The 71493-nt window shown below is 41.0% G+C and overlaps 4 protein-coding genes across 11 annotated transcripts in view; all 4 read right to left on the bottom strand.

The window, feature by feature from the left end:
- dyrk4 (dual-specificity tyrosine-(Y)-phosphorylation regulated kinase 4) overlaps positions 1–5543 on the bottom strand; it is a 26908-nt gene extending 21365 nt beyond the window's left edge. Inside the window, exons 1-2 of one of the 2 annotated variants that reach the window (XM_040024989.1) lie at positions 5282–5543; positions 4666–4735 (exon numbers count right to left, since the gene is read on the bottom strand). In XM_040024989.1, coding sequence (XP_039880923.1) covers positions 4666–4735; positions 5282–5313 — 102 coding nt within the window. In that variant the 5' untranslated portion in view covers positions 5314–5543. Of the gene's footprint in view, positions 1–796; positions 4640–4665; positions 4736–5281 lie in introns of those variants that run through there. The other variant, XM_040024991.1, reaches the window with a different exon arrangement.
- A 1737-nt stretch (positions 5544–7280) lies between these two features.
- On the bottom strand, positions 7281–17514 carry wfdc1 (WAP four-disulfide core domain 1). 2 transcript variants are annotated; one of them, XM_040024986.1, is made up of 7 exons: positions 16921–17514; positions 9958–10153; positions 9711–9794; positions 9116–9256; positions 8630–8680; positions 8487–8541; positions 7281–8390 (listed from the first exon to the last, which is right to left on the bottom strand). In XM_040024986.1, exons 1-7 carry the CDS (start codon positions 17029–17031, stop codon positions 8381–8383), a joined length of 648 nt encoding a protein of 215 aa, XP_039880920.1. In that variant the 5' UTR covers positions 17032–17514; the 3' UTR covers positions 7281–8380. The 2 variants fall into 2 exon arrangements, with proteins under 2 accessions (XP_039880920.1, XP_039880921.1); XM_040024987.1 differs by having other exon boundaries at positions 8482–8541; positions 16921–17481.
- Positions 17515–23055: 5541 nt separating this feature from the next.
- Positions 23056–39567, bottom strand: si:dkey-246g23.4 (uncharacterized protein LOC559426 homolog). Of its 5 annotated transcripts, none has more exons than XM_040024983.1 (8): positions 34662–39567; positions 31949–31976; positions 31655–31793; positions 29857–30126; positions 29222–29365; positions 28436–29142; positions 27903–28143; positions 23056–26312 (listed from the first exon to the last, which is right to left on the bottom strand). In XM_040024983.1, exons 4-8 carry the CDS (start codon positions 30089–30091, stop codon positions 26107–26109), a joined length of 1533 nt encoding a protein of 510 aa, XP_039880917.1. In that variant the 5' UTR covers positions 30092–30126; positions 31655–31793; positions 31949–31976; positions 34662–39567; the 3' UTR covers positions 23056–26106. The 5 variants fall into 5 exon arrangements, with proteins under 5 accessions (XP_039880917.1, XP_039880919.1, XP_039880916.1 ...); XM_040024985.1 differs by having other exon boundaries at positions 34753–39567; XM_040024982.1 differs by having other exon boundaries at positions 31949–39567.
- A 2677-nt stretch (positions 39568–42244) lies between these two features.
- On the bottom strand, positions 42245–70796 carry kcng4a (potassium voltage-gated channel, subfamily G, member 4a). Of its 2 annotated transcripts, none has more exons than XM_040024980.1 (4): positions 70219–70796; positions 67725–68321; positions 66979–67620; positions 42245–49590 (listed from the first exon to the last, which is right to left on the bottom strand). In XM_040024980.1, the coding sequence occupies exons 2-4, from the start codon at positions 67830–67832 to the stop codon at positions 48715–48717; spliced, it is 1626 nt and encodes a 541-aa protein (XP_039880914.1). In that variant the 5' UTR covers positions 67833–68321; positions 70219–70796; the 3' UTR covers positions 42245–48714. The 2 variants fall into 2 exon arrangements, with proteins under 2 accessions (XP_039880914.1, XP_039880913.1); XM_040024979.1 differs by having other exon boundaries at positions 70224–70796.
- Positions 70797–71493: the final 697 nt, after the last annotated feature.

Here is a 71493-nt window from a genome sequence, read left to right as displayed (position 1 = left end):
CCTCCTTTATCAGACAGACTGTCACAGAAAACACCAGAATTGGGCCACAGGTCATTTTTCTGTGGCCTTGATCGGGGGTTGATGGGGCTGTGGTGGAATTATTATACTTCCCCATCGTGGCACCGACAGATAAACCCCTCACTGTTTGAGATTAATCCAACATACAGACTGAATGCTTGCTACCCGTTGCACCCTTGTTGAATGCCTCAACACAGAAAGAAATCCCAAAGATTTTAACTGTAACTAAAATAAACTGTTATGTGGTCATAAAAGCTCTGTGATTCAGTCAGAAAATAGTCTTTTTTAAACATTTTGCGTTGCTATTTCTTCACCTCTCTTAATCTTTTGAGCTGCAGTGAGACACATAGTCAACAGCCAAAAGTACTCCTGCAGGTCTAACTGTTCTTCGCACTGCATCGCTGTGCAGCTATTCTCTGAAAACCATTAAAAACACGCTGGAAGTCTTTTCTGTTTGTGAAATTTTAAAAGGCCGGGAAACCGATTGTACTGATGCCCTACAACTACAAGAATAAAAACACAAAACATATTCTAGCTCAGTAACAGTCGATAGCCTGGCTGGGTTTAGTCTCATCAACATTGATTGGATCCAGCTTTGGATACTCTGAGCTCTGTTGTTCTGTTCACATCAAAACTAAATATTTTGGAGATATTCAATGCATGCAAGTTAAAAGTCATGATGTCTCTACAGCAGTTCTACTGATACAATCTCTAGTAAGACACCATAGCCTATATTTATCTTATTCTTTCTAAATTAATATAGAGCTGGAAGTCTTACCTGATGAATTATTCTTTCATCTAAGATCTGCGGCATTCCTTCCCTGGAATGAGCCCTGACCCAGGGCCCCATGTCTGGCTCCGACCGCTGCACTGTTATTTCAATAAACCCAATAAGATGAAATTAATTGGCCTGCTTGTGAGGCAGCTGAGGCGTAAAATGTTTGCAGGTGCATGTGTGTGTCAGAGTTCAGCTCTATAATCAAAATGTGTGTGTGTGATATGTTTCGCTGCTAAATATGTTTACAACACCGCAGGATTTACCCCCTGTCGTGTGCGGTGCGGGCGCTGACCTAAATGCCCCAGACGCTGCCCTGCCAGGTTTGAGAACCTGAGGATGGAGTCGGCGCGCTTGTGCCATCAGACCTGTGTGAGTGATGATGGCCTGACATCTCTGGCAGCTCTGTGACCACAAACCTTGTCTACAAATGGGTCTAATGTTGCGCCAAGTGAGCTATAATCTCCAGGCAACACAGCATTTAATTTTCCATTTTCAGCTTTCCTAGAAACCATCCCCTCCTTTACTTTCTAATCATCAGTTGGCAAGCTAAGTTATGGTAACCCACCAACCAGCCAACCTTTTTGCGTCCCAGTGGTGGGACAAAGTTGAGCTTTATCACCTAGGTAAGATCAACTGTCCACTTCTGACCCCAAAGTACTTACTCTCCTGTCACCTACCACAACAAGCCTTTGCACCACCCGGGTACGAAGCAGGCAATGTTTGAGCTAGACAAAGACAGACAATATACAGCCTTCAAAGTGTATCATTAGCACAAACTGCAGGATTTAATCTCATGGCTCGCATGATGGATGCAAACAATGAAGAATGAAACATTCATTGAGTCCTCCCCCATTTCTACAGGTGTATACTGACACACTCTGGCTAGCACAGGCGTGGCTTAAAGGTAAATCCTGATTAATGTGATCCTGATTATGTAATACAATTACAAGCTTTCATGAGAGGAAGTGCAATTATAATTACATAAATGATCATCATAGTAAAAGACACAAATACTTATTATTAGTGGGGGTTTTAAAACACTTTTCATTTTCAGCCAACAGTGAAGTTTGAATTTGCTGCTTCAATCAAAACTGTGCAAAACTACTAGATGATTTGAAGTAGTCACATCTCATATTCTTAGATATTGTATTATACTGTAAAACTGTGTAGGAATCAGTGAACCAATCGCAACAAATGTGTCCTTTTATATAACGATATTTTAGATTAGACCTGATTACACAACAATTCTCCTGAGCCTATGGAGATGGAACGAAAGGGTGCGATGGGGGAGGACGTTGGCATACCCTGCAGCTCGGTACTGCATGACTCACTGTTAAAGGAAAACAGACACTTCATGCAACTAAACCAGACACTCATTAACTAAACTCCCTGGGTGGCTGTTTACACAGCATTCTTTGTAGATCCAATTAATGTTTATCGGCCGAGGAGTGTTCTGGCCTCTTGATCCTCTCCGGGGCAGCATCGCTACACCTCCTCACCATTGTGAAATTTAGCTGTGACATGGTGGCCTAACCAGGATCACACCTTGGCAGTATGAGACCTGCCCAGCTTGCAGGAACCAGTGGGAGGAATAGCAATCGCTGGCAGAAATGAAAATGTTGCTATGGCTGGAACTATTTTGGTGATCATGGAGATTCACATGTTGACACGAGTGAGAGCCATGTGACAAACAAGCCGCAGGCCGTTCAGTTGGCACACATAACATCTTCCATGCATAAACATAAACTCGAGGGAACACAGTGCAGGAAAGCAGATCCGCAAACACGCTCGGAATGAGAAACAAGAAACGATCGTTTGATTAGGACACGATTAGAATTAAGCTCATCGTACTTCAGATGTAATTTACGCGCAGAGTCAACTTTGCAGTAAAGTGACAGTGTGAACTCTGTGCTCGCTGACATCGATATCAGCCTGTCATTCAGAAGAGGTGAACCCTATGTCTCTCTAAATGACCGGCTTTTATTCAGGGGTCCGGTGTCATCAAGGAACAAAGCAGTGATGAGAAACTCTATCAGGGGCAAGGTTCATTAGAATAATAGGGTGGCGCACTCTTTATTCCACATTCTGTGGAGGTGGCTGACCAGGTGCAATGCAGTGAAGCATGTCAAGAAGTGCAAGAAATATAATCAAGGTCTTAATCTAACGTAGTCTGCTACTGTGTTTTTATACAAGCTTTTATAAAACTTTTATGCAGGCATTTCAGTGCTAAATTTAAACTGCAGATCTGCTATTCCAATTACACTATTTAATGTTACAACTTTATTCAGCTAATTCATGAGCCATGGGGTAAGAAATCTCTTAACATAGAGATGTGCACGTGCATGAAGCTCCCAAACATTGAGCTTCAGTAACGGGATGAATGTCCATATGTAAGTCATATATGTCCAAGTACATGCATGAGTCACTGTGAGATATAAAAAGCATTCTTAAATGATCAAGTGGACTTGAGCAGTGAGTCATAATATACAAAAGCTGCAAACTTGAAAAGACACTGCCTGCTCCAGTCTCAGCAAGCATCTGTTGAGAGCAGCTGCTTGCGTCCGTATTTTGCAATGACGCAAATGCTTCGCATCGATAGCCTAACTTAGAAAACCAGAAAATCTTTTGAACTGACACCCTAACCATCCGTGGCAGCTTCAAATGATGCCTCAGCTACCACTCTATCAAATATCTCACTGATGATCAAAGATTTTTCAGCCTTCTTATGTTGGGCATCTTTGAGCTCAACAACCTGTGGGGAGTTCTATTGCTAATTAATAAGGATATCTGTTTGAGGGCCTTTTTTAAGTGTCGGGATCAAAGAATAAGAGGAGCCATGATAGGATTAAACAAGGATGCGTTTAGCTGACCCACTCTGCAGTATGCAGTAATCCACATGGAAGACACAACCCGAGCTTGGCTTGGTTGTGCTGTTTTAAGTGACGATGGGCTTTCTTATTGCTGTGATTTGGCCCTCTCCACAGGTCATTAAATTCCCACTCTCTCAAACCCAACACACACACATGCAATATCAATCTGGTGTCCCCAATTCCCCAAATTCATATGTTCTCTCGTTTGTTTCTCCACCTTGCTCGTCTATTTTCTTTATCAAAATATCCCTGCTTTACTTAAAAATAGTCTGAATGACGCTGAACCCAGGATGCTTTACAGAAAGACAACATCTTTGTTGCATTAAAGGATGCAGTAATTTCTCCTCCACTGGTCTTTGTCCACTATTGGCAAAGAGGTCCGAACTGTATTAAAAGTTTAATCAACAGTAACTATAAAAGTGTCCGATAGGAGCTCAGCGAGGGAGGTCTCAGGTGCTTTGAAACACACTAATCCCTTCATGCAGAAGGGAGGGGGTGGGCGAATCAGTCCACCCCTGCATGAATGTGTCCTTGCAGGGCACAGTTTAAAGCTGTGGAACCTTCCAGGAAGAAGAGATGATGGGGTTAACACAGGTGTCAGCGCGGAAAGCTTCAGATATGGGACGCGTGTAACGTCATAACTATTCGCCATCGAGTAGTTTTGCTCTTCCCAGCAAATGGGAATAGAGCACATCTCTCAGATGCTTCCATGGTGCAGGCCAAGAACTTTACAAGGGAGAGCATGTTCCCCAATAAATCACTTCTGCTGAGAGCACACAATCACCCAAATAACATTTATTTAATGGCCTGCAGATGAACTCGGGGTGTTTGGTTACTTGGAGGCCTTCCGTCACCCCACAAAACCTTGGCAACAACAATAACTTATGTAATACATTAAGCTTTCATGATGGCAAAATTAAAAGAAACCCCCCCCCTCAAGATTTAGTATACAGTTGAAATAATAAAGCACAGTGGTAAGATGAATTGCTGTTTCCATACCTTGATCAGAAGGGGAAATGTGCATTTTCTCTCCTTTAAAAGCTTATCCAGCTTATTTTTGGGGCCGTTTCTGTTCAAAGAAAGAAAGATAATAGTATAACAACATAAACCTGCTGCTTTATCAACTGCAGATTAAACTACTCTTCAGTTATGCCAACGCATATTGATTCATCTTTCAGAAGCATAAGTCTTGCACTAATTATTGTCATCCTTGTTGCCAACATTACATCTGCATGTGGTTTCAGACTGAAACCACATGCAGATGTAATGTTTGCATACTGTGAAGTTTGTTTTTTCTTACAGCAGACACAGACGCGGACTCTTCCTCAGCAGCTTACTGCGTACACTACACTGACACCTTCTGGACACAAGTTTGTCTTTTATTAAACACATTCAACTCTTCCTCCAGTTCATTCATAAAACTGAAAGTATCACTAGGATTAAATAGCTTTATCGGTAAACAGGGGATGTAAAGAAGAGACTCTAGATCCCACTACGAACTAAAAACGTCTACGTTAACTCTTCATGGGCATTTATTTACTTCTTTATATATTTCACTAAATGCAGAGTGCACAGCATTACATGCCACAAACTTCTAAAAGAGGACCACACAAACCTTTTCTCCGAAGACTTGTTCGGCGCGCTCATGTTGACGTGATCAGCAAGGTGGTGTTGATGAAGCGGTTATGCGCGGCATGCCCACTAGTCAGGTTTTTAGGCGGTAATAACAAACGGCTGGCAGCCTTCGTGCTGTCGTAGTTACCACCACCGGCTTATCCCAAACACAATGGCTGTTGTACACTAAGTGCTCACTGACAGTGTTGTTCTCCCTTTTTTCTGACGTAGGCGCTTAGTTGCACGAGCGCGCCCGTGTGAGAGAGCACGAGACAAAGGGAGAAGAGGACACCCGCTGAGCTACACGTTTCCCACATATTGCAGCACTCAGTGACCACACCGGTGTTGTGCCAAAAAGTGATTGTCTGCCAAAAACTGATTTCCAATGTTTCCGTGTATTTTTTTTATGTGTAATATCTTTACGTATGTTCGTAAATAGACTTCGGTGAACAGGGTTTACAAAGGGGTTATATATAGAATTAAAAAATTATCAGTTTTTCAAGTATCTTCACAACTCTGTGTTATTGTACTTACATTATAACCAATCCGGTCCTTTATCCCTACTTAAAATATTTTTACAGAACTACTGTAATATTTGCTGCCATTTCTGCTGTCCTCTTGGCCAACTTACTCTTACAAAAGACATTTTTAATGTTAATGAGATTGTTTTTAACTGCAAAAATAAAGGTTATATAAAAGTCACTGCCAAAAACTGATTGTGGCTTCTACCTTGTTACACGGATGTTGTTTGTGGCTCAAGATGACTATATGTCATCCATGAGGGATGCATTTGACATCTGTTTCACATATTATAGCCCAACAAGTTACTTATAGCAGTTTAAATACGAGCAATCAATTTTTGGCAAATACCGGAAATCAGTTTTTGGCAGACAATCACTTTTTGGCACAACACCGGCAACAGAGACGTAGCACGGCGTAAAGGAGGGGCCGCATACTTTCATATTTCTACAAAGATACAAATTCTTTCTAAAAAGATTCCAAATTTCAAAAGAAACTAGTGCTGCTAATGTTAACCTGGTTACCATGTTTCGTTTTAGCCCTTTGAATAAAATATTAAAATATTAAGTAATGTGATAAATAAATAGAAAGAATAATGCAGAATTTGTCTCTGTAGTTCAGAATAACACTCTCTTCATTCAAAGTCCAAACAGAGCACTTCTAATAAGCAAGCAGGCGCTAGCATAAGCCCACACCTGCCGCCCAGTACAAACATGCAGACACCCAGTCTACTGAAGACTGGTGGCAAAATCGAGCATTCTTTTTTGCTAGCAATGCCATGTTTTCTTGAAATATATTTAATTAAAAACAATTTTTGAAATTACTTCTTAGGGGCATATATTGCCTTATCTTTTATTCTCTTGTGTTGTTTATTAATGGAAATCACAGGCTCTAAATCTATTGTCTTAATTTAAGGAAATGTTTGTCCAGCGGGGGAGTGGCGACCTTAACGGCCACCCCCACAACCACCACTACCGCTGGCTACCTAACACCGGGGCTTTGTAAACAGACCCACTGGGTCAGAAAGTGTTCAAGCTTGTTTTTACAAGCTGACTGTGGATTTGTATAACTGCACAAACATTACATGTTTTTGTGCTAAAGAACGCAAATATTTGTTCTCTGTCATGAGCAAGATGGGGAACCAAATCCGTGCCATTCTTGCAGAAGTTCTGTTTGTGCAAACTTCCAAACAGTTTCAAATGCAATGTGGTCTAAAGCACTTATTTCAGCTACAAACTGAGGCAGCTCATTTGAAAGCTGTTCTGCTGTTTCTGCTACTAAATGAGAACAAAGAAGTCTGTGTTTCTCTTGGGAAAAGAACCGTGCAATATTATTTTTGCCTTTTCGTTTCATTTTTAGATAGTGAACAGAAAGCTAATTTGACTGCATGCAGATGTACATAAATGTTCTTGGCTTGACAGAATGTGAATAGTATTTTCACACATGTTAAAATGACTTGGGAAAGAGAACCAAAGGACAACTTTTTTTAAAATAAAGTGGTTTATTTAGAATAATCAAGGCAGCGACATAGCACCAATCAGATGGAAATATTCAGACATCACTTTAGTTCTGCACAGAGAGTGGTTTTCTTTCACGTGTGACCAGCTTATTCTTCTGTTATTATATGCAGCAATTACCGAAGCACCATTTAAATATTTACATGGAAGCAAAATCCCTTTCTTTTATCATGTGTATACTGCAGCAGGGATTATTGTCACTCATATAGTATGTTAATGAATAACTGTTCTGAACTGGTACATATTTACTGCATAAGTCGTCAAAGAAGTGTAAATGAAATCAGTCTTTTCAAAACGAGTCACTTTCCTTCAGTAGGTTAATTTAAGTTTTCTTTTTCACAGGGGGAGCATCTCGAATAGGCCTCTTAAATAAACAGTTTTGTCTTTCTTTATTTTGCTTTCCAAGTCACAGTCAGCATCTGTTAGCTTGTACATACCTGCAGCTGTTCTGAATTTACTGATCCACATACTCACATGGTATTATTTTTTAATTAAGAGTTATTAGCGCATAATATAAAACATCTGGATTTTCTTAGCTGACTCACGGCTACACCTGGATTTTTTTTCCCTCTTGTCCATAAAACATTCCAGATTTCAGAAGAGGAATTTAGAGCTAAGAATGAAGCCCACATGGTCTTGATTTTTTCCGCTGACCAGTCTTAAGAATAGAGAGCATGGCAGTGGATGAAAATAGGAACAAATTATAGAGAGGGGGGAGGGGGCTGCAAAAATCAGGGGTTGCTCAGACAATTTTGCTAATCAGCTTCAGTTTGCACCTTGCGCTACCTTCACCAAAAGCCTCTCCTGCTCCCTTTTTGCTGACATCAAACAGAGGGACAAAAGTGCTTTTTTTCTTTGGATGCATGCTGAGAGTGTGAGAAACTCGTCTCCCTGTGGACACGTGACTGACGAGAGGCTGCGAGACAGGGCATTGCGCAGAGGAGGTAGCAGCTGGAGGCGTAGTTTAAAAAAAGGTCAGATCTGATCCCGGTTTAGCTGCGAGCGGATCAAACAGGACTGGACTGATGTCTGAGGTTGTGCTATGCTCGAAGCTGAGGCTGAGTTCAAGTCGACCTGAGCAGGTATGAGAAAAAAAAATGGGTTTGTTTACAGGAAAATGCAGATGAGGATGATTTTATTTTTATGTGAGTGGCTGAGAACATACTTCACCCCAGGTGCTTGTGGTGATGCTTTTCATAGCCCACTGCACTGTTAGAGCTGGTACCTATCAAATAAAAAAGCCACAATGACGTCAGACATATTAGCTTTACTTAATATTCAGTTTGAAGCTTTTATTCACTTGAGCTTCTTACCTAAGTAGTCCTTGTAGTCCTTAAAGTATTTGTGTCTCAAGCTACGTCCATCTGTAATTAAAATCACAGTTATATGCACAAACTGAATGAATGGATAAAGTTCCCTCTGTCAAATACTTGGTTTAATATTTCTGCCAACAGCTTCAATCACACGTTATCAGTTCATCTCGTGGCCGTCTATTCATTTGCAAGGTCACTCCAGCATGTTTATTTCAAGATCTATTTCAAAGGAGAAACCTGGCATCTAACAGCGTGCCATTTGCCAAGATAGAGACACCAGAGCAGAATGCTTGGCACAGCCTGGCATTCTCATCCTGCCCTGTGGCGCTTCAGAGCACAAAGCTTTGAGAGCAGCTCTATCAGACGGTAGTTGTGAAAGTGACATATAGATAGGAGAGAATGTGTGTTAAATTCTACATTTAAAGCCACATCACAATCATATGAGCGATCACTAAAACATTTAAGTCAAGGGAAATACAATAATACCAGAGTTGCCGCGCTGCTTGATGCACTGTCCCCTGTTAGGGATGCCAGAGGCTGGGTTTCCTGGATTGATGATGTGGCACTCGTAGCCCGTAGGACAGTGCAGAGGCTCATCTCCATCCTCAGTAGTACTGCAGGCCTCAGCTAGTGGGCAAAAAAATACAAAAACCAACGCACTCTGTACACTCTGTATCCAAGGAAACGACAATAAGAAGAGCAAAAGTCATTTTGTGGCACTATATTCTGGCTTTCCTTCAAATAATTAAAAAACAATATTTCCCACAGGAAATGCCAGCATACAAATATAAACTCAGAAAAAAAACTCAAAGTTTTAGAGTTTTTTTTTTAAAGAAAAATGAGCAGCAAGTCTGCCCTCCTGTTAATATTTGTGGAGCGTTGTATTTGAGACTGGTGGGACTATTACAGTGAAGATGTCTTTACAGTTTGTGATTATTATTGTCACACAGGAAGGGAGGAAAGTGACTTCTGATCAAATATCACTGCACAATATTTCACTGAAAACTCAAAAATGTTCTGCAGATGGATTTTCTGGACTCACATGTGTGTTACCCTTAACTGTTCAGGTGTGTGCCCTCACCTTGCAAAACCTCCTCAGGACCGTCTAGCAGCCAACCGTTACCCCCCAACCATCGAGGCTTGGGCTGCACCAGCCAGTCCAGAACTGCTCAAAACACACACATCCTTAGCTACTGCAATACTCAACAACAATACGAGGAAAAATATAACTTCCTGCATTTCTGTGAACATCAAAATATTGCCAACCAATAATCACTTTAATATAATTTGAAGCCCTATTTTAACTCCAGTCTGCTGGTTCTGCTGACCTGGTGGTGGCTGCACAGACTCCAGGCAGGCATAGATGCAGCCATTGTAGCAGCAGCGTTTGTGGCGCTCGCATTCTGAGTCTGAGCGGCAGCCCGGGACCTCGCAGGCTCGCTCTGGTAACATCTGGGGCGGCGGTGGACACCGGTCATTCTTTTGGTGCTGTGTGGACTGGGGATGATTGAGATACTCGTAATCCTGAAAGAGAGAAAGAAAGACAGATAAATGTCTGAAATATATCATGGATGGGGTCTGTTACTTTGATGCACGATACCCTCTCTTCTTTATTTAAAGTACTGGAACATATTACCCTGGAGGCCAATGTGAGGGCAACACACACAAAAAGAAATAGAGATACCGACTTCAGAATTAGTAGATATTGAGATAGATAGATATATGCTTTTTATTTTTTTTAATAACACGGTTAAAAGACAACAGATCATAAAAATGCAGCTCTGGAGTCTGGAGTCACATTAACTTTGCAGGTGTCGCTGTAAACAAAACCATGATAAGTACATTATGGATGTCTCTGTAGGATTTCACATGCTGTTATATAAATGAATTTCAGAATAAAGTAAGTAAAGCTAATCACTGGCCTCCTAATACAAGTTTACTTTGATCAGTTAGTAAAGTTGAAGCACAGTAAGATAAGATAAGATAACCTTAGTCCCACGTGTGGGAAATTTATTTTGTTACAGCAGTGCACAGTGCAAAGTTGCATAGAAGAATTAGAGAAAAAACACTGGAATAACATATCTATGAGATACTGTACACAATAGAATAGAATAAAATAAAAATAAAATACTATATACAATCGAATAAAATAGAATACAAATGCTATATACAAGTATAATACAACAATGCCAGAAAAGAGTACCGGTATTGCGTTTAGTGTTATTGCTATTGCACATGTGTGGACGTGTGTGTTTGATCAGTTGAAGTAAAAGCTTAGTTTCACTGTAGACAGGAAGCATTTTCAGAATAGGTGCTGGCTGTGCTGCATGTATGTAGATTAGACTGAGACAGTTTCATTCAGTGTAATAATATCTGTGACCACATTGCAACCAGCAGAGGGCGACAATACACCTGAGGGAGCACATCCAGCACGCACTTAGCTGAACTGCGCACAGGAGCGGTGAAGGTTTGATTTCTGCATGCATGCATGCCTACCAATACCTTAACCTGGATTGGTCAGGTGTTTCAGTGTGGGACCGAACACTTACTTCCCTGGTGAATGAGAGGGAGAAAGTAGGCCACTATGAAGCTGAGCAAAGATCCACTTCACACACAGTTCTGGCAAGAACAAGTGGAGGGAAGTGTTTTGTTTTTTTATTATATTTTTTTGTTCACTGCTGGTATTGAATATCTGATGTTGTGCACCACAGAATAAGTGACCATTCATTGTTCTGGGGGTTTGTGCACATGGAAATTATTATAGCAAAATCCCAAGAAGCACAGCTGCCATCAACTAAACACCAACTCTCATATTTCCTCACGAACTGCATTTACTTTTCTGGCTGAAGCGTCAGTGTTTTCTCTCTTTTTAACTGTATCAAAACGAACAGTTTGGTTTAACCTCGGATCTTCCAGAGCGGAGGAACATATTTGGGGAATATTTTATTAATTGGCTAGAGTTCATTTTCTAAACTGGTCAAGGTAGTGCATCTCTGTCAAACTGTTTGTCATGATGTTGAAAGCACACGGTGCAAGAAACAAGTGAAACTGCAGCATCGTTTCTGAATGGGCCAGAGTGCAGATGAAAGCGAGCAAGAGGAATTTGTTTTTGTTTCTTCTTACACTAGATTTGTAATTAGATAATTGGCTTCTGGGTGGCACACGATCATTAAAACTGTGCTGTTTATTTGGCAGGCTTGCAGGCTGTTCCTCCGAACCAACCAGTGAAACACAAAAGACAAATGTTTGGCACTCATGGTGGCACCACAAACACTTTAAAAATGAATTCGTTTCTTCTGGCAGCTGGGAGCTCGGTGGGTGTTTGGTGTACGGGGTGAGGTCGGCGAGATGGAGAGAACGTTGTGTTCTTCGGTTAATTTGAAATTTCGATTATTTTAGCGAGTTGAAGTGAGATTCCTGTTTTGCCTGATACTTTGGGCCTGAAATTTGTTTCTCATCAGTCGTTTTGACACATGGACAGAAACAGGAAATAACTGGATACCTTAGTGAAGCTTTTCATCTCCAAAGAACAAGAATATTGTTTGTCAGTTTGCTGCGGGTGTTGTCTCTGATGTTAGTCGGTGGTCAGTGATTATTTTACCACTCTAATTTTTATGTGTACAGACAGGAGTCTACTGGAGCTCCGTACTCATTCACAGCATCTCTTCTGTGAATGAGTACTACAAAGTTTGCTCAGACTGGATAATTACATAATGATTATTACACTATCTGAACTTATCTTATATCCGATCTGTTCCCAGTGTATCCTGCAAACCTCTCCTACAAAAAGCTCAAGCGTGCCCTTCCTGTTTATTCAACTGCATGCTTTTGTGTGTGTGTAGTTTGAACTTGCTCTTAATTATACCATACAGGCAAAAGTGCACACTGCAGGAGCCATTCACTGATTTATTACAGCTCCCCGAGAACGCTACCATCACCCATGCTGGTTCGGACTGTGCTTTGGTTAAATATCTGTTACTCTTCTTTTACTTTAACCACTTTGTTCTCAGTCGTCATCTCATGATTTTTCCACTGCTGTACGCCAGAAGGGCTGTCATGCTCTGTTTCTTGAAGTCTATCATAAAATCTCACACACATCTCTCAGATGTTCCACAGTGTTTATTTACACTCCTGTCTGCTGCTTCTCCCCAATAAAGAAACTGCCAGCAGGCTTGTGTGTGATGTTCATGAATATCTGTGGGAATATTTTCCCCTCCATCTATCTATCTGTCACTGTCTGTACTCCATCTCGCTCACTCTTTGATGCTTTCATTTTCTTTCTTCCCCTGCTGTTGGTGTCGAAAAGCAACACGACGGTCGCTTTAAAGTCTGATCTCAGTTGCTGATTCTTTCACTTGTTCCAATTTCTCACAGAGAGGTGATGGGGAGAAGCCACCACGTCTGGCTCCTTAACGGAACTGAAATCTGACCATTTGAAGTAACGACGAAACAAAATCGGAGACAGATACTAACATTTTCTGCTTCGTCTGTGCAAGGATGCAAGTGCATGGGCACACACATGCACAGAAACTTGGATCTACAAACAAACCAAAGAATATATATTTCCATGGTGTACACACAGGTAAACGTGTTTGGTCTTTTGGTTAGGTTTCAAGGTTTCATTTTAAATCTGGCAGATCTTCAGCTTTTACTAAATGTAGAAACTCACAGCACACATCTGGTTAGATTTTGTGTTGTGAGACCCAATTTCCTGCTTCTAGAGCAGCTGTCAGTTTGACAGAAAGACAGAAGAGCAAACGCAGCAGGCTAAGTTGTGAGGAAAACAGACAAACTGTAAATCAGTAAGACGCGAGAGCTTTAATGAATGATGGGAAATCATGTTGACAGACATCATGTTGGTTTACACAACGTTCCTACAACAGAAGGAATGCTTGGGATGATTTGGAAGGGAGTTTATATTTGAGGTTTGTGGTACTGAGCAATAATCTGCTCCAGTGTTATGTCCAGTAATGTGCTGCTGACCACCAGACTCAGATCTAACTGGAATTAATCCTGCTTTGAGCTGCAGAGTTAAAGAGCTGACAGGTCATGTCTCAGAAAAGAAAACAATTCTCACAAATATATTCATTAGAATATATTAATGATAACAGAAAAATGATCCCAAATTGTAGATTCTAAGTGAGAATAGTGTTACACTACTATGATATAACTGATGGGTTATAGCTAATGACCAATGGCTGCAGCAGTTTCCTTCACTCTGTCCTCTCAGAGCTCTGAGCTTCCACAAAGCAAATCTACATGTTTAAAGTCACCATATTTAAAACTTCACAGCTACAAACGTGGCCTGGTCTTTCTACAGTCAGCGCCTTCCATGCATTTATAAATCCCAGGCTTACAGACTTTTCCCCTTTTACCTAATAATAAAAAATAATAATATTACACTTCATTTACAAACGCCTTTCAAAACACTCAGGGGCCCTGTACAGTAAATGAACAAAAACCAAGTAAAAGAGCACTAAAAATAAAGAAGTTAGAAGTAGACAGTGCACATGTGATCACAGGGGGAAAGTAGTTTTAAACAGATGAGTTTTGAGCTTAAAGCAATTGCATACAGCTGGAAACAATATTCCTTGCATTAAAGTGTTCAAACTTTAGCTCTGAAACTGTTTGCATTACAAGACAAGCCATCACCACCAGTCTGTAACATTTAAAAGAGCGCCACAAATGTCCACAAATCTCTCAAAGATCAGGCAGCAGTTGCATGCTTATCCTTCAAACACATGACCAGACAAACGCCAGGAAGCCCAAGTGTTTCACGTTCTGCTTAATAGCAGATACTGTCAGAAGGGCCCACATCACTTCACTTAGATGAAACTAAAGATTTATAATGCTACTGTGAGACACTGCTTTGCACACGGGCATGCCCAGGCAGATGTCTGAGCCAGACTGTGTTATGGCTATATGAGACTAAACAATCTGGTTGAGCGGTGGGTGGGTGCAAAGCAAATCTGGAATCTGAAAATCTGGGGCAATGATTTGGTAAAGAGGGGGAAACTTATAGATCCAAAACTTTCAAACTGAGGTGCTGCTGAGGTATTTATCTCAGACATAAGAGTGGGTCCATTTCCTTTTTGTTCCTTTTAAGCGCTTAAACAGAACAAGCAATCTCCAGCCTGATTAGACAGGTGCTGAAAACTGGCCTAATTCTATTAGCATCTCTATCACTCTGACCATTGCAGCCTTTAGGCCCATTTCTTACCTAAATACTCTGATTACATGTAAATCATTCTTAGACCGGCATGTTTCTATTGAAGCGCAGAGATGGAACATGGAAAGACTGTCATGCAAACACCTTTCTTTCAAAAGATTTACAAGTATACTAAATGATCAACTCTTGGTGTACACAGTGCATGTAGCACTTCTCTTAAATCCAAGTGATACTTTGGTTTTGGGAAAATGTCAGCGTGTTCTATCCATTACTGACCAAAATACATTCTTTAAGGTTAAAACAAACATCTGCCAAAATCTGACCTCCTCTCCTGTATTAATATACGAACCTACATGTAAAAATTTTGGTTAATCTAAACGGATCATGTATTCATATTGTTATGGTTTAAAACTTATTATACAATCTCAAGAAAAGGCTTCAAAAGGCAAAACTGAGCATGTTGGTGGTCTTGTGTTGATTTCAAATTTACCAATTTTCCTTTCGAGACAAAATATCCTTCTGTGGAGTGTGTATGTTAAATACTGCGTGACTATAATTTGTCTTTCTGCATGGCCTTGGCGTTATGAATGAGGCTGAGTGTGTGTATGTGGGAGATTTAAAAAAAAAAGAAAGATTGCAAGATACCGAGATGAAAAGGTTCAAGGAGTAAAAGGCAAACTCTGTCTATAGAGCGGTCTCAGCATGTTCCAATTACTGCAGCTTTGAGGCAGAGTCCAGACGGACGGTTCTTTTGGCCCATCCCGAGAGCAGGAGGAGACCAGAGAAAGATATTTGAGGGAAAACGGAGGGTGGTGTACTGAGAGAAGCACACGGTCAGCGGGGAAGAGAAACGAGGGTGGAATGGTAACAGTTACATACAGTATTAGAGAAAGGCTGAAAATGAGAGACAGAGGCCACAAACAAGTCAGAAGGTGAGAACACTGAAGCATGAAAGGTTACAGAGAGGAAAGGCAGCACGCTACAGTGAGCCCTTGTTAGAGATGATCAATCAGCTACACTGAGCTGAGTTAACAAGCGGGGGCCTGGCCTGCAAATTCAGTTCCTGCCCTAATAATCCACTACACACACACACACACACACACACACACACACACACACACACACACACACACACGCACACACACACACACACCAACTAATGCTGAACATCCCATATACCCCCCACTGCTCCTATAGAAACCTGAAAATCACTACTTATTCCAACCTGTTGCACACTCTCTGTTACTCTTCAAAACTCGCCTGTCTGAGTGGATTTTTCATGCATCTATAAATCAAAGCACATCTGCTCTCAAACCGTTTTTTCGCAACGGTGAAAGAAATGTTAAAGTTCTCTCAAGCAAAACACCGACTCTTCTCCAGCCTGAACTACGTACTTACTCTGTTACATTTTTGTTGATCTGATTTTTAGCATTTTTTAAAATGTATTTGTTTCAATGTTTCATCTGAAAACTAACAAGCATGCCTATCTCATACAGTTTCCGTTAAAAGCTACAATATTTCCCGATGATAATAAGTGATCATATAAAAAAGCTAGCATCATGTGGATTGGGCCTATTTAATCAAAATCATGGTCATTATCTAGCCACAGTTAGCATAGCTGGGACATGTGGGGTGCCACAAATCTAATTTCACGCTCCTCCTGGGTTTGGAAAAGTCCTGAATTAACTTTCAGAGCTGCAATTTGTTGTTTTTCCTCCACGACTTTGAAATTGATATAAAACAAGATATAATATATAACTTTATTTACCAATTTAATCTGATTTAAAATATCCAGCTGGTGATTGTAGAGTAAAAATATCTATTTCTTCCTTTGAGTATAAAACCTGAGTAAATGCACTTTTTCTGTAAATGTGTTTTGTACTATGCCACAACACTATTGGTCATTTTAATCACAGCCCTCAGGCCTACTCGAACACCTCTCACCTCAGACACAAAACTGCCCTGACAGCTCAAAGTGCCTTCCTGTAACCGAGCAGACATTGTACTGCAGTGCTGTGAGCTTTCACCGACTTTAAAAGATTCCCTAAACAACCCAGAGACAGAGAAATACACACACTCGTATGTACAGTAGAAAAATCAAAGGTGAGGTTATGTGCCCCACCTTATGGTTGAGTCCTCTTTTCCTGATTCTTCTGGCATCACTTCCTGTGGACAGGACCAACAGGGACAGGAGCACCAGCAAAGAGCCTGGCATGGTCTGTGTTCTGCACATCCCCCTCCTTCTTCTCCTTTATTTTCTCAGAAGTATTCCTTCTTCCTCTTTATTACAGAGATTTACTCGGAGTTTGTCCTGTAGCTGTTTGTAGGTCCTCTGGTTTGTTGCCTTTCCAGCTGAAGCAACAACTCTGGGTGCTCAAGTGCAGCCAGAAATTACACAAGCGCTCTCCCTCCAACAGGTCCTGCCTTTATATCCGGCTGAGGAAAAGTGACGGGCAGAATGACAGAGTAGAGAAAAAGTAGAGGAAAGTACAGAGGGGATGAATAGAGGCAGTACAGGAAAGGAAGGAGAATTGTTAGGGGGAGTAAAGAGGGGAAGGGAGAAACAGCAGCAGTCTGTGCATCAGTTACCGAGAGCTGAAACTGTCTGCTGGCACAGCGTGTGCACATGTCTCTGGAAGAGAGAAGGGGAGGTGAAAGGAGGGAGGGAGGACTGTTGGAGAGGGCAGTGAGTGTGAGACCGCCCCTTGGCCCCTCGTTGCATCTTGTAGCACATCTGGTGATCTTTATGTAAATTTGACAGCATTTTGTCAGCGTGCATTTGTGACTTATTTTATTTTATCTCGTTTCTTTGCACTGGGTTTAAAAAGACTTCACTGCTAGCCTGGAGTTCATACACGCTTTTTAACTATTAACAGTCCAAGATTGAATTACAACAGAGTTAGGACACACCTGATTCATATGGCAAGGTGTCTGAAACTGCACAAATACACCTAGCTGTCTGAATGAGTGTCCAAGTGTGAATAAATACAAGCTAATGTTTGTTGGCAGAGCACTCACAGTGACTTCAGTGGCATTGATCCATGCACAATAAAAGCATGTGGTGTATTTCAGGGAAAGGGGCCTCCCTGTCTTTTTCTCCGTCATCCCCCCCCTTAAACTAGGACGCCCTTCATCTCAACCCCACCCCCCACTTCCCCCGACTCACCCCACCACCTTACCACCGGACCTTTCTCCCCATTCTTTGCGTCTTGCACTGAAAGGGAGAAAGAATGCTAAGCCCGCACAAATCTCAGTCATTATTAGTTTTACAGGAGCAGAGCCCGTGTCACTGAGAGAGAGGCCCCTGGGCTCACTTACACAAAAGACAAAGTAAAGCAAAAGCAAGGGAGAAAAAAATGAAAATGCAAAGGGTAAGGGGTGGACGACACGGACAATAAGATATGACGATAGTGGAATTTAATGAATGATTTGTTTCATTTATCTTCCATATTTATGCTAAGTTATAATTCCACTCCTGGAATGCTGGAGTGGAATTCAGCTGTCCCGTTTACAGCAGTGCTTCCCAGACATGTTCTCACATCTACATCCTGCCCTTCTTTCTAAAGGTGGAATTTACAGTATAAACGAGTATAACCAAACAAGATGAGATCAGGATACGGTTGAAACAATCCAGCCAGCAGCTACAAGATATAAGAACATATCGCTCTGAATACAGTTAAGTAATAAAACTGCTGGTCTGTGGCAAAAAAAGAGTCTATTGCATCTACTTTTATCTACACTGGGAATCAAAAAGATCAGTTACTGTGGTTTTGAAAGCAAAACATTTTCCCCCTATTTGTTTGATTTTGAATTTCAGTTGCTCTTTTCTTTTTAGCAACACCCCAAGTGCTTTAAATGCACAACAGGTCCGGACTACAGGGTGGCCAGCCGAGCACCTGTAGCCTTGCTGGCATTGCCGAAGCGTCTAAGGCCTTTCCTGGAAAACAGCATCAGTTAAATGCATGCATATGTTGCTCCAAATAAGTCCCAGCTCTATATTATTCTGGATACTTTCGTTTGATAACCAGTTTCCATGATTTTCTTTCACATATGATGAAATTTCCAAGTACTTTTTAAATTAAATTCATCCATTCATACTTGCATTTTCTGTCTGCGTTTCTGTTACAGGGAACAGCATCTGAACTATTTTGGAAACAATGTTATATGTGCGTCATCTATATAAGACAGAAATTAGAAAGATAAGGGGCTGGACACCTAAAAGATAAAATCTTTGATTGCAGTCTGTTTAGAGACAGGCTCCTCTTGAAAGGCAAAAAAAAAAAAATCCTTTCATCTGACAGCTGTTCTCTGGAGAAAAAGATGCATTGTAGTTGTTTCTGGGAGGATGGAGTGTCTGCAAATCTCTGGGGACTCCATATTAAATCCTCTCTGATTCTGATTAATTCTAGCCTGATTCATGCTGTAATGTTTGGTAGCTTTCCAAAGACAGATGTGGCTCAGCGGACAGAGCAGCCCCTCTTTTTCATGTTTGTACACGAGCAGAGAGTGTGATTTCATAGAAGCCAAAGAGGTAAATGTGTGACATGTGTTTCACAGCAAAGGCCAGCTTGTGCATCTGGACAGAATCTGTGAGTTTCAACAGAGGTTACATTTAAATACTGTCTTAATACAAAAAGTATAAGTACCAGTAAGCTTTGTGGTTGGGGTCTACTGTAGCCAAACATGTACACACACCATGCATTCCTTTGTAAGTGCGCATGCGCCATTAGCGTGCTGCCTGCTGTAACCCTAATTTCCCTCGGGATGAATAAAGTATTCTGATTCTGATTCTGATTCATACCACAGATGCTTGAGTTTCCCTATATAATTCATCATATTTCTTGTTGATACTGGGATTTTGTGCACTAAATAATGGGATAAAATGTTCATTCCTCATGCTGTTAATCTTAGAGACTGCAGGAGAGGAGTTATTTAGTGCTGAGGGTCTTTAACACATTGCCAAAGGCTTCTAGGGATAATATGAACCAATCGCTGAGGTACTACAGAAACATTAAGCAGTACAACAACAGCTAGTAAACCTACTCCAATCACATGGACCAACCCTGACGTCTAATGTTTTGTTACCATGATCTTAGCAATAAAGGAATGAGCTTCTGCAGATTCAGTCCACAGAGACTTTATTGCTGACTCTGTGCATTAGCGTCAATGTAAGGAGGACGAAATGCACGGCAACTTTTAAATGAACCAAAACCAAAGATTTACCAGATTTTGTGAACATGTGCTGAAGTGATATGTGGAAGAAGAAAATATATTTAAAATTTGTTCTGAAGATTGTTCTTTAATGTGACTTTAATGTTAAATGTGCATCTTTTGCTAAAGCATATAGTTAGGGCTGGACCAGGTGACCCTGAATCCTCCCTTAGTTATGCTGCAATAGACGTAGGCTGCCGGGGATTCCCATGATGCACTGGGTGTTTCTTCTTCACTCACTATGTGTTAACAGACCTCTCTGCATTAAATCATACTTGTTATTAACCTCTGTCTCTCTTCCACAGCATGTCTTTATCCTGTCTTCCTTCTCTCACCCCAACCAATCACAGCAGATGGCCCCGCCCCTCCCTGAGCCTGGTTCTGCCGGAGGTTTCTTCCTGTTAAAAGGGAGTTTTTCCTTCCCACTGTCACCAAAGTGCTGCTCATAGGGGGTCATATGATTGTTGGGTTTTCTCTGTATCTATGAAGCGCCTCGAGGCGACTTTTGTTGTGATTTGGCGCTATATAAATAAAATTGAATTGAATTGAATCTTTGAACAACGTATTGCATTAATTTGGTCATAGAACAGTAACAAGTAAGACAAAGTAATGGACACATTTATTTTACCTGAAGATGGTCCAATTGATCATTTACCTTCTATGTTGGAAAAAACATGGATGTTGGAACCAGAATGGCTGAAAATGTAATTATTAAAACATTTCTGAAATAGTTTAGTGACAAATAAACTGACAGACAACATGCCATTTGTGGAGTTATGCATGGGTGAAACCAGCTTTGCGAGTGAATAGATCGTTTATCTTTTTGGTGTGGCTTTTAATGTTTATTAGCTTTTTGTGTGGGCTGCGTTTGTATCAGTGAGCTGAAGCCTGAAGCTGAAACTTGTCAGATTATTCATTTCTAATCAGGCCTGTCAGTTGGGGTCAGAGGGTCAACGCAAGAGGTCACAGGTCAGCTGCGATTGGTTAGTTTGAACTCGGCTGCTGAATGTGGACAGGAGTCAAAGTTCCACTTGGATGAGCTTTAACCCCCTGACACACGCAGTACATATGACAACAATTAGCGGAAAATTCTGATAATAAATTGTGTGTTTGGTAATTAGATGATCACGCTACGTGATTTCATCCTGCAATGCTGTGCCAGAAGTGACAGAAGGATACCCGAGCTTTGTTGCACTTGTACAGAGCAGAGGGCAAGTTTTTACAGCACTTTAACTCTTTAATGTCCTCCTTTTGATGTTGTGTACATCAAACGGCAATAAAAGTCCACCTTGTTTTATTTTTCACTAAGTCACATTGAAAAAGGTCCAGCAGGCTTTCGCTGCTTCCCAGCATTTGGTTTTAATGTGTCTGACAGAATGTAAACTCTGAGGAACCAGTTGGGATCAGTTACACAAATCTGTGACTTAATTGCAATTTTACTGATTGTTCTCATGTGTTTGCTTTTTTGTTTTCTAGTTTGAAAACTGAACTTTAGCAAATGAAGCAAATATTATACTACATGCAAAGATTGGCCTTTGGTGTGCATGATCTTTATCTATACTATAACACACATACACACACATATGCACGCACACACACACAATTTATTATTATTAAGTGTATTTAAACATGTAGTCGGGATAAGGACGAGCAGCTGAAGTTCAAGCTGAGCATCAGAATGGGGGAGAAAGGTGATTTAAGAGGTCAGATTAGAATGGCCCGGCTGCTTGAAGATCGCTAACTCAATTAACCTCTGATTAAAGCCAAGGTATGCAGCACATCTAATCTTGAAGCAGATGGGCAACAGTAGAAGACCACACGCTCCCGTCAGCTAAGAACAGGAAACAGAGGCTCACTTGTGGGATTGCAGTGGCATTCCTTCTAATTTGCTAAACGAGCCACTGATGAGCTCCAGTAACTAAAGTCTGACACAAATGACAGGAGATGTAATTCAATTTTAAAATGCCAACTTTGCAATGATCATAATTACATGGTAGAAAAAACATGAGCTCCCAGGTATATCGTAGCGCTTTGTCCAACTCCACATGATGTCACTCGTTAAAGGGAGCATTAACATTAACAAACAGTCAAAGGCACAGATACTTGCTTATCTTTATATCTCAGTCAGGCCATATCTTATCTTAAGGACCTCATAGCAGCATATCACCACGATGGAGCACTTTGCTCTCAGACTGCTGGTTTACATGTGGTTTATAGGGTGTTTAATGGTAGAATGGGAGAGCAGTCACCTTTCTCTGCTTCTCCCTTCACCTCTTTTCACACTCAGTGTGCATGTAATCATTAGTTATTCATAAACTCCCCGTCTTCCTCCCGTCATCCCTAACCGGTCGTTGGAGATGGCCTCACTGAGCCTGCTTCTGCCGGGAGTTCTTCCCTGCTAGTGTCACTGAATGCATGCTCACAGGTGGTTTGATTATTGGGGTTTTCGCTCCGTTATTGTCTTTAACTTACAATATAAAGTGAGTGCTGAGATTTGGCACCAGATAAATAAAACTGAAATGAGCTGAGCTTACATCATGGATGTGCAGCCAACAAATCTGCAGCAGCTGTGTGAACCTGCCATGTCAGTATGGACCACAGAGTCAGGAATGTTTCCAGCACCTTGTTGAATCCACGCCATGAGGAATTAGAGTAGTTCTGAATGCAAAAGCAGGTCTAACCCGGTATTAGCATTTTGATGAAGTATCAGGTCGGTGCATGTTATAAATAAAATCTTGCTTCCTTTGTATGGCACTTAAAGGTTTACTATTTAAGAGTGTTAGAGATACAGCAACACACTGATGATTTAAAGCATGGCAGCTGTTTAATACTGTGGGTTAGCGCAGGAAGAAGATCAAGGTGGAAAGATAAAAAGAGGGTGCGGGACGGAAGAGCTGCAGATAAAAGGAGAGGAAGGGTTTGTGATAGATGACAGACAAAAAGGCATTCATGACGCCCAAACAGTTACTCCCCTTCAGTACTGTCAGTAACCTTAAAATCAGAAAAAGGCTGTTTTTATTTGCAAAAGATTTAATCGCCTGCAAACTGAACGTTTATTCAAGGCAGGGAGCGCGTCAAACAAACTCCAAATTCACGTCTGTTCGTTATTCAAACTTCTAGGCTGTGTGTTTGGTTTTTTAAGTCCGTTGTAGTCTAGAACATTCCCCTGAAAGTACTACAGATATCTTGTGACATCTCAGATCAACTAAAATCAAAAATCTGCTCATGTGTACGGCTTTGATATGTTTTAGTAATGATTTCTGTGCACACTGTGAGCTTCTGTTTGCTGTAAATCTTAATTAATCTAAACCCTTTTTAGCTGTTTCATTAATTTCTCATTATCAGGACGACTTTCTCACTGATGTGATTCTGCTCGATTTCCTTCTGTTCACTAAAATATCACGATACTGTATCCTCTAACAGCTCCAACCTGCAAAAAGTCTGATGTGTGAGCTCACTCTGAGAGCTTCCCCCGGCATACAGTAATTGGTTCTTTTCTGTCTTTCTGCTTCCTCTTGTCGTTTATTTATGGTTGATTGCCTACTGCTCTACCTCATGTGCTCCACCTTAGTTTGAAGTTTCCCTTTTTGTCCAAATTAGTTTCTCATCTCTCAGATACAGTTGTCTTTTTTCCCTCCCTCTTGCCTCACAGCTCTTCTCATCCTGCAACTAAAAACTTTGAACTCGGATAGCTGTGCAGAATTCCTCACCGTGACCTACAGGTCGAAAAAGAAGAAGAAAGAAACTCATTCAGTTTCTATAGCAACTCACAGCTCAGACGTTCTACTGTGGGGTCAAAGTGTCCAGGAGGTGCTTCGGTAACTCATGTTAGACTTCAAAGCTCTTCGTGTGCTTCCGTCTTTATAGGAGATGATGCTGAAAGGGTCAGATTTAGGCTGCCTCAGGTCACTGCTCTCCGCCTCGCACACTCTCTCTCTCTTTCTCTTTTTACACACATCCCACCGACGAGGTCTTTCCCTCAAATACATGAAGAAAACACCGTATTTATTGTGACTGAATTGTTTAAATGTAAAAGTCGACTTATTAGGTTGCAGTGCACTTTACACCACATCTGGTCCATAGTTCTGAAGAAGCTGCAAAGTCTATATGACCTCTGTAACTAATATCCTATCTCATGTAATGAATAAGTCTGGATATTTTATTCTGATGAGTATGGATAAGATGTCTGATTGCAAATCATAGTCAAATTACCAACATGCTGCTGAGTCATGTTCTTCTCTTGGTACACTGTGGGTCCTCGGTATTGACTAAACATCATTTATATTCCAAAAGCTGATCACGAAGCTCAAATCATCCACACTGGTAAACTCGAATTATTCAAACTACGTAGAGATAATCCTGCAGAAAAACATTTCTTTCACAGTATCACTGTCACAGGCTTTTGCTTTGTTGTTTTTGATCGGTTGTAAAAATGAGGCAGCCTCTGGGCGGATGCCAGCAGAGCGAGAGAAACTTTCTGCTGGGCTCTGACGGACATTGGAAGGACTTTTGTCTGTTGTGCTCCGTGCACAAGTGTTAAAATAGGACGGGGGACAGAATGAGGCTTTCACAGCCACAACGATGAGCTGGTGAAAATTTGGAACAACGTGTAACTGCATGGCTCTCATATGGTCTGCAAATCACTGGTTCAATAAACCAGTCCTTACACTGAAAATGAAAACTGCATAACCCGCCCTAGTTTCTGATTTTACTGGTCTGAAAATGCACATTTGTTCAGTTGAGAAAACAATAACCGTTTCCTGACGATAGGTAGTCGCATCCGTCTCTTGGCACTCAACCACGGCGTACTGTGTGCCTGCGAGTGTGTGTGAATGAATGTGTGTGTTTGGTTTTCATGTAGAGCTCCTATGAAACATGGATTAGGTCTTTGTTCCTGTCTGGTAGATCAAAGCTTTGTGGTATTCTGAGAGCAGCTCTCTTGTTGTGGCGAGTTTTCATTTCTGTAGCCTTTTGCCTTTGCTGTGTGTGTTGGCCTGTGTGAGTCTGCATATCTTGTGCCTCTTAGTGTGGGGGCATTCCAGTGTGGGCCACTGCTTGTAAACCTCACTTTGGATCTCGTTATTACAGGTTTATGAAGAGGGATGTATTTATTTACACTCGTTACTGTGTGTTTGCATTACTGCAGGGTTTGCATGTACCAAAAATTGTGCAGCATAGGACGGGAAAAAATCCCGGTGGGTTTCAAACTCCAATGTTGAAGCTTTGAATAGTTCAGATAACGTCTGGGCTGTTTACAAGGGGCCTGAAAGTAAAGGAGAGGATGCTTCACACAGTTTAGGATTTCATACAACTAACTGCAACTAATTTTCCCCCCCCAATAGTCTGTAATCCTCTCTGTGATCTGTATGTATCAGCATTTTCAGCTCAGTGCTGCAGTTAGGAAGGCTGCAAATGCAATAGCAGTATCTTGTCACTGGAGGGAGCCATAGTTGCATTTTAAAAGTAGCGGCTCCGCACTCGTCCATGCAGACACATCATCCATACAAGGATTAAAGACGTTCAGTAACAAAGTTGTATTTATTAACATATGAGAATGAGCTTGTGAACGGTCAGGTCAAATCTTATCATTACTACAGCTTTGTGCAGACGAGTCAGCCCAGTGTTTTCTACCAGTGCTTCGGGGAGCGCACAAAATGCTCGTCAGTCTATTGGTACAAAAAGCACTGAACATTCAGTTAAAAACAGTTAGCCCTTTCATGTGTTTCTGCTTGCTCTTCCTTGAAATTAATCTCAAATGCATCTTTAAAAAACCCCCAATACATTTGTTCCTATCCGCTGACTGCAAACACGCCTGCAGAACTGACACTGCTAACACTGAAAATAATAAAAACGAGACAGATCGCTTTGTAAAATTGTGCTTTGTGAAAAGTAAACAGAGGGTTTATATCAAAATGACAAAATGACAATTTCTTTATTTCCAGTGGAAATTTTGTGTGACGTTTGTGTACGTAAAAGCAACATATGGCAGGGTGACAGTTTTTGACGTTTAACTTGCCAGTCCTTGCTTTCTTCTTTTTCCTTTTTTGATGGCAATCTTTGGCTCAGTCACCATTTTAAACTCACCAACTGCAGAGTATCATGTCATGTCCTGCTCCTCTTTTTCTTCCCCTCCTAGACTTTGTCCTTTGTTGTCCTTGTGTGTATTCTGGCTCTTGTTAGCTGTGCCCTGACCTCTTCGGTTCATTATGTGGAGGAGGAGCAGGAACAAGGCAGAGACAATGAGAGACACCCCTGCCATGAGGAAACCTGTCCCATAATCACTCATCTTGTCAATGAAGAATCCTAAAAGGAAAAGTAGAAGTGGGACAACATCTATTCATCACTGGAATTCACCTGCGCTGTCAAAAAACCAACAAACACAACAATGTTTAAGCGATGTTATTGTTCATGAACAAGCAAAAGACTGAGGCAGAAATTGGATTGCACTAACATTCGGTTCATCCTAAGGCAATGAAGCCAGCGACGCACATGAAGGAAACATAAATAGAATCTTTGATGCATCCTCAAAATCCATCAAGTCTCCGGTCATCAAAGTAGTAGAAGTAGTTAGAAATAGCCTCTGTGTCAGAGGAACCATGTTAAGTTAAAAATAGGACACCACTGGCTATATTTGCATCTACTTCACTTCAATGAGCATTTAACTATATTTGAGGTCAGTTTCAGCCTTGAGCGTGTTCTTTAATTCAACATTTAAATGTGGGGGGTGTCACTTTTATCCAAATTAAGAGATTTTTAGGGAGTTAAATAAATAAAAAGATTCTTTAAATGTCAGCAGGAAAGTAAGAAACTGGGGGAGGACTGAAAAGTATTTGTTAATATTTTTCTATGCAACATTTTCTTTTGTTTAAAGAAAAACCAAAAAACCAAATAACCATAAATCTTCCACCAAAGGCAGCGTATCTGTCTGTCTGCATGCCAAATCACACCGGATGTTTTCTAATCTCTATTAACTGCTTTTCTTTAGTGTTGTGTGTGAATGTGAGTCACAACCTCCATAATCAGGTTAAATCCTCGCTGATTTGGGAGGCGGGGCTCATGGTATGTGTTGGTTTGCACAGAGAGAGGAGAGGAGCAGAAAAACATTTTACTGTAATTTAGTTCAAGAAATGCCTTTTTAATTAAATTGGCAGACAGATTACTGGAGATGTATGATGGCATATTTGCAACTCGTTTAAATATATCTTGGCAAGGTGGTGAGATGAAATAGCTGACAAAGGGACACATGCACTTCCAGTTAGGCGTCTATTTGCCATTTGTCATCTCTTTGCTCTTTTTTTCTGCTTTGCATGCATAGTTACTGCAGCTGCTGTTGCAATGCAGTGTAACAGAAGGAAAAATCAGTGGGAAAGAGCCTCTCTTTAACAAGAAAAAGACATATTTGGAAGCGATCAGCTGTAAAATAAACATAAAGTAGCATCTTAATGTGATTTTTACCCACTTGCCCTCTAAATACAAAAGAAAGTGTAAATAGAATAACAAGGATTCTGTCAGATGGACATTTGATGAAATCCATTATTAATTGTAAAGCAGTACTGAATGTAAGCAAGGTATCAAAATCTCATTTGATTCCACTGAGCTTCAGTGCGCTGCAGTTACATGGTAGAAAAATGCATAAGCACAGCCACTGTGTAAGACTTTATGTATTGGATAATGTGAGGGGACACTGCGACCTTGAAATGTTTCTAAAGCTTTGCAAATAGAAATGTTAATATAAAGCAACAATTCAATAATTCTACCTTTTAGTTTGCAGTCACAACACCTAAATGGATGAGTTTCACAGCAACAACATAAAGTTAAAAATCCATTTCTTTTGTGATATTCACAGAAGGTTTAACATGTCTGTTGTTTTTAGTGTTCACTATAAAAACTCACCAGCAATAGGTGGCCCAAGCAGGCCTCCGCTGCTGCGTATAAGCATGAAGAACCCCAGTGCACTTCCGAGCCTCTGGATGCCCACAACCTCAGCCAGCACAGTGATGTGAATGGCAACCGTTGCACCATACACCAGCCCGTAAACTGCACTAAAAGCAACCAGCTCTGAAAACGAGGTAGCCAACGGGCATAGCAGTAACACTGTACCCAGCAGAATCACTGTAGCCGTCAGCTGCTGCACCTGGAAATGGGAAACAGTGCATTAGAGTGTTTCTTAGTTTCAGACTAGAGGGCTAGTTACATTTTTTTTCTCAATGAGTCGCCGGGAACATCCCAAGTATCAATGCATTATTTACCTTTCCGTAGATATTAAGTTGTAATGATTTACTTATTGTTTCACCCATCACCTACAATATTTCTTGCTCAACAGGCATATCTGTTTGATCTGTAATACTGTTAATAAGAAGCACTTTGCTATCATGTGATTTTCAAAGTATGGTTCTAGGTCTGGTTCATTATTACATTGAACGCACCGTCTCTGTCAGTCTCAGGTTTGCCACCCAGCCAAAAAACACTCTTCCAAAGAGGTCCAGCACTGCAGAGATGGACATAAGAGCAGCTGCCTGGTACTCCTCGATCCCTTTACTGCGGGCATAGGGAACCAGGAACAGAGCTGGGGCAAAGAAACCCAGAGCAGCAAACACCCCAAACATAGAGTAGATCATGAACTGAGCATTTGTAATGAGGGTATAATCTACATACAGAAGAATTTTGTTCTTTAGTTCAGTCCACTTAGTTCTGCTGGTTGATTCTTCAGTCATATCATGTTTGTCACTGGGATCTTCAAAACATAGTTCCACTCTCCACTCATCAGCATCCTCCAGCTCTTTCCCTACATGGCAGCTGGACTTGACCTCATCCAAGTCCTCTTTAGAGACTGATCTGATTTCCAAGCTTTCTTCTGCAGCTTTTATCTCACTGCCATTAGTAGGATCTTTGGTGGCTTTCAGGGGCCTCAACAACATCCCACTTACGCACAGGTTAAGCTGCAGACCCCCTAAGATCAGCAGAGCACCTCTCCAAGAGAAGCTGTCAATCAGCAGCTGAAATAAAGGGGTGAGGACAAAGGTAAAAATGCATTCTCCTGAGCTGGATAAGGCATTTGCCACCGGGCGCCTCTTCTCAAAGTAATAGCCCAGCACGGTCACTGTGGGCGTCCACGTTAAAGCGTAGCCAAATCCTGCAGCAAAGAAAAACAGCAAATATGATATTTTCTGTGTTGTGTTTTCGGTTGGTTTTGTGTGCATTGTATCACTTACCATTTAGAAACCCTACTGTTAAGTAGAGTTCAGTGAGGTTATTGGCAAAAGCCCCAAATACAACTCCTAAGCTGCACATCAGACCCCCCGTTATCACTACAGCACGATGGCTGAATCGGGCGCTGAGTGCAGATGCCACTGGAGCTGCAAATGGACACATAGGACATACTCATATAACTGATTCCATAACAACATTTACACACTTCATAGTATAACAGATGCTTTTTAATCTGTTCTGTAACTTGCTTAGAATTTTAATCGTCGACTTAAGAGTGTCCTTTATTGTCCAGCTATATCATTTATATAACCAAACTCTCCTAACAGTTGGGTTCAAAATTATATCTTATTATTTTGAGTACTTTCCTGGTAGTTTTGTGATTAATGCAGTAGAATTCATTCAGCATGAAAAGAACCGGGTGTCAAATGTTTAACCATTTTTTAAATTGTAGAAGAGCGACACCTGGTGGCCACAACTTAAAAAGTGGAGGGCATTTAAAGGGTAAACGCATCGAGATAATACTGTCAAAATAGGAAAATGTGTCGGGATGCTCCGATGTCTACTCTCACCACACTCGCTTCCATACGCTTGTATTAAATACAGACATGCTTAAGATTAAAAACTTGCTGATAGTTACCTACAATGTGAATGGTAGCCACCGCAATAGAGGTGATCCACGATGTACCTGTTGCTGTGGTTTCAAAGTATCGATGTATCTCAACATAGAATACACCAAATGCTTTAATGACCCCAAAGGTCAAACCAAAAACTAGAAAGCAGGAGAGCAGGATGAACCAGGCGTAGCCGCCGTCGGGGGCTGCAGCTGCCGCCATGGTTATCCTTCTCCTCTGAGCTCTCGATGCAGAGTCCATGTTCACTTGCGCTGGCTCCTTAAACAGTCAAATATCTACAGGGAGAAAAACAAGTATGTTATTATTTATTTATTTTTTTGGGCGCTTTTACATTTGATGTCAAATTGTTAAGCAAGATATTAATTTCCATAAGAGACTTTAATTTGTAAACAGATATTGGCTGGTGTCTCTGCACTGAAGATATTCAGAACAGCTACTAAATCTGAATGATGTTCTTGTTTAATTTCAGATGCAAATCAACATATTTTGGACACGAATACATTAAACAGAAAGACGTATCTGGATACCTCTGGCTAAAATTTGTCAGTACTAAGTGAAAAAGTTACCTTCTAAGTACAGTACCCAACTGCTGTACTTAATATATGAAAATGTACATCATGATGTCAGTGAACAGAATTACTAATGCATGCAACAACAAGACCAGCCCAGGTATGTCTGAGAGCCAGAGCTGCGATTCTGTCTCCAATAACCATTTAGTCCCTAAAAACAGAGCAACTTCAGCAACCTCGCACAGAGCACTGTACTTCGAAAGTGTAACAGTACAACCAGGCAACCACCCTTAGACTCAAGTTCCCCTGCTGTCATCAGTTTGATAAGTGGTTAAGAAAATATATGGGTGGATATATTTGAGTAATGTGTACCTGGCTCGTGTACAGAGCGCTGACAAAAACTCCGAGAAGCTTTTAAGATGAACTGGGACCCCACATAAAGTTTCATTTCCAGGTGTAATGGAGAAAATCCAGATAGGATGCAAAATCTTGTGGAAGTCAATACGAGGTTTTTGATTCTAATAGTTTTTCCCTCACATAAACACTCACTGAGCAAATGTTGATTCCTAGGTTAAGAGTGTAGTTCCAGCTGTAATTCCCACCAAACAATACTGACCGATGATAACGATGACTTGTGTGGTGCAGTTGGATAACACTGACAATGTAACTTTGGTACATACAGTCCATTTACTTCCTTTGATGTCTGCCTCAAACTGACCACCACGTGTGTCCACAAGACTAAAATCTCGAGGGCTGGATTAGTCTTTGTCTAAGCAGCATTTCATTTCAATAAGCCCATACTCACTCTGCCTGCTGAATCAACTAAACATGAAACATTTGTCATAAATCGAGACATTCAACACCTCTTTATTCCAACCAGCGTTTAGTCTGAAAAAGGACATTTTTCATCTTTCTCTGCGTCTGTCCAAAAAGGACAACAGTAAAGTGCGTCTATTGTTAGTTATTTGTCTCTTGGTCTCTTTGGACGACAGTCAGAGCATAATTTATCACACATGATAGGATTTAGCTCAGTTCCCTTTTCTGCTGATGAAACATACATAACACAAAAACCGATAATGAAACTGCACAGAGTGCATAGAGAACAGAGGATTTTCATGCATTTCAATTATGGAGATTATTCACCTTCTGTGGGATTTGAATGAAAGAGGTCTGAACCTAAATCCGGATCATGACCCCAACAGCTCAACAACATTATAAGATGAGATGAATGAAAGTGTAATTCAAAGCATTAGATTTTACATGTGATCCATGTAAAATAATATTGCTACCTTACTTTTCTTGGTCAGCATGAAGCCATGATGTTCCTCCTGTGGGGCAGCCGTCCAAGCTTGGTGGGATTTGTTAAGCATAAGCGGCTTGTCACATGCTGAGGTTGTAGCGGTGTTACTCACACAGGAAAAGATGCAGCTCGTCTTCTCGTGTTAGAGGTTAAAAGGTGCAAAAGTCAAGCATGGACAATAAGTGTAAGAAAAGGAGTTAAGTAAAGGAATCAAGGAGATAGGGAATAAAATACAGCAGAGGATTAAATATGATGTAAAAGGTTAAGAGCAACATGTGAACAGCTAACCTGGATAGACCTTTGTACCTCACGGTTCCTGGACATGTTGAAAACAAAGACACATGCAGGGCAAAGTTTTATTAAACTTGTCTTATCAGCTGTTTGGTGAACGTGTTTGTGCGTGTGTGTGTGTGTGTGTGTGAGAGAGCGAGCGAGAGAGAGACATTCAGAGCGAAAGATCACGTGCAGATTTAAACGCCATCGTTTTCCTTTCTTGGCTAAATCGTATAAAACGTATAAAAACTATAATTACTATGAGGACATTAGCATCCGCTAGGAGTAACACCATAAACACAATCATGCGTTTCTCTGTAACATTTAATATCAATGACTAACTAACAACAATCAAAGGTGGAAACAATGTATCAGTAAATCAGTTAAGAGCTTCATATTAGAGAACTTAGCTACTTCAGTTTACTCAGAACTTTCTGACCACGAGTGTGACGCGTCCATCATGCAGTTAACAAATCACTACGATACGTTCAAACGTATGTTCTCCTTTGCTTCTCAATCAAATCCCCAAATCTGACACTTGTTTGTAACATCCTGGGTTTTTTAAAACCACGATTTTGCCTTGCGTGCTACTTTTAATAGAGCAGTAGCTTTCAATAGGGAAGATGTTGTGTGTTTCAACACCCCTCAAATACATGTACATTCTGACCGCAACATAATGAAATCTGTAAAAAAAAAATAGACAAATAAAGACAGACCATATTAATGTGGTCCATGATAACCACCCACACATGCAGATAAAGCTACAAGCTCAGACAACTGAGACTGTATTCTGCGCCGGGCACGTCAAAACACAGCTGAGAGCTCAGCAAGTCCTTTCACAAGTGATACGTTTGCTCTGTTGCTGCCTTGCAGACAGTTAACACGACTCCTCTGATCAATGCGTCATATACCAAAGAGAAAATGGCAAGGTTGGTTAAAAGATGCCCGGAGTGCACGCTTGCTCAAAGCAACATTTGTTTACACCATGTAAAAGTAAAAAGATATGATCCCGTCAAAAAGGTCATCCCATGATTAGTAATGGATTCCTTCAAGGGAAAAACTAAAGATAAATATATTTTTTTTATTTCAAATGAAAATACTTAAATTAGCAAACTGAGTTTTGATTCATGAGGTGTCCTTTTTAGTCAGGGTGCTGTTTTTAAAATAACATAATAAATAATATTTTAGCTTGAATGTGTTTGAATCAGATGGATTTGGATTCATCTGCTCCATTCCTGTGTACCACGGACATATTCATTAGCAAAGGTAAAATAAGGACATGCAAATGTGACATCATTATCCCACACCCACCTGGGACAAACCCCTCGTAAACCCCTCGTAAACCTCTCAGTGGTACAACCTGCCAATAAACTTTGGCAAACTATTAATTCTGCTCATGAACTGTCTCTTTTATGAGCTTTACAGTTCACTAAAGAGGCACGGTACCAATGTTTGTGGTGTGCCAGATTGTTAGTGTGGATCTTTACAAAGCCAAGTGCACATTGTTTGGGCCAAGTTTATGTGGGCTTGTGAGTCAGCAGACGGCAGCAAAGAGAGAAGTCTTCCTTTAATAGGGAAGCAAATGATCCTTCCTGCTTCATCGATCACATTAAATCTTCTGTCAGTGGTAAAAGTATATATACTCTGTGTACTCTTCACCTATGTTGAATTTGATATTTTCAAAAATAATATCCATAAATGTGATTTCGGGATGACTCGCACTCTTTGTTTCAGTAAATTCAAATTTCAGATAGCTTTCCTGTGTTGTGGTGAAGGTCACTGCGTGGCAGTGCTGTTTAGGTGTTAGAGCTTAGAGAGACAGAAACGGTGGGGGATGGAATAAAAGAATCAATCTTCTTTCTCTGCATCTGTCCAACACCCAGGTAATAATTTAGACCAGTCTACCTCTCCTGGATGTATTCCTGTTATGTAACATCAGCAGAAGAATTATCCCAGGTCTATTTTAGAGTATCTTTAGTAATTGTACGTTCATGCGAAAGCTTGCTTGTAATGCCCAGAACACAGACATACACGTACCAACGAGTGCTTTAAAACAATTAAAGATTTATAAGAATGGGTGATGAATTACAAATCTATGCTGGGGAAGGTGGGATAGTGGTATAGATGGAGATGGAGACCTGAATAATGGATATGTGCTGCTGAAGCCTGACACAGTGCACAGGGTGGTGTTATTAACTGTGCTGTTCAGTGGAGGGTGGACTCTGATGCCTGTCTTCACTGTATCTGGCTTCATGTCTGTTATTGTTATTGCAGCAGAGACGTGTTTGTCTGCACAGGCTGCCCCCACACGTCACCAAACAAGTCAACTTTCTGTTTTTCACACACAGTCTCAGATCTTTGTGCCTATGAGGGAATCCAGAGCCACGTTACGTTTTTTAAAAGCACAATGTTACAGGGAAAATTTGTAGCATACTTCATGGCCAGCGTTGCATTCATTCTGCTGCACGCACGGCTAACTGAAACGCTGACTAAAGCTTTGCTGTTGTTTCTTTTTTTCTTCATTTCCAGTCACGATGGTGATGCAACAAAAGTGAAATGCAGAACACCGCTTTGAAAGAAGCCCATAGAAGTTACATGACAGCCAGCTTCCTCTCACTCTTCTAATGCAACAGGTGTTTTAGTTACACACTTCCTCTGTGTGCACTATTTTTAGCCACACTAGCCTCAGTTAAAAGATTTGTATTGCACAATCCATCCATATATTTACCCATCTTCTGGTTGTGGCCATCATTGTGGCACAGTCCAAACAGTTAGGCAGTCCTCCACAGGGCCAGTACACAGACATAATTTACACTCACATTCGCGCTTGCTTGCAGGACCATTGGAAGTAATTAAATCAACAGTTTGGTAAATGGGTAGCAGAGCCACAGTGGTTAGCACTGTGGCTTACATCCAGGAGGTCCTGGGTTTGAATCTGCCATCTGGCCGAGACCTTTCTATATGAGGTTTGCACGAGTTCTCTCTGGGTACGTCTTCCTCCCATAGTCTACAGACATGCAGTTTGTGGGGTTAGATTATCTGGGGATTCTAAATTGCCCACAGGTGTGACTGTGACTGTGAATGGTTGTCTGTCTCTTTGTGTCATTAGCAGCAAATTGCCACCCAGCTAAATGAATACTGCCTCACACTAGCTGTGTGAACGTAAATTTGCATTTTTAACATTTGTGCATGTCACCAACACACAGCAATGAGAGTATTAGACAAGACAGAACTTCCCCTGATGCACACCGACTGCGTCCAACAGCCACTCACACATGCACCGCAGTAATGGCCATAAAAGCTAACAAGGCAGTCGGGGGCTACGTGTGATGCAATCAGACACTCGATTGTGTGATGAGCCAAGGTCATTGCAAAAGAACAAAGAGATTGTAATCATACAGGAAAAGAATCTGCTGGCATCAGACCACTGGACCTCATTCCTGCTCTCTGATTAGCAGTGCAGCCAAATGTCCGGCAAATCAACTTCAACTGATCAGTCTGTTTGTCTGCAATGAAAGACAAATCTTAACTCAGATCCTACTGGAGGCTTGGCACATGCACACACACACACCACATCAAGGATTGCAAGAGCGATTTAAATCTTTTGGGTATTTTTTATCTTCCCAGTTTCCAAATGTCCTTGTAGCTAAAGAAAAAGTGGATAATATGTTTCAGTTCATTATAAATTCATATATGCAACAGGGCATCGTTTTGATTAGCCTCTGATGTTTTAATTAAAGACCAATGAGTTTGTGAACTCTGCACTAAAGGTTCCCAAGCCAGTGAGAGTTGAAAGATGTCTTTGGAGCTCATTTTTAGGCTGGTCGTGTTCTGTAAAACTGGCCCTTGGCACCTTCCCCACTCTTTCGTCTCCTTCTCCTTCACAAAACAGTTTAGTCAATGATCATTTAGGATTCAAGCCTGCTTAAAAACCATATCACACAATCACTCGCACCAACCCACACACACTGCAGCACACACCCCACATTCACACACCTCAAAAACTTGCAGATATCCTTTCAATCTTCTCCACACACTCAGCCCCCAAGAATGTTTGGCAGTCGGTTTTGTTTATAGTTGAGTGCGAATTATTCTAGTGAGTGAAGAAGAGAGGGGGGAATTGGAAGGGGCTTCCTCTGGAGAGTGGCTGACAGCCTTGTCAAAAATTCTGCAGATACACGCAAACTCAGCCAAAACATGCCCTGGGGGGTATAGATTTGACCCTTTTGATGTAGATGTCGGTTAATTCATGCCACATGAACAGGTGCATCGATGCTGCCCCAAGGCTGCTTTGTACGGGCGTCCACAGGAATTACAATGTTCAGTCCATATGTGGAGGAATATGAACCCCTTGGGGATAACACGGGTTTGGTGAAGGAGTTAGCTTTATATGGAGAAAAGTTGGTAGAACACAGAACAGAAGTATTGCCTCTCTCACTCACTTCCATCTATGTTTCTGCTCCAAAATCACTCTCTGTATCCTTTTTATGTATTTGTCCAACCATGTAAATGGGCTGAAGAGAGTAAAAGTTGTAGTCTACCTGAAGGACAGTCTCTCCTTGCATCACCCTTCTGTCCCAGCTCTCCACCTTTGCTTGAATGCTTCAGTCTTTGCTTGCCTCTCCGTGGCAAACTCCCAGAAAGCACAGGTGTGTGTGGGCCTGCCCAGATGGCAGTGTTTTTGATGATGACAGGAGGAAGAACAAGCCAACCGAACTCAGGTCTTCTAGTCTTCTATTCTACTGCCCGCCGCTGCCCTTTTTTTTTTACATTAAAAATAATCAGCAGTGTTTGGTTTGATAAAGAGCTCAAAGTAACCTGTAAACCTCATTAATAAACATTTCAGTGATAAAAACAATACATTTGTGGTTCACAGCCTTTGTGCTGCACGCCCTGGGAGATGCCACATTCTTGCATTAGTTTGGCAAAGAGTTGTATTTTTTAACAAAAAAGGTTCCATCACTAACACCAAATAATGTAATGCATTAGTAACAGTGTTACAGATTAAGCTTCTGCCAGCACAAACCGAACATTCCCTACTCCCGTTGCTTCACATTGAAAGGATTTAACAGGCAGGCATAAACTAGTCACAGGAAGTCTTTGTTGGCGAGTCTAGCACTTACCACTATCATTCTTCAGAAAAACGAAGCCAAATCACTGGAATTTTCAGGATTTTGCCACAGATGACCAGTTTGAAATATTGCAGGGACTAAATTAACGGGGCAGACACACAGAGCGAAAATGAGCAACAACTTTTACTTTTTCTCTTCCCTCTTGTCTCGTCTCATTCCCTGCGCAGCATGGGATCAGATCACAGTTACTCACAGAACGAGTCGGCTATTGTCTGATGTCTTCATTAAAAAAAATTACATTTACATTTTTTCTCTGCCTCTCGGTATTCTGTAACCTGTAGTTTTAAACCTAATTTGTTGTTTCCAGCAGAAGATCAAACAGGACTAAACAAGATGACTCAATTGGACTCAAATGATTTTGTGCTCTTGAATGGCTTATGTCCTTGTTACACTCCATAATTTCAACTTGACATATATGCTAGTTCTCGCTCACAGTAATACCAGTGTACAAAGAGAGACATTAGCATTCCTTCATAAAATATTTAAAAATCTGCAGCAGTTCAAACTGAATCTGAAATAAATGGATGGTTTGCCCTCACCTGCTCGTGTCTTGCTCTGGTCTCCAGGTGAAAGATGTGTTAAAGCAGGAGGTTGCTCACACTTGTGTTACCTGTAAACACAAGGAATGAGTCTTTACAGGTAATGAGTTGGAAGCTTGGACTTAAAGAGTGGGATCAGCTGGTGTTGGAGTGTTTGTTTTTTAAATAACGATTTCACAGGGGAATACTTCCCCTGAATTCTGAACATTCCCACTGCTTCAGTAGGCTATGATGCTTCCCATTATGCTATTTCTTTGATGGACTATTTGCTTTGAATTGCATAATATTTAGAGTTCTATCATCTCTGCGACTGTACCGTCATAGAAACTGCACCACTAACTAATTTATTACAGAAAATATGTTACAAAATGTAACATTACAAAGTAACACAATTTTGCTAGATGCTCTATGAGCTGTGCATGCTAGTGATGCAGTATACTCCAAATACTCCTGCTGGGCACTCAAAGTGCTTCCTACTGCAAGTCTCATTCATCTAATCACACATATATTCATATAATGTTTTATCCATGCCTAAGCATATTTTCTAACATTCACACACTCACACTCCAATGAAAGCATCAGGGACAACTCAGGGTTCATCTTCTTGTCCAAGGATATATTGACATGTACACAGGAGGAGCAAAGGAGCTATTTACTTGAGCCACAGCCACCCCAATGACAGTGCAAACACGCCAGTGTTCACCAGATAATCTGTCCCACCATTTCTAGAACCTTAGGATGTTATCACTTAACACATGTGCAAAATGGTAATGGTTCTCGGCCTGGGAGTGCAAACAAGTGGCTCTTTTGTTAATCTCCTGTGGTGTTGATGAAATTAGATGAATATGAATATGGAACAAAACAAACATTACCTACTGAGCTATCCCTGTTATCCATTAAGTGTGCTCAACCTCAATAGCAGTGGATACCATGGATGATATATATCTATAGAAATGTGAAAAAAGATTTTCACACAAGGGGGGATCACAAACCTTGCACCGGTGTCCTGACTCTGGCTCCTGTGCTTGACTCAGTCGTGTTAAGCGGGACACTCAAACAATGTGATGCTAGTAAGTATCTTTCCCCTGCAGTTAAGAATAGACTAGCAGCACTTTGTTGTGTTCATTACGTTTATTTAAACAGAATCAAACATGTTATTCATGTAGTGAGCGGAGACAGGTCTCTCCTATCATTAGAAACATTTCAAGCATGGCTTTCCTGGAGGCAGCTGATAATGTTTTACTATTAGAGAAACACATTTCATAGTGTCTAAACCAGATTGTGTTGTTACATTACTGTACTTTTCGATGTTATTCAATACATTAGTATACAGTATATTGCCAAAGTATTCACTCACCTGTCCAAATCATTGAATTCAGAAGTTCCAGGCACTTCCATAGCCAACGGGGAAAAAACCAGGCACCTAAGCACCTCCACACATTTATAAAAGAAGCGATTGATCTCAGGAGCTCAGTGAATTCCAGCATGGCGCAGTAACCCGATAGAGTACCTTTGAGATGAATTAGAGCAGAGCCTGTGAGTCAGGCTGCCCCCTCCAGCATCAGTGTCCGACCTCACAAATGCACGTCTGCAAGAAAAAAAATCCCATAAACAGACTCCTCAACTTTGTGGAAAGCTTTCCCAGAAGAGCTGAAGATTTCATAGCTGCAAAGGGTGGGACATTGAACACTATGGATTAAGAATGGGATGTCACTCAAGTTTATATGTGTCCGCAGGCACATCTGGTAACTTTGGTAACAAAACCAGTTCAGAAGATGCTGGGACTCTGTGACATGGTCTCCTTAGTTTCCAGACATTCATGGACTTTTGTTAAAAGAGGAGGGGGTGCTGCACAGTGGTAAACAGCCTTGTTCTGCCACCATTAGTCGACTAGTCACGATGTCGTCGACGACTAATTTAATAGTCGACACGTCGTTTGAAGCTTTGTAAGATTCCAAAAGACGCAGGAATAAGTAGCAGGATTTAAGAGTGTAATAACGGACTGAAACAGAAGATGGCAGCACTGCATGTACAAGGATGCCAGCTGCCGTTAAACCCCGAAGAAAAAGAAGAAGCAGTGTCCGGTATCGTAGCTGTGTCCAAATTCAGGAACTGCATCCTCCTGTACCCGCATTTGTAGGCTGATTACGCTACAGCGACACGACGAAGACTGTCCAAATGCTAAGACTCCGACAAATGCGCCCTTCATTTCCCCAGATTTGAAGGATGGGTCGGGTGAATACTTCGTGGCTCAACCTATCCCAGAATTCATAGCGTGGCCCTGCTCAGTAGTGATGTGCGATACCACTGATTTCCTTTCCGATCCGATACCAAGTAATATTCAGGGTGGTATCGACGATACTGATCCGATACCGATACTTTGTACAAAAACGTATTTTATTTATTGTATCTCAAATTATAGCATCATAATGATTACAGGACATCAGATTACTTGTTCTTATCACTTAATAATGCAGAGTTCATCATAAAGAAATTAAAAAAAACTGAAGTTGTGCACTATTTGAACACCTTGCCTGCCTGCAGCACTAAAGGACTCCGTGAGAGACGTCTGTCTCGCCCTAACAGCACCTGTCCCTCTCCTCCTCTTCAGTTCATCTCAACATACGCTCGTCATATTCTGTGATATGATTTACTCTGAGGTGACAAGGTTAGTGATGTTGCCACAACCATACATGCCAACCCTCCTGATTTTTCCGGGAGAATCCCGAATTTCAGTGCCCCTCCCGAAAATCTCCCGGAGCCACCATTCTCCCGAATTTCTCCAATTTTCTATCAGGACAACAAAATTGAAAAACCATATTGCAGAATTCTAGCGCGCCCCAGCGAATTCCAGTTTCCAACAATGACGGCAGCTACTTAGTTTTAATATTACTCTTATTTCTCTTTCTGGGTCGCAAAAAAACTTTTAACATATTTTCAGGTGAGAATGTAGCTGTGTAAACTTCAAATATCTGAGCCGACACATCGTCTTCAAACCCCTGCGGTCTTTCGCTACTCGGGTTAAACATGATATTTAAGTCACTTTGATAACTTAAAAATGTTATTGTTTGGCTTTTTCAGTGTTTTATTTATTCGTGAGTAAATCGGTTTGGCTGAGATTAAAGTGATTAGATTTAATTTAATTTAATTTTATTAATCCATCGGGTGGGTTCCTCCAGGGTTTTCACACAGCTGAATAAACATCAAACAGAAAACTGATTAAACAGAAGTGTGAGACGGTCAAGAGTTTAAGTCAGCGCCCGGTTATATTTTAGATAGCAAGGAGCAGACGGCAACATTTCACTCCACCGAGGGAGCTCGTGACGTACTACCCGGCTTTCTTTAGAAAGGCCGGGTCCTCAGGTGGAAGCAGCCTCTGAATTTGGACACCCCCGCTGTTTCCAGGCCGGGTACATTGGGTAGGATGTTTTTCCAGGTAGGATGGATTCCCAGAACACCGGCCAATAATAACGGTGACATTTAACGTATTTTATCCGATAAATAAACACTGTAAAATGTATTTATCACCCCCCCACCCAACAGCCCTTTTGAATATCTCCCTAATTCTGAGGTCTCAAGGTTGGCAAGTATAGCCACAGCACCTCACTTTTTTGCCACATGTATAGCAAACTACGTCTCAGCTGTTTGTGGAGGTAAAATAAGTCCGCACAATTATGCTCAGCCATTGTTGTGAGTTCGCGCGCCAGCGGCTGCCAGACATTAATACAGCGTATTTCGCACATAAGTATGAAGGCGGAAGAGGAAGTAGTTCTTTTGAATGTAGACAATCCGAATGATGTAGTTTCTTTCCACTGTGTTCCTGTTAATGACAAACTACAAATTTACCCTAAAGTACTAAAATATCGATATTTTAATGTGAGAATTGATTCTAGAACATAAATGATTGGTATCGGAGGAATCGATATTTCAGGATCGATCCGCACATCACTACTGCTCAGTTTCCAACAATGGCGGCAGCTAGTTAGTTTTAATATTACTCTTATTATTCTTTCTGGGTCACAAAATAAACGTTTAACATATTTTCAGGCGAGAATGTAGCTGTGTAAACCTCAAATATCTGCTCAGTTTATCAGGACACCACATATTTTCAAAAGCGCTCCGACGTTTTCGGAGACGTCTGTTACCCACTAGCTCGATAGCTAGTCGGGGGCAAGGCTCTCTAGAGCCGTGAGAACACCGGACTCCCGGCAAATCGTTTTCAAACCCACCGCCGTCTTTCACTACTCAGGTTAAACATATATGAGTCACTTAGATAACTTAAAAATGTTATTTTTGGCTTTTTTTAGTATTTTATTTGTTCCTGAGTAAATCGGTTTGGCTGAGATTAAAGTTATAGTTTTTACACAGCTGAATAAACGTCAAGCAGACAGCTGATTATCAGAAGTGTGAGATGCTGGAGAATTTACTCCGGTGTCCTGTTATATTTTAGATAGCAAGGAGTTTATTAAACTCCACCGAAACAATCTGCAAATGTCATTAAAATTTAATAAACTACCATCTTGTCTTTATTTTTAGTTAGCACAGACCTGAAACACTTAAAGCTGTAAGCTAATGATAGTTATATAAGAGCAGATGCTGCTGGTGCAATAAGCTGTACGTTTTACGTCCAATGGATGATGATCTGATTAGTTGACTAATCGCAAAAATAATCAGTGACTAGTCGACTATCAAAATAATCATTTGTGGCGGCCCTAGTTCTAATGTTTTTGATATGTGTTACTGCCATAATATTAAAGATAACTTCAAATGGTGAATTTTCTGTTTAAACATTTGAGATGTTTTCTGTTTTCTGTTATGAATAAAATATAATTTCATGAGATTTGCAAATCACTGAATTAAATTTTTACACAGCATCCTAAATGAACCGGGTTTATACATCAAAGATGTGGATTATGTGTTGGTGGCCTCATTGTACAGAAGCCTTTGTTTGTATGCATGTTACCTACTTGCATTGTTGTTTCTCCTCTTCCCTTTTAATTTGTATCCACAGGTAACAGGAGGTTTGGTTTTTGTAAACAGTTATCTGGTTAGCCTCAGGTAATCTTTGAGTTCAACACAGCTGAAAAGGAATGTTTAACGACTGTATTATATTCAGTTTGATGCTGGTCTGGCCGGCTGATTTCCCCTTTCTGTCCCTCTGTGCTGGCTTGCAGGTCCTGGGTAAGCAGAGTTAATCAGGGTTATTGTTAGAGCATGAATGTTTAGAGATACTAAACGTCGTCTTTGCAGAGGATGGTAAAATACTTCAGTGAATAAAATCTGCTGCAAATCTTGTGAAGACTGTGAAGCTCTGAAGGACTTTTTTTACTACGAGCCTCACTGTAACTACTTGAGCTTCCCTCCTCCTGAGCTTTCCAGGACATTTTTTAGCATGTTTGTGTTAATCTTTTACCAAGTTCACTGTCTTTATGTGAGCGTGTTTGTGTGAGTCCTCTGTTATTATAAGGTATTAAAGGGCAGTGGACCATCAAGTCAAGCTGCCACGTAATAAAGGGCACATAATTCATTTCACTATGGAGCAGAAAAATGTGCTTGGCTTTAGATAAGAAGACACTTACAGAGACTCTTGTTTTCTCTGTCCACTCCCTCTCTCTGATGTTCCTCTGTCTCTCCTTTTTCTGTCTTTTATATTTTTTATCAAATCTACACAAATCCTCTGATTTCCCACTAACAAATATTCAAATATTAAATCACATAGAAACCCATCAACAACAGCTTGTGTTTGTCTTTTTCTTGAGATTCATGTTTTTTTGGTTTTGTTTGGAACAAACTGGTTCAGTGTCCCTACAGTCGAACATTAATGGCAGAATGCATTTTCTTCCCTTTTCCATTTTATTCCTTTAAATTAGAGTGAGAAAACACACTGGGACACGAGAAAGACTCATTCGGCTGATTAAAATCTACATTTGCGGTCTGAGCCAAGTGCTCTCTATCTAGATGGTGGGATATGTCCTCTGTAGGGATTTCTGTGCTGATAGTCTGTGCCTGTGCAGTTTAATTGGATCCATATCTTACCATATATCTTATGGTGTGCATCAACTGTGATGCCTATGACGGAAAATCAAACACCAGCTTATCCTATCTCATGACATGGAGGGAATTAAGAAAATTCTTTCTTGTAACAAAGAAGAGAAATGCTCAGTGGGGGGATTTCCCAGCATCACAGAATCAGTGCATAATCTCACATCAAGGTAAAATTTGCTATATAGGAAAATGTTTGACATTTACAAATTGGTTGTGTTGAAAAAAAAGATGTCATACAGATGACGCTGCAAAGCAACTTCAGTTGCACCACCGGCCTGAACATCTCTGCAGTACAAGAATCACCCTCTCGCCACATTAGCAGCAGCCTCCCTGAAGTAAAACTGCTACAAAAAAAGAAAAGGAAAGGTGAAAACCCTTATTGACCTTATTACAACCAGTAATACCTGTAGTATGAAATATTTCTCAACTTTATTTATTCCAGAACAAAAAATGTTAAAAATAATCACACTTCTAAAATCAAAATCTGCACATCTACTCACATGGACTGCTCCAAGGATTAAAACAAGCAGCTCACTTCACGTGTCCCTACAAGCACATACGATACCCTTTTCTCACTGCTGTCTTGAACCTGTAATAATTCATGGCTGTGCAACAACTGAAATTCAAGTGTTAGCTTCACTATGAAAATTACAGCACCTCCGACAAGCTAACACCAGTTAACTGTAGCCTTAGCTGTCATCAGTACAAATGTAGGATGAAAGCAAAGCTGGCTTTGAATATTAAACAGCTACTTCTCCTCCTTACGTGGCTCTTGGGTCTTTGGGGGTTTGGGTTGTTGAAGACTGGTGGGTCTCCCCCCAGCATGACACCAGACAAAAATCTGATAAGTCTCAACATGATCACTCAGTTCATTAACTGAGGTAAAGTGCTATGATACATACATATGTATATGTGATTTATAAGGAATATTGTAGCATATGTCAATATACAGTGCTTGACTATATGTCATAAAACAAGACAACATCAGTAATTTAAGTACATTTGAGAAAATGACATCATTATTTTTTAAGCAAATTACAGAATTCATGTTCTTAAACCCAAAGCCAGGAAAGACTTCTCTGATCCGTCAGAAATTAATCACCAATTAAAATCAACCACCAACCCCAATTCTTCTGCAGTTAAATAAGTGTAATTTGGTATAAAATGAATCATTTGCTTTGCCATTTTTTCAGCTTATCTTTTAAAACAGTACATTTGAAAGTTGTTGGATACAATTTGATTATAGAGTTTGTACGATGTGAACCATAAAAAAACATAAAAATGATTTTGGTAATGATAAGTAGCATTAATTTAGGGCATCTGTGGCATAAACCTCACAATGAGTGGTGGTCTCATAAATCTTTCAAGCATTGTATGTTTATTTATCATCTTTAAAAAAGTTAATGGAAAAATGGTGACACCAAATATTAACCTTTTTAAAAAAAAAAAAAAACACATACCACACAGATAATCTGCTGAGCTGCTCTTTAAAAGTTTCTGCCAGGGTGGATGATTTACCATATTGGTAAATGTAACTTCACGTGTATTAACCACCAGGGAGAATATCCTACTTTGTATTGGGACTGCTTCCATCTGCAGGGACTTATACGTATTTGGTGGTGTGACTGTTTTGGGGATCTTCAATTCGTCACATCCACGTATAAAATGCATAAGGCAAGGATAACACAGCTCCATACCCATCCACATACACCGAATGCTGCAGGGCATGAGACCGAGAGAAGACCCAGAAAACAGAAAGAATGAATGAAAACAGAAATGACCTTGATTAGGGTTGTGAAAAAAGAGGTGAGGTTAGGGTGGGTTGCAAAGTAACTTGCAGATGCACAGAACTGTGTGCAGGATAAATCAGCTTAAACAGTGGTGCCAAGCATTAGTAGATGTTGACTCAGTGAGGGCAGCTGATGTCTCTGAAGCCTGACTTTGGGGCCTACCTGAGCTACCATCATGACAGACTTAAACCATCAAGCTTTCTTCTTCTTCTCTTCCTTCCCCAAAACTGTAATAAGCGTCTGCTGAGATTTCTTTAATGCCACAGAGCTAGAAGCGACATACATGACAGATGCTCCATCTGCTGTATGCTGAGTCCCAATCCTCACCTCCATCCAAACACCTCTACCACATCCACGCTGTGCACCTCCGTTCTTATTTTACCAGAAGCATGACATACACATTTTTCAAGTTAACTTTATTTGTTCAACCTTTCTTATCACAGCTTCATTGTCAAAGGGTTCCTCAGCGCCCACATCATGGAACAATGAATGCATGCAGCGACCTTTCGACTGTCAATGAGCAAGAAATACTCCCCCTAAAACCATGGATGAAAAAATAAGTAGGCGTGTGAGAGACAGTTTATCCGTGCAAGAAAGAGAGAAAGTGTCATGGTCCTGGATCGGTGACCCAGAGTTTTGTGTTTCATTTTGATACCATCTTGTGTTTTGTGTTGATTCTTATTTTGTATTAGTTCTTAATGTTTTAGTGTTCTCCCTTCTGTGCTCTGTTCATGCCTCTGAGTTTGTGTTTGTAAAACAGTTTGTGAGTTTCCTGTTTTACTTTGAAGGTCTGTGTCTCGTCGTGTCTAATTAGGTTCAGCTGTGTTCCCCTCTGGTGTGTCAGTCCCTCATTACATTACATAATTCTGGCTACAAGCATGGCCAATAGGTCTTTATATAGAAAACTTACTTTAAACTTTAGTTAACAAATGTCTTCCTCTGATCCCTCCTGTGTGATTTCTTTATTTGAATAACTCGTAGCATTGCTTTGTCCAAAATTACATAATTGAGACATTTTTGTTATTGTTACCAATACTAATCAGAACCTGTTAAGATTGATACATAAGAATGATACAGTGTGAGCAGATAATTGCACTGAGCACTGTCTTTTTTGGAAAATGCACTGGATGCTCGTTCTTATTTTCTTATCTAACCATGTGAGTTAGGTAAGAGGATTATTGCTGCTGTTATGTTTGTATGGAGACAGAGCCAGGATGTAATTAGCTTAGCTTACCATGATGATTTGAAGCTGCATTAAACACCTGCACGTGACCACCGGCTAGCTAAGTAACAGTCGTTTTTTGTTCTACACAGACTGTCTAAATATACTTTTTTTTCATGGCCTTCTCGCCTCCGTGTCTGCGTGTCTTCTTCTACATATATTTGCCTTATTAATGCAAAAACGGTGATGTGTTAACTGGAAAGGTCAAATAAAAATGTAAAACACAAAGATATTTTTTGAGGGTTGAACCCACACAACCTTCATAAAACAATGGGCTGATTCCTGTACAAAAAATTAAAGGGCTTAGCTTTATTTAGCAAACACCCTGCTGGCTCCAACATCCTAAATGATATTACTTTTTTAATGCAACTTTCTGCAAAGAGAAAATATTAGAACATTTTCAAATTAGAATAAAATGTTTTAGTCGTTTAAAAAGTGTCGCTCAAAAGCGAAAGTCCTTGAAAAGGTCTTTATCAAACATTCATCTTTCTTGTCTTTGACGTGTAAGTGACTTTTTGGACTGAACTTTACTTTTGAGCATCAGTAATGATTTGTGACGATGAGCTACACAGACATATGAGAATACTTTATCCCCCGTAGCTGCTTTTAGAATAATGGTCCATACGAGTTATGATCAGTGTTGCAAAACGCCATTATATACTGTTTATAATATCAATGTGTCTTTACCTACTGAGTATACAGATGGATAAAAAACTTTGTAAAATACATTATATTTCATCATGTGCATGTAAATCTTAATTCTAAGGCATGAAAACCACAATAAAGCAAAAGAAATTGCCACTGAATTAATAGAGAAAAAAAAAAGATAAATCTTATTTGAAGCAACTGGATGAAGTTGAGTTTCAGGCAGTAACCCGTTTCCCTGTGGGGGTTTTAATCCCAACTTTAATCTAGATTACATCCACATCTGTCATGTCCCTGCGTGCCTCCACAACCTTCTTGGACCCCACGGTGCTGCAGGCAACTCTTCTCAGTAAAAGAACTCTGAGAGGTTCAAAGGCCACAGCGGGATTAAACAGAGTAGATGAGGACAGATTTGTTCCAGACACGAAGATCAACAATAACCAGAGGCCGCTGTCTTAAAAACATTAGATTAGACGTTAGAGAGACGCTCTTCCACAGTGCTGTAATTGTAAAACGTGAAGGTGATGTAAGAAGCGGATTGCCACAGAATTCACAGAATACTTCTCTGTCTGGCAGCGGCAGCTGTTTCTGTTTCTTCTTCTCAGAGTAAATGTTCAGCAGTAGGACTCTGATTGAGCATCCCAGACGAGCAGAGATTAGACCATCGTACCAAGGAAAAAAAATACAGACCAGAAAACGGATTTCTCTCAGATTACTAGGAGAGCTTTTATTTGGAGCGTTGCAAAGTACATTTCATGGTTTTAGTGCTCACTCTCTCTCACTCACGCTCGTCTTCATTCAAATAAAAACACCTTTTTTTCCTCCATGTCCGTTCCTTTTGTCACTGATTTAGAAACATTTGGAATAATTATGCAATTTCTTAATCGTTTACCTGGAGTTTATATTTGAGAATGGAGAAACCATTTCAGTCCAAGCATAGAAATATACACAGGAGAGATGAATCGTATCATATATGAGACAATCAATTTGCTAGAGCATGGCTTCAAGCTAGTATACAGTACGAAACACACTGAGGTCATACTGTAGGCAACAGATTAAAAAGTAATGAGAATGAAACTAAAAGTTGCAGTCAGTATTTTCACAGTGGGAGGAAAAGCAACTTTGGATTGAATATTGCATGTTTATGGACGCAGCCGTTTACTAATATTGCTGCAGAGGCTTTCTGGTCGGACAAAATCATCCGATTTAAAGGGTTGTGTGTCTCTCAGCGCAGACACTTTTACTCCTTATGAAATCCTTGAAGAGCAAAAGAAATGCGTAATGTTTGCTTAATCTCTTTTTATGCAGATGCCCTCAGAGCTGTGTAGATAGTGAGGTCTTTTGGAAACAGTACTTTCATCGTATACTGCACAGTCACATCTTAGAGGTCAGTCTGTGCAAATGCAGCTCAGAAAGCTGCTGCCGGAAGGCTGTGATTATTATTTCCAGCAGCTTCGCCACCTTTCCCTAACAGAGCCAGAGATTCCAGCGAGTGCACATTATCATTGTCTAGATGCATTTTAGGTGGAGCCGAGTTCTCACCGCCTCCTTCACCTCCCGCCTCCTGTGGCTCCCCACTGGCAGCAGCAGCTGCAGCGGCAGCCACGCACTCCTCTTTGAACAATCGGTCATGCTCCATCTTGAGCTCTTGGTAGGAGCGGGAGAACATGTGGAAGATGGAAGTAGCAGGGAAGGCCATGATGAGGATGCCACTGAGGATGCTGCTCAGTGCTACCACCTGTCCCGGAATGGATCTGGGCACCATATCGCCATATCCCACTGTCGTCATGGAGATAATGGCCCACCAGTAGGAGGCGGGAATGCTGGTGAAGTCATGGGTACCTGTGAGCTCGCTCTCAGCCAAGTGCACCAGCGGGGAGAAGAGGGTGACGGCGACGCAGAGAAAAAGCAACAGAAGGCCAAACTCCCGGGTGCTGCGTCGCACCGTCAGCCCCAGCGTCTGCAGGCCGAGAGAGTGGCGAGCCAGCCTCATCACGTAGAGAATTCTCAGCGCTCGCAGGATCCTCAAAACCAGGCCTAGCTTGTCCAGGTAGCCCTTACCTCCTCCCGGCCTCTCGTGTTCCAGCTCTGGGTCTTTCTCTGTCACCACCAAGGAAACGTAGTAGGGCAGGATGGCCATAGCGTCGATGATGTTGAGCGGCCCGCGGAGAAAGTCCAGCTTGCTCCGAGCTTGAATGAACCGCAAGATGAACTCCAGGGAGAACCAGGCCACACACACCGTCTCTATGATGAACATGTTGTAGCACTTAGATGAACACTCGCCCTGAGGTGGAAGAGAAGGCAAGGCAGAGAAATCGAGGATAAGAGAAGCGAGAATTGACAGGGAGTAAGACAGATGGTGAGAAAAGCACAGGGAGAAGATTCAGAGGTCAGATAATCGTCTTTGGTATTCATTAATTAATCATAAGTTACATTCGGTCAGTATGCTAAAGCTACTGCAGCTGCACTGGTGGGTTATAAAGCGACGTGATCGATCAATTATTGCATTTGGGAAGACCTCAAGGATTAATCCTCCATGGGAGTGGCGACAAAACGCAATGAAACTTGTGTGCCCTCCAACGACAGTGTCAACGAAGAGTAATGCAATAATAAAAAACTCCTCTAAAAGAATAGTGGGAGTGGGGTGTGTGTGTGTACATGACACTGCTGCTAGCTGACCCTCGTTTTCACACACTTGTGCCATCACGCAGATATATTCCTCGCAGCCAGGACAGCTCTTTGTCATGTGACTTTGAATATATGTTGTTCTGAGTATTTGCTACAATGTTTCTCTTAGAAGCGCAGTTTCTTCAGGCAACACTTTGTTGTCGGTTTCTGACTGTAGTAAGTGAGAAATATGCTAAAGTATCCCCTCTGTGAAGAGGAGACTTTGCGCCCCGATGATGGGGAATCATCAGTTTTTCATAATGTTATGAGTTATTTGGTTTTTACACAGTGTACACAGGCTGAATGTGAGACTGCATTATTAAGACAGACACTGTTTATGTCTTCTCTGTGACACTCCTTTCATCAGCCTCCCCCCCCCCCATTTCTCCCCACGTTTCCCATTGCTCACTCTCTGCTTTTATCTGCACTGTCTCATTCATTTCCCTTCTATCTCACAACTTTTTTATCCTCCTGCAAGCCTCTCCTTCATCCCTCTGCCTCCATCTCCACCTTCTCATCATTTATTCTTCTTTCCTCCTGTATCGCCCTCTTCGGACTCCCTCCCCTCTCATTCTTCATTCTGTGCTCGCCCCTCACACTGCTCTCCTTCTGCATTAAAGCCTGCATTCATTCATTCATTCATTCATTCATTCAGCGTTCCACTAAGTGAAGTTTCTCTATGCGTTGTATCCGTCATACACACATACATCTGTTTACTTCGTGTTGCATTATCACTTATGTCCTCTCTGCCTTTTTCACTCTTTTTAATCCCACTGTGATGTTTTGCCTTTTTGCTTCATTCCTGCAGAGTGGCTCTGCATATTTTGTAATGCTGGTGCAGGAATATGTGTGCTAAGATATTGTGACTTTCAAAGATGTTGCTTTGTGCAGGTTGCATCATGCAGTGATGCTAGCAGTGATAATAGCAGCGTTTATCCAGTCTATAAAGGAGGACAGTCTCTCAGCTCTCTGGCATGAATCTTAGTTCTTCAAAGTTCAGGACAAATTTGTCTTGGTGAGACACTTTGTAGGTTTTATGCTCTACAATCTACATTTGAACAGGTCTTAATATTAACTGTTTAAATGCTTTAGAAAAGGATCTTAATTTTATTTGATTGTATTGTGTTAATGTTTTATATATAAGGCCTTTCATGGCAGATGTAGTTCTTTTGATCATTATTTTTAATGGACAAATATTCATTAAGTAACTTCATGTTGCTTTAGATTTACATCCAGTACGACTTGCATACTGTAGCATAATGCAGCATCAGCTTCTTTCAAGGCTTCGCTGAGTTTTATGGTGTTTACACCCAGTAAAATATTCAAACCCAAGATTCCACATCTTTCACTTGCTGCATGGAAATAAAATTAAGCCTGACCTCTTTGCTATCTTATGGTAGGAACTGACCCCCACTGTGATGAAACTGTAAGCCTAAAACAATATGTATGAGGCTTCATGTCTCCCAGGTGGCTTAAAGTCTCTATGTGACTATAAGAAGTAAAAAAAAAGCTCTCTGGTAACTGAAGACATCGATTAAAATCGATCAGTCTTTTGTTTTCCATTTTTAGACTAGTAATTAAAGATTTCAGTCACTGTCTCAGTTTAGCTTTTGATATTTGCTAATTGCACCAAACGGCTTTCTAAATGTGAGGATTTCTAGGAAAGAAATGATGTAAAAGTTGCTGAACATGATTCAAAAACAGATGAATAAACTTTAGTCCCGACAATCGTGATAAACATGAACCTTTAATGGTTCCTAGAAGGAGGCGCAGGGCAGAAACACATTTAGTGTATCATTAACATCAGTGTGGTTAATATGTTAGCCAAGACATCCTAGTTTCCACATGCAGCAGGCAACATGATCGCTTACAGCTTTCTTTTGGTTTCTCAGCAAAGTCACAAAAACTCTTTGTTTTAATTTGGCCTTTGAGTCGACAGCGACATCGCTCTTAAGCTGGTCATTGCATCATAACGTTTCCGAGAATTTATGACATATTTAACATCTCATATTAAAATGTATTCAATAAAGCTGCAGCCCACACAGTTAAAAGTAGAACCACGATGGCTATATATGATTTCTCCAGAGGTCTGAAGGACTTATTGCTTGATATTTTTGTTGAACTAAAGGAAAAGACACACCACAGCAAATCATTACCTAAATATTAACCGAATGTAAACCTTTAAATTTCTCAGTTTCAGGACATTCATCGTGTTTTTTCTGTCTGATGTCTAACTCTGTGGTCTCCCTGCATGAATCTTTAAGGCACTTTCTGTCACAGTGTAGATGTTCTGTCTGACACAAGCACCATCCTCTCCTCGCGGCTCTTTCTTTCTCTGACATTAGGCCTATCGCAGCTTTGTGCTCTCGCTCTCTGCAGAATAGACCATTTGTTAGAGCTCCAAGCCTTCTACTTCTGTTTCTCTGCCTTTCAACTACAGACACAATTGTGCACACAATAACCTCCCACAATACTAACTATCTCCCTGACCTTATCTCCTCCGAATGACTCTGTGGAACTAATGCCAGCAACAGCACATTTCAGCACAGACACCATTCACCCCACAGCTGTCTCACAGGGGGTCTCGTTTTATCATCTGCATTAACACATCCCAATGTCAAATTAAGACAAAGACTGCAGTGGGGGCAACGAACACTGAGGCATTCTCATGGCAAGGACATTTAAAATAAGCAAAGAGGAAAATACATTATTATTATTAGTATTAGTATTATTGCAGCTTTCCTTATATTTCGGAGATAAAAATGGTATTTCTACAGAATCCCACAGATATGTGGGACATAAATCAACTCGAAATAAATGAATAAAAAGAACTTAATGACAAAATGAACAATATGTATGACGCAAAAAAATCCTACCCAAAGGTCGAGCTGATCTGAACTGAGTTGCTAGATGTGTGTTTTACAAAATAAACACATGCATGACAATATTGATTATTATATTTTGGCTGAAGTGCCCTAAAAGCAGCCCTGCACTCAGCCAGAGCTCATTATATGTGATCACATCCACACCTTACAGTTTAAGTATTAACTAAAATGTTTAATACTTATGTATGATGATGCTATTTTGAAAATGTAAAGTATGCATGTTAGGCAACTTGAGATACCACACTTGCTATGTAATACATTATTTTAGTATTACAATGTGAACACACTGTGGAGAAAAAGGTTTCAGCTGAAAATGTCTGTGTGACCTTGACAATTGTCCTTGTTTTGAATACGGCAATAACAAGGAGAAGCCAGATGCTACAATATTAATATATATAAGCATAAAACAATCACAGCATTACAACCTATACAAGCTAAAGAGAGCAGCCCAGAACAGAGTCCGTTGGCGTGGTGTTGTTGCGGACCTATGCTCCCCCAGGAGTCAACAGGAAAATTGATTGAACCTATACAAAGTGATCCAAGCTAATGTCTGCGGACCCTTCAGCCTTCAGCATAGCTGCTTTTCTGCATGACGGTTTGTCTGTCGTCTCTCTAAATAAACATCTGGCTTTAACTGCGTAATTATGACGACTTGCAATGTGCTACACGGTGTTTGTGTTCATGGTTAAGCAGACGGTCAGAAACATTCAATCAGCTCGTGATGGTGTTTTTCTCGTTCTGACCCCCGCACTGGTTCATCGCCATCATACTGTTACTGTTGTGTCAGCATCAGTTGAGCTTTATATTAATGTTGGCAGCTTAGCATCTACCCTGTGCAGTCAGACAGCTACTGGCTGTGGGGTCGCTCCGTGTACCGTGGGTTTGAAGTGTAAATGTGTGTCTCTGTTGTTGGACAAGAGAAAGCTTCTATATCTCTGAATTATGAATGGTTTTTTTTTCACGTGTGGATCAAATAAAGCTGCACATTTTCACTGTGTTCAAAAGATAATTAGGACAACTCTTCCCTACGCAACTGTCATGCTGCTACAGCAACTCAGGAATGTTTGCTTTTCTAACCACTGCATGATTATAAACTGTGGTTCATTCTCTGACTCCTTCACAGTATGTCCGTATAACTCTTCCTTCCTCTTTCTTCTACATCTCTTGGGGCTCCTTCTCCCACGATGATTCTCCAGTCCTGCATATCAAGAGGTACAGTTGGAAATGGGAGCAAAAGCAAAGATTCTGCCCATCAGTCAGCTTTACTGTGCAGCAGACCTTGAACAAACTTTGCACCACTAAACACTTTTCCTCTATGCTGCTTTACTGACCTTGCCCTCACTTTGAACGCTCTAAAGAAAAGCTGAATAAAGGAGTGTGTGGATGGACAGCGAGGACAACCACAAAAGACACGCAGCTGTCCTTAACCTGGAACTGCCAACATCGAGCAATGTGTTCACTAGTCATATGGACACGCACGCATGCACACTGGAACACTAGAATATGCCGTGTGGACTATATGCACCCATTGAATTACAAGAATCCTTGAGATATATTGTAATAAATAAGAGCCTCAAACAGCGAGCTATTCTCTATAGAGTACGACTGCTTACACTGAGCACCTTACCACGGACATTTGTGTCAGCATAGAGTTGCACGGTTTTATCTTCAGATGAAGTAGCTGTAAAGCCTTCAGAGTTATCCATCACTGATAAAGACCAAGAGATTGTTCATGCATGAAAACCCCAATAGAGAAAAATGAAAGTGAGAAGGTGGCTCGGAGAGATACGGGAGAGAAAAAAGAAGAATAGATGAAAGGAAAGTGGGTGGCTAAGTGGTGCAGAGGGAGAGAGGAGAAAGGGATTACAAGCAGAGTTGATGAGGAAAAGAAGAGGTGACATCTGAACCATGGGGACCATTTGCAACTCTGCATCTCTATTCTCTCTCTGTCTGTCTGTCTGTGCAGCACATGGACACACAAACATCCACAAATGCAGAGATGACAAATTTTAACAAAGGTTTTTGCTTGTTAGACTCTCTCTTTCATGCCTGCATGCACACAAACAGATACACACTTCTAGTAAAGTCTGTCTGTAGCCTCCAGTTTCAGTGCAAACTGCTATAAAAGCAATTTAATGTGATGTCAGTTCCTCATCCAGTATTTTAAATTGTTTAGTGTCCCATCAAACTATAGGCACATCGGGCGCACACAGACACACACACGCCTTCAGTAGACAAACATCAACTTTTATGATCACAAAAACATTTTGTGCAAGCGTTTTATTTTTTATCTGTAAGAAAATTATAAAAATGTCTCCTCAGAACGTGGAGCTGAAAAGAAAAAAGCAAACTATTGGCTGCAGTGTGCACCGGCTCACTCTGAGTGTGTGTGGGAATGCAGCGTGACACAAAGAGTGACTGCTGTTACGACAGGACTGAGCTGTCTTGTGAAAAGGGAGTTGGCAAATGTCATGTATGTAACCTCAGGAAATTAAGCAGCTGCTGCTTGTTTGTGTGTCACTGTCACAACTGGTTTTCTACCACATCCTACTCTGTCTACTTTTAATTGATTTTTATGGCCGGCTGGTTTTTCTGGGGAGTTTTCCCTCAGCGGTGTTATTCCACACCTGTCCACCAGGTGTCATCTGTGTGGGCTCCTGTTACACAACCGCATAACTGTGCCAATGTGCTTCCTGCCTCCACAGCTGTCCCACATCACAAATTACTTTCTACATGCATAAGTAGAGCTGTTTTCTCAGTTACAAGGTTGTTTGCAGTGCATCTGTTAATTATGCTGAGCTTTCGTTCGTGGAATTAAGTCTTACCATTTGGCAGCCATCTTGGCATCGTAGACATGTGGGTAGTTTTTTTTTCCTTGTATACCTTATTAATCTCCTGTGGGGAAATTACTCTCTGCATTTAACGCATTCACTCAGTGAAGCAGTGGGCAGCCACCGATCCAGCATCAGGGGAGCAGTGTGTAGGGACGGTACCTTGCTGAGGGTTACCTCAGGGTAGCCGTTCGATGGATTTGAACCCCCGACCTTCCGATCATGGGGCAAACACTCTACCTGCTGGTATGAGTTATGCACACATGTGCAGTTTCACAATATTGTGGCTTCATTAGCATGCGCAAATATGATCAGCATATCTGTAGGTCTGGTAAATCCTATCAAAGCACTCACCAAAAATCATGTTCTAGATAAGGTCAAGCAAAAAGAACCTTTACCTACAGTTATGGGAAAAAAGAAAGAATTCAAAGGGCTCTGTGCAGTCCTGTGAAAGCTAAGGGGAAGTAGCAGCCAGGTGCTGCTGATCAAATGCCCTTGGTTAATTAATCATCAGTGCGTGTAAACACCTTTATGAAAACTACATGTTGGCAATAAATGTGTCTTAACAAAATGTCATTCAAGGTCAGAGTGTGCAAAAAAATAATAAAAACCCAAGAGCCACATCTCAGACTCTACAGGCCCAGTTAGCATGCTAAAAGTTAACATTCGTGACAGTGCAATTAGAAAAAGAATGAACAAGTACTGGTTGTCAGGAGAAGGCTTCTCCTCTCTAAAGACAATATATAGAACTATAGCAGAGGTTCCATCTGATCAAACCACAGAGATGTTCTTTACACAGACGGGAACTAAGTGGAGATATTTGGCCATAAAGCACAAACACTGTGCTGCACGTTTAAGACCAACTTCCTTTTGCTTACAGTTGTAGGCTGTGCTATGTCCTGTTATTTACAACCCATTTAAAATACTGTTGTAAAGAAGGTGATACCAAGTTCCCAAATCACTTTAAAACTGAATTATTGAAAACTCAAATGAAGCAAAATCACTCAGGGGAAAGAAATTTGAAGCATTTAAGGTCATTATTGTGTTTTTGTATTTGGGAAAATAAGCTTCTATTCACAAGATTTAAAGTCATATTTGAGACTCTGCTAATAAATAGATTTTTAGCTTTTTATATTGAAATGATCTGTGAAAATTACTAAATATTTTCAGACTAATTTTCTAGCTCAATCGTTTGAAAGCTCAACACACTGCAGCTGAAGAAAAGCTGACAAATTCTTTTAAACAGACAAAACACAAGCAAATATTTTGCATTTTCATTAATCAGCTTTTGCTGCATTTAGACAAAAGCAGGCAAATTCAGAAGAAAATGCACCGAACAAAAATTTAAAATAGAAAGCAAAGATGGAGGCGGGCTCATGGCAGATATTAGATATTTGGAACATATGAAACGGGGAAAATACTCTTTCTCTAATTACCACTTTAATCTTTGAATAGTCAGCTTATTTTTTAATGCAGCTTGCTCTTATATTTGTATTACCAGATCACACTCAGGGAATCTCAGGGACTCTGTGCATCTTTACCTGTTGCTATAAGTACAGTTTACAGAGATCAGTTTACAGAGATTCATATGGACATCACTGATGTCCATATGAATCTCCAGTTCATATGATGCAACTCTTAAATGCATTTTAATTTGTAGAAGTCAAAATATTAATTTATAGGAGGAAGTTCATGTCCAGTATGTTCTATATTTGTTCTCATTCACCTTTTGAGCACAGCACAAATGTGAAGGCTACTTGACATTTATGGAAGTGTGTGTGATGCATCTTTGTTGCATGTCTTTCATTTCTTTTTAAAGGTCATCACAAAAGCATCAAGTGATTTTAAAATTCATAAACTGGCAACATCAGGTGAGACACTTTGAATTAAAAAGCAGAATTTGAATTTAAAATGTGTTACAGGGGACAAAAATATTTAGTATACACATCCAGAAATGCATATACTATTATATATTGTACATATATTTATTAGTTTCAGATGTAGCCATTCTTGTATTTTGCTTGTTTACCTTATTGTATTTTGCACAACTCTGTTGCTTGTGAAGCTCGCACACAAGAATTTCACTCACATGTGCTGTACCAATGTACCTGCACATGTGATGTGACAATAAAAGTGATTTGATTTGATTTGATTTGAAAGGTTGAGGAATGGCTCCCGTGCTTTGCTGTACTTATCTATGCTGTGCGATCCCACTCTGGCATGGACAGGATAAACACCTCATACTTTGCTGTTCTCTCAATAATCCCACTTGGCAGCCATGCGGCACATCCGACGGAGGGAATGCAGCTCATAAGCAGATAGGCCGTAACAGGCGTGGAATCTGCTTGGAACTGATACGTTCAGAGTACATACATGCCCGGGGAAACAAACAAGGAAATGCATATGCATGCTAACTCAAAGTGTTGCTACAATTATTCCAGCTGCAGTGGAATCTGATTATTAGCATGTACTGTAACTGCAGACCTTCTTGTGGTCTGAAGGTCTGCAAGTTTAGAAAAGATCTAACGTCTGCCATTTTAAAAGGACAGTGCGTGTTAGTAACAGCTGCATACACAAACCGCCGACTTAGCCACCTCTTTTTCCTACTTCTCCGGCCTCTCTTTCATTCCCTCTAATCTGCAGCCACCTGCTTCTCTAAAGTCTTACTTAGTTACTTAAGTATAGTAACCCTGAGTAACTGCCAGACTCGCATCCTGCTGAGGCAACCAACTTTACACACCAGCACCTATTTATGCTCTCTTTGTGTGAATTTAATGAAGGGGGGGGAATCATCACACACAAAGCACGCATGCTTAATTTTGTGCCTCTGTTGTTAAACACACAAACAAGCTTATGACTGATGACAGTGCTTTGTCTTCTGAATTTGGCCAATGACAGAGAGAGTACACACACACACACACACGTGTGCACACACATGCACACTAGCCTTGGTGTTAATTCTGTGCATCTATTACATTACGTTTCACATCTCAGGTGTAAATCATCTTAAGCTAAATTACATGCAGGGGGAGCCTTTAGTTACATTATGCTAACACAAAACTTATCAGGTCGCTGTCACTGCTGCTCTGAGCTGCAGGGGGAATTCATTCATGCTTCCGAGTCCAGATAGTCAAAAATGTTGGTCTCCAAATCACAACTCCACCCTCACAGACAAAAAATGTCTTTGTTGATTCACATAATGGAATTTAGCACAGAAGCAGGAGACCAGTAATTCTTCTGAGATGTAATCACAGCCAATACTGGTTTTGAGTGAAGCTGGACATAAAATGCCAGATAAGGATGCAGACTCAGGCAAAAGCGTGTTTTTGGTTTCAGACGCTTGGATCTCTGACAACCAGTAAATGTTAAACTCTTTCCTGGCCAATCGTTTCTTATTTCTATTGTTTTATTTACTATATTATATGTAAATCTGTCTCATAGATTACATGAGATGCTACCTGTTCCATAGCAGGTCAGCGCTACAATATGTACCCATTCATATCACAACACACCGGTCCACTGTGTCCATTTCACAGATGCAGAAGTTGCAGTAAATTTCAGTAATCTGCAGTATCAAGCCAACATGAAAATAATCACGGGAAAGCATTAAACAGACATTATACATATTAGCCACCTAGCTTACTCGATTCTAACGATTGAGGATCCTGGAATTAAAACACTAACTTTAAATATATCATCTCCCCCTGCTGGTAATGCAATTTCTGCATGCGTGTCCATTTCAGATTTGGAGAGGCAAAGCGTGAAAAGGACACGGTGGACTCGCGTGTCTATTACACGTTTTGCTGTGATACTGGGTTGACCCATCACCTGTCAAACATGAGATGCCATTCTTAAAGGCAGCTATGTGATCATATTATTAATGAATGATCTTCGGTGCTGCCCATAATTTAGATGTGGAAGGATTACTGACAGTAATTGCTTTTAGGTTATTATTCCATCACTGAGGCTCTGTTGAAGATGACATGAATAGAAGGTCATTTAATGGACTCCAAGAGTGATTACACACCATTACATAAACTAACTTTATCTTAATGACCTTAGAGTTCAGCATATCAAATGCAACATGCTACGCTATTAAGAATTGATGTCTAAAAATAGATTTTTGACTGTGCTGCAAATGCACAGTCAGTGTCAAGGACGTGTGCTTCGTATGACGCTCACCGGCGGGCGGGGAGGGGTGGGGGGGCTAAAAATGCTAGCAAAATAATATGAAATGAGTTAGGTTTGCTGTGCCGAGAATGTGTGCGCACACATGTGTGTCTCCTCTTTCTTATTTACCACTTTGTCTGAGACAGCCTCTAAATACTGAACAGCTCCTTTGAGAAAACAGAAATTGGAATGCAGATGTTTTAATATTTACCACTCGTCTCTTACTCCTCTGTTACCTTCTTCTCTCAAATACATAAAGTGGTACTTTATCTTCCTTCAGACATCACAAGACTCATTATGTCAGTTTTTTATCTCCTAATAAAATAAGAAATCCTTCTCGTCCGCAATCAACAGCCCAGCTCTGTAACTCAGTGGGACTATTGACCAGTCTCTGTTTGAGAAGACGTGGATGAATCAGAACGCTCAGTGTGGCGCTTAAGCCACGTAGTCTGTCCCTCAGTCTCAAGATATTTGTGATTGATGTCCTGGGACGTAACTATTGAACAGCAAATCCCACTCCAATTTATGGCATTAAGAACATAAAATGACTCCCCAGGCCAGAATGCATCTGAATTAGGCAAAGGAGAGCAGATCTGTCGAGGCTGTCTGAAAATGCTCCATCAAACAGACTTAATTCCAAGCAACACTTAATGACAGGAACGTATTTCTGTGATAGACGGATGAAAATGAATACAGACAGGTTTTACTTTGAAAGCACAAATAAAGTGCGTCTTTGTTTCATTTGTGACATTTGAGCAATAACATGTAATTTCAAGAAGGTTATCGATATATACTGAGACCTGCTGCTCTTTCTGAGTGTTGCTACCATAGATTTGACTCAAGAAGATTACTGGTGTCTAAAAACGTTTTCATGAATAAGCAAGCGTCAAAAATAACGAGCGATCCACTGAGATCGTCGTGTCTTTTAGCTCAATATGTGACACTGATGGAAGAAAGTGGTTCCACTCCAGAGGGATTACATTAGGGGGCCACAACCAGAACGTGAAGGTTAATCCAAAACAGTAAAAGTTAAGACACAAGCAAGAAGCAAAGGCAACATCACAGCATCATGTAGCTGCGAGCCATAAGGTACAGATGAGTTTTGTTACTTTGTTATTTATTAGAATAAATAACACCAAAAATATCACCTAAAAAATAACGTGAATCGAGTTTTTTCTCAATCTACACTTGATTATAATCTCAAACAGGATTAGCTGAGAGTGATAATCAGAGGAAATGATTATTTTGTCCTTTCAGCCTCTCGACAGCAGCGACAGATCTTTTGTGAATAGCTAGTTAGTGAGATGATGCTACAACTTTTTAGTTCTGTCAACGTTTGAGCAAGAGCACTGCATCAAACATCCCATGAACTTTATTTAACTAAATCTATACTATAGCTTGAAATACTTTTTGTAAATAAACACTGGTATCCATCTGTGCGTACAGTAAGTTCATTTGGAGAGCCATTAGCAGTTTGGTAGCCCAGTCTCACTTTAAAGAGTCACTGACAGTTCACTTCAACTCATTGCATTTATATTGCACTAAACCATTACAACAGTGACCTCTAGGTGCTTTACGTCGTTAGGTAAAGACTCTACAACAATACAGAGAAAACCCAACAATCAGATGTCCCCTATGAGCAAACACCTGGTGACAGTGGGGAAGAAAAACACCCTTTTAACAGGAAGAAACCTCCAGCAGAACCAGGTGAGCCAGAGATTAACAGTAACAAATGATTAAATGCAAAAATACAAATAAATAAACATGAAGAGATCAAAAGTAGGTAAGTGCAGAAGAAATGCTCAGTGAATCTTGGGAATCCCCCAGCAACTTAGGCCTATAGCGGCATAACTGAGGGAGGGTTCAGAGTCACCTGCTTCAGCCCTAACTGTAACCTTTCTCAAAAAGTTTTCAGTTTTAATAGTAAAAGTTTGGGGTCTGTCTCTCCAAGCCAAACTGAGAGCTGGTTCCACAGAAGAGGGGCCTGAAAACTCTGCCTCTCATTCTACTTTTAATATCCCAGGAACCACAGTTATGTTACTATAAGTGATCTCAGGAACACTATTACATGCTTACTCTAATAACATCCCTGAAATAGTATGGATCTTGGGTACTATTAGGTAGGTACAGGAGCCTTTGATGTATTAAACAAATCACTTTCATTTCAACTTACTATAAGGTATTTCACACACAAGCATCTTTAGACTTTAATGGGCCAAGAAAAGAAATGGGTCAAAGAAAATGTATTATAATCCAGGACCACTTACTAATATAGATATTAGGTGGCTGACTAATCACTAATCATATATTGATAGTAATTTTTTTAATCTTTGAATGATCATCTTCATATGAATCCTTTTGATTTTCTTTGTTAATTAAAGACTTAAAAAAAAACGTGTTAATTGTGTATTGTGCACAAGTTATATAACAGAGAAAGACCTAGTTTGGTATTAATGTTATAACACTTCTTGTTACTCCTTGGCAAAATATGCAAAATTATAAAATTCTGAAACTGACAAAAAGATATTTCATTTAAATTTGGATGATCTGCCCTTCAAAGAGTCTCCTTGGGGAAGGGTGATCGTGGCTCAAGAGTTGGGAGTTCGCCTTGTAGTCGGAAGGTTGCCGGTTCGAGCCCCGGCTTGGACAGTCTTGGTAGTTGTGTCTTTGGGCAAGACACTTCACCCGTTGTCTACTGGTGGTGGTCAGAGGGCCCGGTGGCGCCAGTGTCTGGCAGCCTCGCCTCTGTCAGTTGTGATCACAGATCACACCTTGCCTTTATGTACCTACAATAAGTGTTGGGGAGTAACGGAGTACATGTACCGCCGTTACGTATTTAAAATACAAAATATGAGTAACTGTATTCCGTTACAGTTACCGTTTAAAAAGGTGGTATTCAGAATACAGTTACTTTGTTGAAATAGATGGATTACACGGCGGTACTTTCCTGTTTCATATTGTCGCGGGTCAGGACTGTTTGGGTTTTGTTTATTCTGTTGTTCCAGGCGGCAGCGTTACGGTTGCCATGGTTACAGGGTGACGCTCTCTTTGTGTGTTTCCTGGTGAGCGAGCGCCTTTTTACTGTTGTTGTTGTGCTAAGCTAATAGGCAGAATGCTACAGGCATAGCCCTAAAGCATGTAGCCTGATGGGCAGTGTAGTCTGTGCTGCAGGGAGAATGGATTGCCATACTCGTTATGTGTCTGTGAGCGAGGGAGAAAAAGGAGAGTGGAAAAGTACGAGCTGTCACCGAGCAGAAACGGGAGCTGGAAGCATGTAAATATAATAATAACCACTGCAGCCAAGAAGAGTGCCTGACGAGCTCAGTTGTAAGTAAGCTATTAAGACTCGACTGTACACTGTGTTCCTGTTTTCCTCCGAAACAATAAGTTCCATTGAAGCAGCCTTTCAACGCATCTCTCTGTCTAAAACTTGACCCAGACAACAAAGTAAAGCTATTTTTCGGCTACGAGCCCGACACAAACTCTACGTATTAGCCAGAGGTCCCTTTACTACGGTTCAGAGCCGCGGACCTTCAGTAACAGTAATAAATCACAGCAATAGGACATTCATGTAGTTGTAAACAGCATGATAATATATTAAGTAATCCAAAGTATTCAGAATACGTCACTCTCATCGAGTAACGTAACAGAATACGTTACAAAATACATTTTGGGGCATGTAATCTGTAATCTGTAGTGGAATACATTTTAAAACTAACCTTCCCAACACTGCCTACAATATATTCTTTGATACAAGATCAATTTATTATCTTTAGTCCAAAAGATGCTGTTGGCATCATTTGTATACGAGGCATGAAGCCCAACTCTTGTTCGGTGTTTTTCGACATGATCAAAGATGCATTGTTGAATCATATGAAGGTTTCTTGCATCCACTTGCGTTTTTCTGCTTTCTGTCAAAGTGTCACAATTACAAACATCCTGCAGAAATGACATTGATTTCAGAATCACATTGAAAGTTTTTACATAATACAGAGCAGAGATACATGCACACCCACAGCAGGAGACAGAAGGATGAAAGAGTGGTTATCAGTGGGACTGGAGCTGAGCTGTTAGCTCCTAGTGGTATACTGCTTGATAGATGAGATCAGCTGAGGACAGAGAGAAACACATTACACGGACAAAGGGGAGCAATCAGAGGAGAAAAATTAAGTAATGTTTCTTGCCGGGTTTTTTCTACCAGAAACTTCCTCTCTTATCTCCCTAAAGCACATTCTTTCTCTGTCTCTCCTTTTCTCCTTCACTCTATTCAGCCACCTAGTCCACAATCCATCTTTACTTTACGCTATCTCTCCTTCACATGCCTTACCCAAACAGAAACAGGCAGAGAAGGTGGATGAATTATGAGTGGACGAGGGAATTTCAGCCCACTCCGGCACATAACAGAACAGAGAGACAAACGGCAGGACTACGTGAATTAAAGATGACAGGAACCCTGCCGCTGCTTGCTAGCTGGACGCTGCAGATGGAGTTCAATGCAGCTGAATAGTCTGAACCTCCGGAGCATGCAGAGGGAAAAACATGAAAGCGGCAGATGGATTTGTTTACTTGTAGATGGAACTGCCATCCTCTTTCTAGGAATGAGCGCAGACATGCAAACACATGCCTGAGTGAACGCATACACCTAAATGTCCTTACGTCCCACAACATCCTCCCAAAGGTGTGAGATGTCAGACGCAATCATACAAATCTCAGATGACCTTATAACCCACACTGCTGCCTCAGGGCTTCGAGACAAACACTCCTAGTTACACTAACTCCTGGAAAGAGTTTCACAAAACTTTGCACTGGCTGGAAACACTGTTACACCAGGAATCAATACGGCGTGGTAATTGCAAGTGCGTGTGTACGAGGGAAGGCTGCGTGCAGCCTTTCAATGTCTCCGTCAGTGCAGCTGTGCTTACCTGAGGTGAATAACAAGCAGGAAAACTTCATTTACCATTTACATAAAAATGCTACTGTAATACTACACATCAGAAATGTTATGCTATTCAATCTCTGCTTGCTTTTAAATCCTGCTGCATTTCTCATTCGTTTCTGCTGAACCTTTCACTGTCATCACTGCATAGAAAATAAAGCTACAGCAGCAACTGAAGCCACTGCATATTTCCACTTAGGACAATAGTAATAGGTTTGATCTATCACATGCTCTAAAAGGTCCATATCGAATGCATAGCAGCAGACCAGGAGACTCGATCCACTCCCGAGCCAAAGCTCTTGTCCATCTGTGTTCCTATGACTCTCACTAACTACTGGACTCCTCTTGGCAGGGCTCTCAAAATCCTCTCTTCAGCCTTTACAACTCATCAAGTATTCTGCTGTCGGCCTTCTCCAGTAACACCACCCCCTCCCTGCACTCGATCTTTTGGCTGCCTGTGACTGCTCGTATCAAAATCAATACAGGGATGCTGCTGTACACTTCTTGAGGAGTTTCCATTGAACAGGTGTGTCAACTTACATACATACGTACATATGTACTGTCTTGATCCTGATACTCGGTTAAAGTTGCTTTATTGTACACCAGGACTTTGGGCTGAACCTTGATATGCAGGGATTATTTTGAACTGTAATTGGACTGGTACTCATGTAGTGCCATAGTGGAACTTTCTATTACCAGTCTCATTCACCCAGTCACACATACATCCATGCAGAACTTTGCCTAAGAACTTTCTAACACAGGGGGCAACTCTGATTTCACCAACTTGCCCAAGGATACTTTGGATGTGGGCTGGAAGAGCCAGAGATCGATGCACTGTCCTTCTAATTGGTAGGCAACCTGCCCTACCACCTGAGCCACAGCTGCCCAGTTGTGAATTGTACTGAGCTGCTCTAGAATAAGAATGTGGAGCTGGGAACGAGCATGACAGGTCTACTTCAAGGACACCCGGCGTATGAAAAATGATCAAGTCCTGAATGGGGGACATGCTGCTGTCAGACGTTAGTCATGAGCCAACATGAGACAAAAGAGTAAATGTGTGCATAATTCAGAGAGCGCTGTATCAGTTTCAGTGGATGGGCTATTCTGTGTGCAGTGGTAGTGCATATATGTGTTTTTTACAGCGTGTCTGTTGATGCACGCGTGTGTGAGTCCGTCTACGTTGTCACATACAGTACGCTCATTTCATTATTCAGATACTGGACAGGCCTCAGTGAGCAGCTCCGGCTTAATTATTCTGCGCTGCTACGGGTAGACAGATCACACACCGACACTGCAGCGTCCCCCCAGAATATTGAAGAGGATAAGATGACAGCGAGTTTTATAGTTTAGAATTTTCACTTTTGCAACATCAGCATTTGTCTAAGATGTTCTCGCTCTTGTTTTTTGTTGTCCTTCAATCCAGAGTGGAGTGATATAAAAACAGTTAAAAGCAATTATTCATAAACATGCAATTATGCGTGCACAGACCCCGACTTGCAAAGGGCCAGCGTATAGCCTGGGTTTGGGGGTCATCTGGACTTTATAATGGAATCTATCACCACCACTAATCTCCACACCTGAGCTGCAGCAATGGCAAAATGTTTATTAACCAAATATCTCCATTAAACACATTTAATGTTAGTTTCCAGGAAATAAGGGAAGTGGTAGTGATTATGTCTTGATGAGCCTTCATTCTAAGCAGTCACGATCACTCACATGATAAATCACCAGTGTTGATTTCACTGGCCAGTCATTTTCCTCAACGACCAAAAACAACAGGCTGAAATGTACCGACCCTTTTGTGAGTGAATAAAAATGAGATGAAAATATTCTGGAGAGACGAGATCCAATCAGAACTAATTAAGTTCTGCAGGAGACAGGAACTAGCGTCCATGCTCCCTGTCTCACGACAACGTGATAAAATATCAATGCATGGGAGGAAGAGTGGAAATATGGGCACATTTCACATTCAATGTCAAGGAAAAACACAAGAAACCTTTACACTTTCCATTTTTGTCAGCTGATTCAACTTTAGATCTGGTGTACTGTACTCTTACCATATTTAGTTGACTAAAACTACACTAAAACTAAAAGAATTTAGATGCCTACATCATGACTAAAACCCAAAGACTATGACTGAACCTAAATCAAAATGGTCACAATCAGCACTGTTGGCCACTCACCCTGTCCTCTTCCTCTCTGAGGTCTGGCATCGTGCTGATACATAAACTGACAACAGTCACGGCAACCATGATCACCGACAGGCAGGCAAAGATCTTCCCAGGTAAGCCTGACTGTGGGTTTTCTACCATATCTCTTAGCCAGTTCATCACTTTTCTGTATTGTGTTTCCTCCACTGTCACCCGCTGCATGGCGTTTTTCTGCCTGCGCTCCTGCCGACGCCTCTCTTTCTCGTGCACTTCCTCGATGCGCGTGTACATCTTCCTCTTGCAGCAGCGCTCCATGTACGCCATCTCCACGCCCCAGTAGGTCAGCTCATCGTGCAGGGAGAGGATGCACATCTCTCGTAGCAGTCGGAGTTTCCCTGCAGCCAAGAAGTTGAGGATAACCCTAAAGGCGGATGGTGAGCGGTCGAAGAAGAACTCCTTGCGGGCTTCATCGTAGTCGTCACAGATGCTGGCGATGTCCTCAGGTGACCTGCAGCCACAGAGGCGGCCAAGTCGTGTGAGGGGAAATTGCTCCAGTGTGCTCCAGGGGAAGGTGTAGCGGTTTCCCCCGACATTGATCACTGCCAAGGAAGCATGGTCGATGGACAAGAGGTCCTCTGGCCGACGGATGAACTGAGCTCTTTGGTAGTACACACCCTATAGCACGAAGAATGAAACGGTGATCATTGTTATACAATTTGAGAACTTATTTAATATAAAACTTCCCTAACCGTTAAATTTACCAGCAATGGTGTTCATACCTTGATAGTCTCAGTCTCTGGGATCTCAGTGAATATGTGGTCGAGACTGCTGTCATCACTGACGGACAGATTGCTGAAGTCATGGTTGGCATTGCTGATGATGGGCATGGCAGCATTCACAGAGCACTGTGCTTCGATTGGAGAGTGGACAGCTCAGACCAGATAGCAAAGACAGAGAGAGTCTGCAGACAGTGCCCTCCGAAACTTTTCAGTCTCAATAAACATCAGTTTTTCTGATTTACAGATCTGAAAAAGTTTCCCTGCTACCGTAGGAAAACAGAAGAAAGAAAAGGTGCAGTGCTGTTTTTCTTTTTTTGGTCCCCCAACCAACAGAGCGTCATGAGGTAAGAGGTCCGCAGCAGACTGAGTCTGTGTACCAGACTTCAACATCAAATCAGTGGGTAATCCTGTTCTGAAGCCAGTCTAGCAAAGGCAAGCTTGAATAAGAGGACTGATCACTGGCTGATAGCTGCAGAGAATGAGCGTTAAGGAGCCACATTTGCAGTGCTGGGGTGTTTGGGGAACTGAGGAAGATCCTCTGTGTCACCACAACAGGATTAGGGAGGGTCTAAACCCGTGGTGGCATCATGCAGGCAACTGAAAGAGAGAGACAGAGAGAGAGAACTGTTAGAACGAAGCAAGGATGGACTGAGATTAAGGCATATACGACAACACAGAGCAAGAATAGGAAAGACTGAGAACAGACCCAAGACTGAGAAACCTAAAGGAGACTGCAGTGCTAGAAGCTCCTCCCTCCTCTTTCACTTCTTTTCAATGAGAAAGAAGACAGTCACATTTGCTGTACTGCTATAAATGGCCCGTTGCTGAATGCATAGGCGAGGAATTTTTCGCTCATGTTCACATTGAGAGAAAAATGATCTGTTAAAAATGAAAGACTAACAGAAGAAAAGAACATTCAGGTTCACGGTATGATTCACACTCAGAGTACGTTATTGGCCGTGTGCTTCAGTGTCTGTTGCACAGCGCAAGGTCCAAAATGTTTGCTGTTGGCAAAACAACTTCCCTGAAACTTACTGGCACTGTTAGCTGTTAAAGTTGCCCAGAATGGTGAGTTGTGTCAGAGCTTTAAAGAGTTATAGTTAATACTCTGATTTCAATGTGAGCCCTCTTATTGTGTTATTTGACATTTAATTGAATTCAACAAACACTCAGATAATCCTCTGTAGTTTGTTTTTGTATCCTGTTACTAACAATACAGCTGCCTTATATTTGGCTGTCCTCCACTTTTCTCTTGGCAGCTTTTGGTGTGAATAAAATGCTACAGTGACATTTCTTCAAATGTCCCAACAGTTTAGATAATCCTAATTTAAATTTCACAGTTTTCTACCCAGGACCACCAACACTAACACTGCAGCATTGTCATTGTTCTGCTTAGTATTCATGTAAAGTACATACAGGCTTATTGAATGTGTGAATGACACTTGGATGAACTGGATCGTACCCAAGTGCTTCGGTGCTTCAGATGCAGGAGGATAAGATCCTGTTATTGAGGAACCAATAAATCAGTTCTGTCAAGGTGCTGGTATTTCATTTCCACCGCACAGGAAGGGGAGAGAATGATAAACTGTAATTAATTGATCTGTAATGGATGTTCCCTCTTTTTTCCTACTGTAAAGTTAATTGAAGGAAGCGTTTACACTGTTACTATCAGCTAATTTTGGTGCAACAATAGACACAAATCCAATAGGTTAGATGGTCAGTCAGTTAAAATGAAATTCTTATTGTTGTGCATTTTCTTTAGAATTCAGTAAGCGGAGTTTTATTGAACATTGTGACATTTGGGAATCCTCCAATTAACTTATGAAACCGACTAAAAGTTAAAGTTGTATTAAAATGAGAATACGTACAATTCTGTTTTGTTTTTTAGATTCTTGACTCTGGGAGTTTTCTATTAAGTGGCTGTGCTGCATGCAGCATTCATTCAGGGAGCTTATGTTATATTCATAGTCAGTCAACAGTGACTGCGTTTGTCAGGAGCTGCTGGAGAGGCAGGGATGCTTTATGTTCAGCAGGAAAATCTCTCTCTGTCTCTCTCTCTCTCCCCAACTTGCAAAAGCACACACTGGGAAACATTTTTACGCCCTTATCTCGAATAGATCTCTAATTAAACTCGGTTAAATCTGTCGCGTAATTACGATCATATAACCAACTCTCGTTTGGAGGATTTTTGCAGAAAAGAAAATAATAATAATAATAATAATAATAATAATAATAATAATACGACCGCGAAAGTCAAATGTGGTTTGAAGGACATTTTAAAGACCATAATCTTACAATTGATTCGAAACGACTTCATATTTTGGATACACTTAGTTCCAAATAAAACTCTCAAACACAAAGTGTGATCATTTGTCCTCCTCTGTGTTACAGTGTTGGCGAGATAAAAAGAGACTTGTATTTCATTACAACTTCAGACAAATGTAAAAACTACAAACAAAACCCCTGCAGACGTCGATACAACTTATGAGCACACCTTACCGTCCTCAGCCCCGCGCTCATTTCAGACGGCCGGATCGATTTTGAGTAAAATCCCTCAATGTCGCCTCTCAATTCCTCCGATCATTCAGCGCCACGTCAGGGAGTCAGCGGTCATCACCAGCCACCACATGTCACAATAACAGGGACGCCTTTCCGGCGTCATCCACTCTGATGGAAGGCGCGCAGACAGTCTGAACATACCGTTGATGGGAAGCGAGTAAAGGTTTGGAGCACTGAAAGTGTCCCGTTACAGCTCGCGGAGCGGTGCTGCAGGAGGAGGAGGAGGAGGAGGAAGAGCACGGGAGGAGGGAGTCGGCGCTGTGGTGCGCAACAGAGGAGACCGTGGATAGCTTACCCAAGTTCAAGTGTGCGTAAAGGTGACAGCAGGTACACAAGTGACCGGGAAAAGGCGACTGTGTGCAAGTTCCAGAATACACAAAGGGGGCATTTCAGCAGAAATGCGGGCATCGGGTGGCTTTTGTTGTCCGCTACCTTTTACACAGTGTGTAATTCAAGGACACTGAGGAGATGCTATCCTCCATGTTTCCTACCCTGACCGCTTCACGCGCAACAGGGGGCGCGGTTCGCCCCGGAATTACCTTCACCAACACATCTGAACTCGAGCTCCAATTCAGACTCAAATTTTGCAGTCAGCTTGTGTTTTATGTGTAAATAAGACCAAACTAGCGGCTTTAAAGAAAACACAGCAAGACAGAATATTTCACGTTACCTGATTTATCAAAAAACACAAACATCTCTGTGCTGTTCTGATGAGGTGAGCCTGTTTGCGCTGCAAATTGGACGGTCGACGAAGAAAGGTGCTGTCAGAGTGAAATTGATTTTTTATAAATATTTTACTTGAACTAACCTTATAATTCAATAACTGATGGTCTTATTGCTTCCTATAGTTTACTGCTGTTTACTACTGGAAGATATGGGCTATGTAAAAAAGAAGAGTCATTGTAGGTTGAACCAGATGTTTGAATTACTATTTAAAGCCACACATAAAAGAGAAAAACTCGCCGGTGGGAAGGACAGTAATAAATCTTAGTAACACTGAACAGCTGGACAAACTTTGGACTGCGTCACAAGTACATAAATAGATGTGAGAGTTTAAAACTGCCTTTGAAAAGTGTAACTGTTCCAACAAAACTCATGCAGTATAATTCAGACAAGGTGAGAGTTCAGAGAATAAAATATCATCAGGCTTGTTTGCATCTCCAGCCTCAAAGTTTGTCCTTGAGAAGCAGCTCATTGGGTTGTGTGTGCC

Source organism: Simochromis diagramma, unplaced genomic scaffold, assembly GCF_900408965.1.
Source record: "Simochromis diagramma unplaced genomic scaffold, fSimDia1.1 OVJJ01000293.1, whole genome shotgun sequence".
Classification (NCBI taxonomy): Eukaryota; Metazoa; Chordata; class Actinopteri; order Cichliformes; family Cichlidae; genus Simochromis; species Simochromis diagramma.
The sequence above is the reverse complement of the archived record's forward strand: the minus strand, read 5'-3'. Positions and strand labels throughout refer to the sequence as shown.

Coding starts and splice junctions, on each gene's coding strand:
- wfdc1 (XM_040024986.1), bottom strand. CDS start 17,031: ATGTGCAGAACACAGACCATGCCAGGCTCTTTGCTGGTGCTCCTGTCC. Junction 9,257..9,710: donor TCCTGAGGAGGTTTTGCAAG/GTGAGGGCACAC, acceptor TTTGCCCACTAG/CTGAGGCCTGCAGTACTACT. Junction 8,542..8,629: donor GGACTACAAGGACTACTTAG/GTAAGAAGCTCA, acceptor TTTATTTGATAG/GTACCAGCTCTAACAGTGCA.
- si:dkey-246g23.4 (XM_040024981.1), bottom strand. CDS start 30,091: ATGGACTCTGCATCGAGAGCTCAGAGGAGAAGGATAACCATGGCGGCA. Junction 28,144..28,435: donor ACCTGAGACTGACAGAGACG/GTGCGTTCAATG, acceptor TCCCATTTCCAG/GTGCAGCAGCTGACGGCTAC. Junction 26,313..27,902: donor GCTTGGGCCACCTATTGCTG/GTGAGTTTTTAT, acceptor TTTTCCTTTTAG/GATTCTTCATTGACAAGATG.
- kcng4a (XM_040024980.1), bottom strand. CDS start 67,832: ATGCCCATCATCAGCAATGCCAACCATGACTTCAGCAATCTGTCCGTC. Junction 67,621..67,724: donor CAGAGACTGAGACTATCAAG/GTATGAACACCA, acceptor TTCGTGCTATAG/GGTGTGTACTACCAAAGAGC. Junction 49,591..66,978: donor TCAGAGAGGAAGAGGACAGG/GTGAGTGGCCAA, acceptor CTTCCACCTCAG/GGCGAGTGTTCATCTAAGTG.